The sequence below is a fragment of the Lactuca saligna genome, chromosome 7 (genome assembly GCF_052625555.1).
Source record: "Lactuca saligna cultivar CGN05327 chromosome 7, ASM5262555v1, whole genome shotgun sequence".
Taxonomy (NCBI): Eukaryota; Viridiplantae; Streptophyta; class Magnoliopsida; order Asterales; family Asteraceae; genus Lactuca; species Lactuca saligna.
Window position 1 is genome coordinate 26,585,993 of NC_136423.1, and position 72,089 is coordinate 26,658,081.

Sequence of the window (72,089 nt, forward strand, 5' to 3'; positions counted from 1 at the left end):
GCGGATGCTGGAGGCGTACGCCCAACATACGTTCAGAGTCCCTAAACCCTAATTTTTAGGGTTAAGCACTATATAAAGAACATTATGACTCAAACCCTAGCCTGCTTACCAGCCCTTCAACCTCAGAAACCCTAGATGGCCTTTCATTTCCCATCATTGTGTGTTTTTGGCCTTGTGAAGATCATTATGGCGTTTAGAAGTTTGAAAGGAGAAAGAAAAAGTTGAAGAAAAAGAACTTGAGTAACTTGAGCTCAAGGATCCAAAATATTACCACTATTTGGCACTCATTTGAGGTAAAAAGCTTTCAACTTGCCTCATGAATTTTAGACCTTTTAGGTCCCAAGTATGGATTATTATGGTTCAACTTTATATCTTGGCTTAGGGTTGCCACCCTTAGTGCTCTATGAGTCCCAATAATAATAAAGTTTCGATCTTTGAGGTCCATTTGTGGTTATGCATGAGTTCTAGCCATTTCCATGGAAGTTAGTTGTCATATTTCCAGTTTGGGTCCATTTGGTGGGTTACAAGCCACCAAGTAATCGACTTTTTGAGTTAAGACATGTTAATGAACTCAAATCTGTAATTTGGACTTAAGGCCTTAAAAGATTAAGTAGTTTTCAAGAATATGGCTTAACAGGGTAGTAAGCTAGGCGTACAATCCATTTCACACAACGAACAAGCCATATAGCATGTACGCTTAGCGTATAGAGTAGTATGCCCTGCATACTCTCAGGTTTTGGGCTTTACGTCTTTTGGTCCTCGGATTGGGCGCCTTAATGGGCCATCAGAAGTTAGATATTTTGGGCTAAGAATATGTTGGGCTTCAGGGTAAGGCCCATTAGAGGGGTTACGCCCAATTTAGCCAATTGGGCCACTAGCGGGCTTGGGAAGTCTACTTAGTATTGGGCCTTTCATATTATGGTTTTGGGCCTTAGGTTGAGGTACATGTGAAGGGATTAGGCTTATCTAATTTGTATGATGATCAGTAACTCGGGGAGTCAAGAGATCAGTAGTTCAGGGATCTGCCAACTAGTAGCCAAAGGTTTATCTATGGGATTCTGCAGTCAGCTTGTGAGGTGAGTTTTCTCTAGTAGGAACGGGTCGAAGGAACCAATGTCAGCCCATTTATATATGATAGTATGTTCCGGACTAAGGTCCGATATTGGGCAATGCTCGGTGTAGGTTGTTATGTTTCTGGATTCCAATCCGATATCGGGCGGTGCCCGAAGAATGTTTGTATGCTTGATGTCTTCGTGAATCATGCATGTACTTGTTTTATATGTTTCCGGACTTCGGTCTGATTCTGGGGAAATCCCGAGGAATGTTTGTATGATTCTAGATTTCGGTCTGATGTTAGGCGAGTCTCGAGGAATGTTTATACGTATGCTTTCGAACTACGGTTCGATGTCGGGTGGTACCCGATGAAGGAATGCATGTCTACTTATAATAAAAGAGTAGTTTTTTTGCCATGTGTCACCATGTTAGATATTGTAATTAATATCATGACACCTGTCAATCCATTAACACTTGTAATTAAAATCATGACACTTGTCAATCTATTAATTCTCCATTTCAAATTTCAAAATTCAAAATTTAAATCACATTTTAATTACATTAAATTAATAATATTAGAATAAAAATAAAACAAAATTTGTACCAATTATAATAAAATAAAATTTATACAAATTATAAGATGATATATTTTACGTATTTATTTGAATCAACGCTTATAATTTTATATAAAACTAAAAAATATCTTTTAATTAATAAGTTATTTAAAATTATTAATTAATAGTTTTAAGTTTTTAGTTAGAAAGTTTAATTAATTTTCTAATCGTGGTTCTCACGGGTTATAAACTAGTATATATATATATATATATATATATATATATATATATATATATATATATATATATATATATATATATATATATATATATAGTACTGTGTATGAATCTTTATGTACTAGCATGATTATATGTTATTGTTTGTATGTGTATAGCGGGTGGGGCCGAGAGATAGGCGGGGCCTGGTAGAAACAGATCTGTATACCGAGCGGGGATCAATGCCAGGCGGGGCCTGATGCGGGACACTGTTTGATGCCGAGCGGGGCCCGAGGAAGAGGCGGGGGGCCCAGTTTATGTGATTATGTGTATGGTATGTGGTAGTTTGGGGAGACTCACTAAGCTTCATGCTTAAAGTTTTCAGTTTTGGTTACAACTACTTTCGATAGCAAGGGGAAGATCTTAGGATGATTGCAGTGCACACACCATTTATTTAGCCTGAGATATTTATACTTTGATATATTTGACAGATGTTTATGATAGTTTGAGATACATAACTTATGATTTTTATATGATGTTTGATGACTATGGTTTTCTTGATGATTTAAAATGAAAATTTTAGACTGCATTTTTGGGATGTTTCATATGTAATCAAAATTACATAATAAGGGTTACAAAACGTACATTGGATTGTTATATAGTAATAAAAATCCAAATCCTTTAGTGTTGTTGAGACTTTGAGAACAAACGTCACAATTGTCACGCCTCTAATGGCTCACACCCAACACTAGAAATTGAAGAAGATTATGGAGAGGGAGAGAAAAGGAAAATTTTCGGTTGGTACTCTTCAAGAACAAGTGGCCGAAATTCATAGGGTATCAACCCTATTTATAGTGCAATCATGAAACTCTAAATAAGCTCAAATCCAAGATTATCTTAAACTGGGTAATTATCCACTTTCCTGATTATCCATAAGATAGTATTCTAGAAACCCTAAGGCCTTAGAAACCGTCCATAGCCTATGGAGGCTTCTAGATTGCCTCTTGCTCAACTATTTAACAATTACAATTCAATCCCTACACTTTTAATTAATTCTTTTAATCCAAAAATTAATTCTAATTAATTTTTGATTAAATACTAATTAAATATTACAGTTTCTAATTAATATAGTATTCTCATATTATATTAATAAATAACTTATTTCAATTTATTAATCAAATTAATAAATCAACCTCTTTCTCCTAAATCATCATTCCCAATTGCTAGTCTTGAGGGCAACCCAAAAGGACTATGCTACAATGGATTCAAGTATATACCAATTATAGGTATGATCTTAGACACTTAATCTAACATTATGTGCCTCCTCCATAGCTGTCTGTCTCACCCCACCTGCTGCCAGAACCAAGATTCTACCACACTGGATCAACAACCCCCGACTGTCTCTAACAAATAAGGGAATTTGCCTCCTGATCCGCTCGGCCCTCCAATTATCCTTTTTTGACCCCTCTACCTAAGTCTCCTTGATCAAATCCAACAAAGGCGAAGTGACAACCATCCTCCAGCAGATCTTCATGTTTGAAGAACTCATGACTTTGTGGCTCAAAGCATCGGCCACTACATTGGCCTTCGAAGGGTGGTACAGGATCTCAGAATCATAATCATTTACCACATCTAGCCACCACCTCTGTCACATGTTATAATTCGGTTGATCCCTAAAATATCTCAAACTTTTGTGGTCAGTGTAAACAGTAAACAAAACCCCATACAGGTAGTGACTCCAAATCTTTCGGGTGAAAACCACTACCCCCAACTCTAAATCATAAGTAGGACAATTCACCTCATGAGGATTTAACTGCCTCGAACCGTAAGAAATCATGTGACCCCTCAAAATAAGAACAATTCCCAATCACGAAATCAAGGCGTCACAGTTACCACGAAATCATCCAAACCCTCAGGAATTGCAAGAATCGGGGCCTCACACAATCGCTGCCTTAGAGTCTTAAAAGCCAACTGTTGATTAGGCCCTTACCAAAAAGTCACATTCTTCTTTGTCAAGCGGGTCAAAGGCATTGCAATCTTGGAGAAATCCTAGATGGATCTCTGATGATACCTTATAAGACCTAGGAGACTCTGTATCTCAAATAGGGTCCTCAGAGTCTCCCATCGCATCACGGCCTCGATCTTGGCTGGATCGACCAAGATACCCTTTTGGTTGACGATGTGCCCTAGAAACTACAACTTTCACAACCATAACTCACATTTGGAAAACATGGCATAAAGCCTCTCCCTCCTCAGGGTCTCCAACACCTCTCACGAGTACTCATTGTGCTGCTCCTTGGTCTTAGAGTAGACTAGAATATCATCAGTGAATACTATCACAAACTAATTTAACATCGACATGTAGACTCGGTTCAAACCAATCCTGACCATTGAAAGCCACGTCAATAATACGAGTGACCTTCATCTAGTTTTGTATGCTTACCAAAAAAGAGAGAAGAATGATACGATGTGTTATTAATCTATTATATTAATATATAAAATAAGAATAAAGCTGCATTTAAGACTAATTTCAGTCAAGCTTTAAAATAGTTTTAGCTTTTAACATGTTTCATTTTAGAACTAATTTCAATCCGATTTTAAACCAATCTTTGAATTGGAAATATGATTGTTTAAGGACCGGACTACCAACCTGTCCTATCCAATTTTTTAAGGTTTAGTTTTGAGTTTAGGCAAGGACCAATTTTAGTTTTGGACTATTTTGTCATCTTCGGGTCAAACACATGAGAAAAACTATCTTATATTACTCATCAATATTACAAAAAATACCAAAAACATTTGTAACCTAGCTTAACCAAAATATTGAGGTAGTGATTAATTCTAAATATGATTTAAAAAATGAAGAACAGAACTAAACCCAACACTGAATAACAATGGAATAAGCATTGGAGTAGGTTAAGGTATAAATCTTTGTTGTTATGTGTAGCCCGATTCTATTTAGGGTTTACATTTGTACTTTGCCTATATATTACTACCGATATATAGGTAGGGTTTCAATGATATTATCATTTTCAAGCTCATGTATTATATATAATACTCGCTCCTTTTGTGTGACATATGTCACAATGACCGAAACATGTTAAATATTGTGTTTTTATTTATGTTTGATTTATTCCTAACAATTACAAATCAACAATGTTTTAAAAACTGGTTTTTTAGTTATCAATCTAATGATCGATTCCCCGTTCAACCAATTCGACGGTGGGTTCAACCACCTATCTACATCTGTAGTGGTGTGCTTAGGTCTTCAAATTGTGTACACTCCAGATAACTCAATTTTCTTTGGAAATAGACTATTTTTTTAAATGAGCTAAGTGAATTCCAACAACCCATGTCGAATAAACCGGTTCAAATGTTTTTTTATTGGTTTTATCACATCGATTGATTTTTGAAGAAACCAAAGTCGAACTTAGCATAAAACCGGTCGTTGTTGAATTGCTCTCATCCCTAGTTCTTGATCCGACAGGTTCAACAGATCGGTTCGAACCGGTTTTTAAAACACTGCAAATCACTGCCCTGAAAACAATTATGATAGAATAACACAATAACGCTTAAACCAATAAGAATAAAACAAATTGGATGTAGTAAACTATCTTATATTCAACATGGTACTGTTTTTGCGTCTTTAAACAAATGAAACATGACATGAAAGCAACTTGCCATGCTCGCTTTCATGCAGCGTCACTTAAATAACAGGCCTTAATAACTTGAATCAAGAAGAAGAATAGAATAATCTGGGTTAGTTTAAACCCAAATGTTTATCACTACTCCAAAGGGAAGCACCCTAAAATACAAACAAATGATGACCAATGTGAACAAGATTAGCGAAGCTGTTGATATCCTTTAAATGTTCTTGCCTCCTTGTTTGGAACCTCTCAGTTGCTTTCTGCAAGTCGGCCGAACTGCTTTCTTGCAATATTTAAATGCCTGAATGATTAAGGGAAAAACTGGGACGATGTGACGGCATCACATATGATCATGGAATCATTCTTGAAAGTGTTATTCGTTGGCTGTTAGTTTTGGGTTTTATATAATAACTAATAATTAATGTGGAATGAACATTAATTGATATATGCGTTCTAGTAGATAATAAAAGCTATACATTTTCACGGAATTAATTAATGAATATATTGTTGAATCTAGATGTATACATGTCATTTGGTAAAATGGAAAACCCTCGAAAATCAAAATCAAAATCAAAATCATTATTAAAAAACAGAATTTTCCTAACTAAAGATGACATGAGATTATATAAAGAAAATCTTGATTTTCAAATACTGTGCACTGAAAACAAAATAAAAATGGTAAAAATCTTGTACACTTGGATCGGAGACCTAAGTTAAAAGTTAACCTTTTGAACTTTGAAGTTTGTATGTTTTCTCACGCGTCATATCATGAATAGGTCAATTGTTTTACTCTATTTGTATTTTCATAACAAATTAATTAGTGTCTGTCAAACATTATAACATTGTTTACTGAAAAATAAAAACATGAAATAAGTTAGTTAATTACCTCGATGCCCTTGCCACTCAGATTTTTATAGAAGGAAGCATCACAACATACATATTCTATATATATACGGTCCAAAACTGTTCTTCCACCATTCTCATAACTTCTGATTCTCTCTTGTAAAAGTCTGATCAGGAACCCAAGAACCCTAGTTGTCATGGACACTGTAATTTTCAGATATACTTTCTTGTTTATATATTTTCATATTTTCAATGCATTCTAATCCGTATGTGTTCATTTACTTTAAACTTTTCAGGAAAAAGATGTGCTCATTGAAGGTAAAGTAGACTGGAAAGGAAGAACTGCTACAAAGAACAACCATGGAGGAATGCGAGCTGCGTTTGCCATATTAGGTAAATTAAATTCTTGTATTGTAAACGTGTACGTATATATATAAAGTTGTTACTAATGCATGAAATTGTCTTCCAGCAACATTTGGGTTTGAAAACATGGCAACTTTCGCATTGGCAGTGAACTTGGTGACATATTTCAATTCGGTGATGCATTATGACATAGCCGACGCAGCAAACCACCTTACCAACTACATGGGAACTGGTTATATTCTTTCCATCCTCATGGCTGTTTTTGCTGATGCTTATATTGGTCGATTCAGAACTGTTCTTATCGCAGCATTTGTAGAATTTCTGGTAATGAAGCATGCATACAATACACAATCATAGAAAATCAAAGACATACGAGAAACATTTCATGTACTGATGAATTAGTTTTCTTGATCAATGATTAGGGACTTGCACTCCTGACTTTACAAGCTCACTATCCAAAATTTCAACCACCCCTTTGCAACATCTTTCTCCCAACGTCAAACTGTGAGAAACTTAGCGGAGGAAACGCTGTGATGCTGTTCTCTGCGATCTACCTGATGGCTGTTGGTGCTGCGGGTGTCAAAGCAGCATTGCCATCGCATGGCGCAGACCAGTTTGAAGAAAAAGACCCCAAAGAAGCTACAACGATGTCAACCTTCTTTAATTGGTTGCTTCTAGCTATTGTATTAGGGGGTTCAGTTAGCTTAACTTGCTTTGTTTGGGTTCAAGACAACAAAGGTTTTGACTATGGATTCGGGCTTTCTATGATTGCCATGTTTGTGGGTGGGATCATCTTGATTTGTGGATTACCGTGGTATCGTATATATGTTGTACAAGGAAGCAGTGCCATTACTGAAATCATACAGGTTTGTTAGGAACTTTATGAGGATTCATTGTGACTCTTATATTCGTGTGTTATTTGTATAGGATTAACCCTAAGCTTGTTTTACTTTTCAGGTTTATGTAGCAGCCATTAGAAATAGTAACCTCCAACTTCCTGAAGATCCTTCTGAACTATATGAAATCCCAATGGACAAAGAAGCTGGTCTTCATGAGGAATTCTTACCTCACAGAGATGTTTACAGGTTAAGTTTAATTTGTATCTAATTTCAATTTTGTTTTGATCGCTGGTTTTGTAGATTTTCAGCTAAATGACTTCGTGGTTTTCATTATGTAGGTGGCTAGATAAAGCAGCGATCCGATCTGACAACATAGGTTCAAGTCCATGGAAACTTTGCAGAGTTACACAAGTTGAAAATGCGAAAATCTTACTAGCAATGATTCCAGTTTTCTTGTGTAGCATTATTATGACTCTTTGCTTAGCCCAACTCCAAACGTTCTCAGTTCAACAAGGAGTCACCATGGACATCAAGCTCACAAAATCGTTTAATATGCCACCAGCATCGCTCCCAATTATTCCTGTGGCATTCCTAGTTGTTTTAATTCCAATTTATGACAAAATCATTGTACCATTACTACGCAAATTTACTGGAATCCCCACAGGCATAACTTACTTGCAAAGAGTAGGAGTGGGTCTCATCCTCTCTTCAGTATCCATGGCAATCGCAGGGATCATGGAAGTGAAACGGAAAGACATAGCTAAAGATCACAACATGCTGGATGCAATTCCTGTGCTTCAACCACTACCCATTAGTGTATTCTGGTTATCATTCCAATATTTTGTTTTTGGTATAGCTGATATGTTCACGTATGTGGGACTACTTGAGTTTTTCTACTCTCAAGCACCAAAGTCTATCAAATCCATCTCTTCTTGCTTTCTTTGGAGCTCAATGGCAATCGGGTATTTCATGAGTAGTATCATGGTGAAGATTGTTAACCACGCGACTAAAGCGGGGACAAAAAGTGGAGGCTGGTTGGCTGGGAATAACATAAATAGGAATCATTTGGAACTGTTCTACTGGCTTCTTTCTATATTGAGTTTGATCAATTTCGTAGTGTATCTATTTGTTGCAATGAGGTACAAGTATAGACCACAGAGTCTTGATGCTGAGCATGAGCATGATCATGAGGTACATCAGTTGAGGACACTAAAGCCATCAATGTAGGCGTTATGATTAATATGTGAATTCAAAGATCTCTAAACTATAGGGTTCTAATTAAGTTTGAGCTTCTTCATTTTCTTTTATTTGTTTTCTGATATTAAGTTGTATAATTTCCTTTTACGTGTAAGTTTAAAGTCATTGGGATGGTGTGTATTTATATTTAGAGTAACCTGCAAAATAGTACTTGTGGTTTGTTATTTTCTTTGATTTTCATCCTTAAAGGTATCTTTTTCTATTGAAGGTTTTATTTCAGAGTTTCATTCTGATTTGTCCCTCCACTGAAAACTGCATTTAGATCTATTAGCTTATTAAGTTCATTCACATGCCTTGCATACAAGGACGTTTTGGTCTGTTCGTTCTTCCTTCTATTTAAAGATCTTACATGGAACATAAATAACTTTTTTTCATCTTTTGATTAATTTCTTCCTTCCCTCATCTTCTTGTTTTGCTAATGTTCTTTAATCAGCTTTTACTTAACAAGGGTCACATGTGTGTGTAAGAGTTGCCCTAATTCGAACTTCATGGACATCTCAAAACCTATTCTAGCTAGAGAAAACAATTATAACTTGCCTCAAAATACCCTGTGGTTTTCATGCTCATTTATATAGATACCGTGTACAGGATATCATGATTACACTAGATACTAAGTACTAGGATCTTTTCTATACAATAAACTATTATTTGAATTAAGCTATATTATCTCTAATTAAGTACCATGCTTACATTCCAACTGAATCTTAGCCATGACAAGGTTTAGATTGTATCTTAGCCGATCTAGCATGTTGCGAGTTGTTGGGTTTGTAAATTAGATTAGAGGATATCAACCAAACATTAAGAGTACCCATTACATATTCTCTCTAACAAAATGAAAGTCCACATCTATGTACTCCGTTTTGCATGGAACATTGGATTAGCGATTAATAGGTAGCTCCTAGATTATAACATCATATATAAGACTGTGGATTGTATGAGAGGTAAAAAGCGATTCTTATTAATCTTTCACAAAGAATTACAATGGTATAAATACAATTACACTGAATGAACAAAAAGAAATAAAATCAATCTTAAATTAGGAAATGATATTATACCTTTTCGTCAATACCCCCCTTAAGCGAACTAGTACAGATGACACATGCAATATATCTCGAAATTCTTGAAATTGAGATCTTAGGAGTGGTTTAGTAAAGATGTCAGCCACCTAGAGCTTGGTAGGAACAAATTTTGTATGAAGTTTTCTAGAAGAAACTAATTCTCGAACAAAATGATAGTCCATATCAATATATTTTGCACGTTTGTGAGAAATAGAGTTTTGGCTTAGAAAGACAGTACTGAGGTTATCACATAATAAGGTAGGACGTCCCAGTGGTAAAGCATGTAAATCATGGAGAAGATGAGTGACCCAAATAAGCTCAACAGCAATGTTGGCCATAGTACGTTATTCAGATTCACAACTTGATCGAGAAACCGTTGGTTGTTTCTTAGCACTCCATGAAACAAGATTACCTCCCAAAAAAGTGAGTAACCATACATAGAACATTGAGTTTTAATACATCTATCACAATCAGCATCTAGATAGCCAATTAAGGATCCCTTAAGTACATTTGAAAAGGTAAGACCATAAGTAAGAGTACCCTTAACATAACGTAAAATACGTTTCACCATCTGAAAATGATGAATAGTTTGAGCATCTAAAAATTAGCTGGCTTGATTTACAACATATGAAAGATCAGGTCTTGTAATCGTTAAATACTGCAACGCTCCAACTAAAGAGTGGTAATGAGTGGGATCGGGATAAGAAGTGCCAGTAGAAACAAAAAATCATTCGTACTCAATGGAGTGGCCAGATGTTTTAAGTCTAATAATTTAGCACGTATGAGAATATTATGAGCATACTTGGATTGGTTTAGAAATAAACTAGTTTCAGCGTAAGAAACTTCAAGGCCCAAAAAATAGCTGAGAGAACCCATGTCTTTAATGGAGAATCCGGCATGAAGACAAGTGATAAATTTTCCAATAGAGGACTCATCATTACCGATGAGAATGATATCATCTACATAAACAAGCAAGTCTAAAATACATGAGATTTTGTGAAATACAAAAAGTGATGTATTAGATTGGCTGCACTGAAATCCTTGTTGTAGATGAAATGTGCTTAATCTTTGAAACCAAGCACGAGGTGCTTGTTTTAAGCCATATAAAGCTTTTTTAAGACAACAAACATGATTGGGAAATGTCGAATTTATAAAACCCGGAGGTTGCTCCATGTAGACAATTTCATTTAGGAACTTATTTAAGAAACATTTTTAACATCAAGTTAATGAAGACGTCATTTGCGTGTAACCGCAATAAATAAGACAATACGTACAGTGGAGGCTTTAACTACCAGACTAAACGTATGAGAAAAATCAAACCCCAATATTTGATTAAAACCTTAAGCAACAAGTCGTGCTTTTAAACGATCAACCGTTCCATCAGCTTTATACTTGGTATGAAAAACCCATTTTAAACCGGCAACATTAGAGGGTGATGGCCGTGGGACTAGATCCCAAGTTTGCTGATTAGGAATTGCTTGAATTTCATCATGCATTGCTTAAAACCACGAGGGATCTTTGGAGGCTGTTTTAAAACCGTGTGGTTCTTTAGCTAGGAAAAGGGCATGATGCAAATTAGATTTATTAAGAATGTAGATGTCTGCACAATATTTGGGATGAAAAATCCTAGCTTTGGAACGGGTTTGCATGGAATGTGTAGGTAAAATATTGGCATTGGGTATAATGACCTTAGGGATGTGGGCCTCCTCAGGTTGATGTTGAGGCATGAGTGGAGGTTCATCATCACAATGGGCTTCTTCATGATGGGCTTCCTCAAGTTGGGCCGGTAGGTCAGGAAATGGAAGCTGATGAGGCGGAGAGTCAACACAAACTGAACATGGCGAATTGGTGGGTTTTTTGAAAGTGACGAGTTGACAAGAGGAACGGAAGGCATGGATGGTAAAACTTCAGTATAGGTAGTGGTTGAAAGTTGATCAAGTGTCGAAAAGGTGCCGATGGATGAGTAAGGAAAACAAACCTCATCAAAAGTTGCATTGCGAGTGATAAATATTCGTGAAGTTGTAGGATTTATGCAACGATATCCTTTGTAACTTGTATCATAGCCAAGAAAAACACACGAAATACTTCTTGTGCAAGTTTATGATCAGGATAATCTTTCAAATAAGGATAGACTAGACACCTAAAATCCTGTAAATTACTATAGTTTGGTAGAACTCCATGAAGAAGCTCAAATGGAGATTTGTTGTTGAGGGCCCTTGATGGTAAGCAATTGATAACATAGGTGGCGAAAGCAAAGGCGTCAACCTAAAAGGATGCATGAATATGAGCAGCAAATAACATAGCAAGGCCAATTTCAGTAACATGTCGATGCTTTCGTTCAACTTTACTGTTTTGCTAAGGCATGTAAGGACAGCAAATTTGATGATGAGTATCATTCTCATTAAATAAGGCTTGAACTTGATGATTGATAAATTCACCACCACCATCGCTTTGAAATTTTTTGAGTTTGGTGGAAAATTGAGTTTGGACAAATGCCAATGTTATTTAGAAATTTGACAAGTAGAACAAAAGGTAACCGATGTTATTTAGAAATTTGACACAAAAGGTAACCGATGTTATTTAGAAATTTGACAAGTAGAGCAAACACCTGGTTTAGGTAAAATAGAAGTGACTGATATCCAGTCTTATTCAAAACAGAAATAGTATTATAATTTGCATGACCTAGTCTAATATGCCATAATTCAAAAGATGCTTGTAGCTTGGAGGTGGTAGTCAAAAGTGCTTGAAATATTGGGTTGAGAATGTAAAGCCCACGCTCATGTCTTCCTTGACCCATTACTTTCTTTTTCATTCGATCCACAAGATAGAAAAAGATGCGAGAGAACAAGACATGAATTGGGTAATCATTTGTTAGTTGACTCATAGAAAGCAGTTTCTTGGAAAGATGTGGAACTACAAGAATATTTTTTAAAGGAATATTAGGAGAAATATGAGTAGTTCAAATATGAGAAATAGGGAAAACATTACCATTACTGAAAACAACCCTGTAATGGAATGTATATGGTTGTGTGTGATCTAGATGAGATGTTGTGGGAGCCATATGAGTCGTTGCTCCAAAGTCAACATACCGATCGGGAGATTGATCAAAAATATTACAAGTGGATTTGAAGACCCGGACAAGATTAGCATCGATATCAGAGGAAGTCTGTTGTTGAAATGTGGAAAGTTTGTGACAGGCGGATGCATAATGGCCTTCGGTTTTGCATAACTAGCAGTGGGGAGAACGGTGACCACGTCCTCATCCACCGGAGAAACCTCGACCATGCACGACCTCTAGAACCATATCCATATCCTCTAGAGGATTGGTGTTGAACATTAAAGGCAGCGATAGGTGGGGCAAATCTATGAAGAGAAACCAAGAAGATCTCATTTCCTTCGGCCCTAGAAACAAAATCGATGAAGGAGGGTGGTGGGTAAACAGCCCGTTGTGCAGTGGAGAATGTTTCAAAAGCGAGACCAAGACCATATAGAAACCAGTGAGTTTTGTCCACGGGAGCAACAGGATAGCCAATTGCTTGCAGATGATCACACAGAGAGATTTAAATTTCTTTGCATAGTTAGATACAGATGAGTTACCTTTCTTCAACTAATGCAAAGAATCACGCAAATTATGGGTACGTTCAGCGAACTGGTGGATGTATGCTCGTTAGAGAGTTATCCAGAGGTCTCGAGAGGCTTGAACTCCAATGTATTCGTCCATGGCTTCCTCTGTTAAGGAGGATTGGAAAAGACACATGACAATTTGGTCTTTTTCAAGCTAGGAGATATAAGCAGGGTTAGAAGACTCATTTCCTTCGATGGTGAGGGTTTGAGAGTGGGGAGAAGAATAACTGTCGATGTGAGATAGAAGTTTTTGATGAGAAAAGAGTAGATAAACTTTATTCTTCCATGAGAGATAATTGGAAGATGATAATAGAAGAGTGGTCATAGAGAGTCTTATTTCAGCAGCCATGGAGATCGATATCAGGGGAGGAAGAAGAAGAAGAAGAAGAAGAAGAAGAAGAAAAAGGGAGACATGGGTAGGGTTGAGAAAAAATTGGATTTGTTAGGCCGATACCATATGAGTGGTAAAAACCGATTCGTACTAATATTTGACAAATAGTTATAATGGTAAAATACAATTACAGTGAATGAACAAAAGGAAATAAAATCAATCTTAAATTAGGAAATGATATTATCCCTTTTCTTCAATAGATTGCACATAAATACTCTTAATTCAATGAGCAAATATTTCACCCACATTGCTTTGGTTGTACCATTAGCTAAAGCTTTACATTTTGCCTTTGTGCTTGATCGGAACACACTGAGCTACTTGCATGAACTCCATGAAATCATATTTGGACCTAGAAGCACTATAAATCCTCCTATAGAACTGCAAATATCCATACATCCTGCCTAATCAACATTTGTAAACACACTAAAAATTTAGAGTTGGATGTTTGAGTGTGAAGCCATGTAGTTATCGTACCCTTTATTTATCTTAAGATGCACTTAACCACCACAATGAATATCAATGGGTTTTGAAATACATCGACATTCCTTTTTAACAACAAAGTAAAAATATGGCCATGCTAACATAAGATATCACAGGTCGCTAACCATGCTTCTATTATGAAAGCGTCATCATCATTAAAACCCTTCCCATAATCTCGAGCAAGCTTGTCTTGTCTATAACAAACATGGGGTTGAAATGCTCTTACATTTCTCCATGTAAGCATGACAAAGGAGATCATATGCATATTTATCTTGCAGCAAGGCGATTCCCCATGAATTGTAGATGGCTTCAATCCCAAGAAGTAATTTAGCCGTCGAAGATCCTTGATCAAAAAGAAGGAAGATAAGTTACGTACCAACTGATCAACATCATTTATATAAATAAGCATGTTGATAGTAATGTCCCCATGATAAAATAAAAAGAGAGATGTGTCAGGATTGTAAGAATGAAATTAAAACCAACTTGATGTAGGAAATCTATGTACGATGGGACTATTTAAGATCATAGATCGCCTTCTGGAGTTTGCATACATAATATAGGAAAACTAGGTACGAATGGACTATTTAAGATCATAGATTACCTTCTAGAGTTTGCGTACATAATAAGGCCTATAAGAATCCTTATACCTCTTTATTTAAGAACCCACGAAGAAAGGCGTTGCTTAAAAAAGGTAAATTTATTAACATATTTTTTAAAACTATTAATATTGTGAAAAAAATTCTCATAAAGAGTATAAAACTTGTAAAAAGGATATAAAAGAAGTTGTATAAAGATATAAAATTGATTTTTTGAGAAAAGACCAAATTTTAATAAAGGAATTTTAAATTAAATGATCATCGAAGTTACAAAAACATTATCATTTAGGCATCTAAGTTCAAATCGTGACAATTAAGCAATTGACATCTCATTTTTGCTACCATTTCCCCCTTATAGCCTTATATTTACATTTTTCCCGCTTCTAGCATTGCAAAATCCATATCATCTTCTTACGTGGACTATCCATGTCACAAAAACCCACAACCACTACTTTAATTAATTTTCTTTTCTTTTCATTTTTCCTAACTCCACATCCTCCCATATCATCATCAGATAACAAAATTGGATTAATAAACAATAAAAACTACTTCCATTGAATATCAAAACTTATAAAAACACAATTTGAAGGTAAGCAAAAGATAACCAAAAGAAAACATATTGGAAACAATTTGAAGATATATCAAATATAAACCAAAAAATTCATAAATCGTAATTGCTTTCACTATAATGATGAATATTGCTTGAACTGAATCTCAAGAACTTTAATCGTTATGATGATAAATCGTTGTAGTTCAGGATGATCAAAAGAAGACAACGTCGTAGAGAGGTGATCATGTTGATCAATCGGACTCCAATAAGGAGATAGATGGTGTTTAGAGGTAGTGATGGAGAAAGAAAGGAAGCATTTTCAAGGCATATAAGCTACCAACATTGGAGGGAAAGTAAGAATTTCAAGGTGGAGGGGTTGTGACGAGGGCGTATTGATGGCATACTAGATGAGGTGGCAGGTCGGTTTTCAAAAGGCATCACCGAAAATGAGAGTACAAGCATCATCTCTGGAGATGAGGTACAACTTTAAGCATCATCATCGGAGGTGAACGACAAAGGGGTTACAAGTATTGACGCCAACGAGACACATTGTTGGATGGAATGAAGTTGTCTGGAAGATAAAGGCTAAGAAGAGCGTATAATGTTTTGTGAATAATGGGCCACCTAGGTTTATTGTTTTATTTCAATTTACTAGAAATTGTAACTAGAACTTCTAGGTTTGATTAATGTTGGTCCAAGTGGATGCCATAACAACACTGCATGGATGAAGTATGTGGACCAGAATTTTCGTACATGACATAGAATTTCGTCAACATGTTGTAACCTGTCCCAATGATCATATAGTGACAATTTTGAGACTTTAAGATTTAAAGTAGTTTATTTTGATATTTAACGATCAGACGATGGAAAACCGAAACTTTGATAGTCAATTTTATCAAAAGTCATTTAAGAACATAGAGTTAGAAAATATTGAATGAAAATCATTACAAAAATCAAAATTCAAAAAGAATTTCAAAAACATTTGCATCAAACAAGAAAATAAATAAAGAAAACTTGCTCCAAAATTGTGAAAATGAAATTTTAGATAAGCCGAGCTTGGTTCCCATGGTTGGATAACCAAACCTAGATTTTTGTGACCATCAAATAAGATTTCCACCGAAGAAAAAAATGGATCAAACACAGACCTCATATAGACAAACACATGCAACTGCCATTGTGGTGACCATGGGTGGCTCGTGGTCCGCCATAACAGTAGGCGCGTGTGTTTGTTTAAAAAGTTTCGTGTTCGATCTTTTTTTCCTTCGGTTTATTTACACATCACAAAAATCTGATAGATTACTAATGAGTTACGTTGTGATAGACACTAAATTTGAAAATTTTAAAAGGCACCATGTGCTACCATGGACCTTATATAAGATCCATCCATGTGGTTTTCACACTTTTTAACTCTAATATGCCACATAAATTTTATCTACATTAACCCTGGTCATTATAAATTGTTAGTCCTATAATTTTGGGAAAATGATATATATGCCCTATAAACTTTTTAGGGTTAACTTTTTTAGTCACTTAACTTTTTTAAGTGACTTAATAAGGGAACAAACTCGTAGTCTACCTGTCTTTTAGTCCTCTTGACTTGCTATAACCGGTTTGAGTACCACATACACAAAACTTGGGCCCCTCCCTTCTTCCTCCTGCCGAGCAACACCACTACAAACACCCATGTGTGAGCTGCTTCTACCCTCAAACACCATATCGGCCATGATGATGGCCTAATCGAAGTTGAAGGTCACCGGAAATTGACCTCCCCACCTCCTTTTGTCAATCTTTGCAGCCTTCCCATCACCGATTTGCCTCGTTCCCCTTCGTATTCCTGCTGTTCGGACAGGAAGGCAACAATCTAGAGGTCACTAGAAACCCCGTCTTTTATCTAACGGCCCGGATGGCTTCCCATCTTGAATCGTTTGATTTATGTGATTTGCTCACGCTGCTGCTTAAACCACTACAACTGCTTTCATCACTTACATTGGTGCTTGTGCTTCCTCTACACATACTGCTCTTACCACTCTCAACAAGATCCATTCTTTCATTCATTTTACTACTCCCATTTGTTATTGTAATGCTGCTAACTCCATCACTTAATTTACCAGATACCGAGCTGTTTTTTGAAGTTCGACCCGATAAACTCTTTTCTGGATTGAATGTATCTTCAGTGTCTATTTTATCGCCTAATGATTTCTGGTTTGACTTTTTAGACTCTATTTCCCTCTTTTCTATTGATTTTGTTGGAGTTGCAGGCTCTAAGTTACTACTCCCACTTGGGATTGCCCTAGGACTATTGCTATCATTTTCAGTCTCTACAACGTCGATTTAAAAGCTTAATCTCTGGAAATCGGTTTCTGTCCCATCCTCCACCTTACTAGTCAACTTCAAAGACGAACATCCCTTCTGAAGCCGTTGATCCACCTTGGCCCTTTTCCTTTCACATTTTTTTGCTAGACAAATGAGACAAACGAGAGCATGGTCTAATTTCCTTGAGATTTGATTTTGCGATGAATAGGGTTTGATGGAGTGAGGGCTAGTCAAATGCACTGCCATCAAAGAAACCTCATTGAACTCTCCAAATTAAAGAACTAAAACAGAGCACAATTGGTGATGTACCAAGTTTTGTCAACAAATTGGAAAAATTCAAAGTTAATTTAGGGGAACTGGTCAACAAATGTCAATGTGGCAAATGGGTAACCGGGTGATTAAATTAAAAAAAAAAAAACTACGTTTAACACATCAATAAGGTGATTATAATTAAGAGAAATATGTATATTTGTATGTGTATGTATGTATTTATGTTTGTATGTATGTGTGTGTATGTATGTATATATTCGTGTATGTGGGTGCGTATGTAAATGTATTTGTGTATGTGTATGTGTGTATGTATATGTTTGTGTATGTGTGTATTTGAATTTGTATGTATATGTTTATGTGTATATGTATGTGCATTCATATGTGTGTATTTGAATGTGTATGTAAGTACATATGTTTATGTGTGTGTATATGAATGTGTATGTGTAGGTTTATTTATGTGTGTATGTGTCTACATGTATGCATATAAAAAATCGCAAATATTCGCTACGTTTTTTTTTTCCGGACACCAAATATCGTTTTTTTCACACTTTTATTGTACATGATTATTTATATTTTCGCTAATTTATAACTATTAATATCGTTAATAAAGTCATATGCACCTTCGAGATCAAGTACTCATTTCACGATTTAACATTGTAATGTCTATATTTTTCACTAACTTGTGATGAATTTATGTTTATATATGTATACTTATATACATGAATGAGTTGTGGTATATGTGTATTTGAGTATTTGATAACAAAAAATTTATATCAATTATAGTTGATACCATACACCGTACGAATAAAAGTAAAAATAACTACATAAAAAAAATGTGTAATTGTTTTTTGTACAAATAAAAAAAAATATATCTCCATGTTATTGATTATTACAAGCATAGACTATATAATTTGTGAAGCTTGAATTCTACATATTTTATATAAGAAATCAAATATGAAATATCTTTTATTTTTTTGTAAAATAACAAAATAATAATAAATTAATGAATTCTAAGTATCATTATTATATAGAAATAAAATATAAAAAATAAAGAAACATGTTCAGTTTTTCATTGCCCTTCACTTTCACTTTGGGTAATCGTGTATATGATACAACCGATTGTTTTTAGAAAGAAAGAATAGTTCATATTGCCGACACGTGCCAGACAGTCAGTTTGGCAAAGTCAGCACAAGCACACATGTCATTCCCTAAACATTTCACTGCCTTCATATACATCAGATCAAACAGAAGCACCTGAAAATCGACTCTAGATCGCCAAATCGGAAAACAATTGTTGCTCCGATATGATGGCTTCAAGCGATAAAGCTCCCGACGTGATGCCAGTGGGCGACGGATCGGTCCCTCCGGGAAAACCCATGACAGTGGGAGATAAAGTTGTCGACAAAAGTGCTGGGATGCTTCAAACATTGAAACCCATTAAACAAATTACCCAGCATGTGTGTACCTTCTCCGTCTACAGCCATGACATGAGTCGACAGATCGAGGCTCATCATTACATCACTCGTCTGAATCAAGATTTCCTTCAGTGTGCAGTTTATGATTCCGATGATCCTTCTGCTCGTCTTATCGGTATAAAATTCATGGTTGATTTTTTAATGTTCAATTCATGGAATGTTGGTTTGTTATTAAAGATGTGGTATATTTCCTTTCGAATAATTTTAGTGTGTGATATTTGTTTAGGGGTGGAATACATTGTTTCTGATCGAATCTTTGATACTTTGCCTACTGATGAACAAAAGCTGTGGCATTCCCATGATCATGAGGTTTTCTTAATTGTTTTCTTTCTTCAACAGACAAAAAGACATAAGCAAGATGATAAATACAATCATTTTGATAGCTTCGTATACTTTATGTCATTGTGTTAAATATTCTTGAAATAGAGAAGATGAATGTGTCTAGTAATTGAATATTCACTCGTGTCAAGGTTACATCAGGATTATGGGTAAATCCACGTGTTCCAGAGATGCTTCATAGGACCGAACTTGAAAACATTGCACATACTTATGGAAAGTTTTGGTGTACATGGCAAGTCGATAGAGGTAAGACTGATATATCTTTCTTTTTGTTGTTATATATCCTCAAACATATGTAGCGTTGTAACATATAACAAAGAAATGATCATATATAGGTATAGATGGTGATTCTTTTGTAAAGTGTAAACAATATTTTCGCTGATGTTGTTTGGTTTACAGGTGATAGGCTTCCACTTGGTGCACCAGCACTAATGATGTCGCCACAAGTAGTAAATATGGGGGTTGTACAACCGGAGCTAGTTCTTGTGAGGGACAACAAATACAAGATAAAAACTGATGAGCTTAGGAAAGCAAGGGCAGATATTCCAGTATCCAAACCTGGGAATGCAAGAGCCTCGGATTTCTGGATGCAGAATGGAAAGGGTTACGCAATTGACATAGAACCTACAGAGATGAAAAGGTTGGAAGGGCCGAAGTTCCCATGAATGTTGGTTTTATTTTTGTATTGATTTAATTAGAACAAGTTGATGATGTTATGCCATGCTTTGCTTTTACTTTATATTTCTGCTCTTGGCTCAGACGATTAGAGGTTAAAGCAGTGTTTCCATTTCACTTGGATAAATTTTGTTAGTACTTTACGTTTTGCTTTACCTTTTATATGGAAAGTAAGGATGATTTACATGAATCTTATCGTCTAGTTGCCACTCTAGAGAAACGATGTTGATCGTTTAGTTGGCACTCTAGAGAAACGATGTTGGAATTTATAGGATCAAATGTATGCTAAATATTGAAGATAAATTGAGTACTTAAAAATAAATGGTATTTGGCTCTAGCTATAAAACTAAAAATAATAAAGGAATTAGGAATGCTATAAGTTTATACTCTTCACTAAATGAAAGAAACGATTATAACTTGATTTTTTGCAAAGCTTGGAAACTATTTCTATTTATACCCTAACATTCAACTTGAATTCCTACAAAGCTTGGAATCTATTCCTATTTATACCCTAACATTGTTATTATTAAAATCCTAAAGATTTACAACCAAACATCTTATACATCTTCGCAAAATATTTATACCCTAACATTGTTATTATTAAAATCCTAAGATTTACAACCAAACATCTTATACATCTTCGCAAAATAGACAAAGTTGTCATGTCGTGTCCTCTCCAACTGAGGTCTTCTCGCCCGCTCTGGGAAGATTAGATCCCAACGAGCCAAACACACTATAATTAAATATATAACTATTATTAAATACAAATAAATCTACCTAAATATATATATATATATATATATATATATATATATATATATATATATATATATAACTATTATTAAATACAAATAAATCTAGACAAATCTTCAGTAAACAACCATTACTAAATACCTAAATATACAATTGTTATTAAATACAAATAAATCTATACAATTCTTAAGTAAACAACCATTCTTAAAAGTTTGTTTAACTAATATAAAAAGAATTATATTTTCTTTAATAGTTTTTAACTAGCTTATTAATTTCAATTGGTTTTTTTTAACGTAACAGTTAGTTTTTAAACTAAACTAGAGTTTGGACCGTCCACACGATGATGCGGAAGCCCCAATATGTTCAAAAATGCAGTTCGACACTATACATACTACGGATACGATTAAACCAGATAAAATGGAACACAAAAATTCAAAATAAAATTTGGATACCAATAATTATATACGGAGGGGTGAACAAAAATAAGACTTGAAAGTGTATCCTAAATAAATTGATAAAAAAAAAAAAGATTATTAAAAAAATTATGTAATGGATCAAAGTGTAATTTTACAATATAATAGAGGATCAAATCGTAATGTATAAAATACCAATAATCTAACTTTAAAATTATAAGGAATGAAATAAAGATTAATTGAGGGGACAAAGTGTAAATATAAAAATCCTCTATGATCGGAACCTAAATGAGTATTTTTATAAAACTGTTGTTTTACATTCAATAACTTTATAAAACTGTTGTTTTACATTCAATAATCCATGCTTGACAATATATAACATGATTTGATTTTAGTAAACTTGGATTTAAAAATAGAATATATATATATATATATATATATATATATATATATATATATATATATATATATATATATATATATATAGAGAGAGAGAGAGAGAGAGAGAGATAGTCAAGATCAAATAAGAAGGAAAATTTTGGTAGGAAGTTAAGAAGTTTTTTTTCTATATATTTTTTTAGCGAACATACAAAATGAATCATTAGATGATTCACAAGAAAAAAATTCCCAAAAAAACATCTTCATGATTTATTTTTAAGTAAATTATGAAAAAAATTCACTTTTATGACAATTTTATGACAATTTTAGTGAATAATAACGAAATCATTATATAAATGAATCATCGGTGTGTTTTTTTGAGATTTTTTTTGGTGAATCATATTATTTTTGATTCATCTAATGATTCATTTCCTTTGTTCGTCAAAAAAGTATGTAAAAAAAAAACTTCTTACCTTCCTACCAAAAAAAATTTCTTACCGGATATATATATATATATATATATATATATATATATATATATATATATATATATATATATATATATACACACACACACACTAACTTATAATCCTCAAACTAAACCCTTAAAAAAAACCAAACATAGACGTTTTGTCAGAAATTGTGGAGTTACTCAATAGAGTCCAACAGATCATGCATAGTAATGTTATGATTCTAAAATCTATAAATATTTTACCATCCAAAAAAGAATTGTAACACAACTTATTGTTCGTTACCCGTTATATCCATATAAATTTTTTTTCTTCATTCATCACATGAAAAGTTTCATTTAAACATAGAAACTCATGAAAAGTTTCATCTTAAACATAGAAAGTCTTGAAAACATCTAAAATGTGTTTTGTACCATAAACTACCTACAAGTTTTTAAAGTTATGTTTCGCGTATTAACTTTAGCTAAAAAGCTAGCTGTTAAATAAAATATTAGCTGATTACTGAAAAGTTAACTGATAAAAAATAATATTTGATAAACTGGTGGAAAAACTAGCTAAAAAAGTAGCTGAAAATGTGAAATGACATGTAAAAGAATGTGTTTTTATTATTAGTTAAGGGGTATACTTAAAAAAAAATTAAAAACTTCTAAAAAGTTAGTTTTAGTAGTTTTTTAAAAAGTTGGCTTATAAACTACTTTTTTTGCTTGCGATGACAACTTAAAAAAAAACTCGAAAAATAAAATAAACTAGCTAACTGTGTGTTTCAACAGTCTAAGATTATATTTAACGTACTAGCTAAAAACTAAAAATAGCTAAAAACTAAAAAATTAACTGTTAGCTAAAAACTAAATTTTAGTTGAAAAATATAAATGATATGAAATGATATTTAAAAAAAATATGTTTTATAATTAATTAAAAAAAATATGTTTTATAATTAATTAAAAGGTATATTTAAAAAAATTTTAAAAACTTCTAAAATGCTAATCTAAATAGACTTTTAAGAAAGTTTTTTCAAAAAAGCTAGTCTATAATAACAACCTAAAATATGTTGAAAAATAACCAAACGCAGCCTAAGCTCGATAACTTTTATAAAAGCTCGAATAATATTTTCAGCTAGCTGTGTGCGTGAAATACAGATTAATAACATTTTAACTAGTTTATAAGTTAACTTTTTTGCTTGCCCAAAAAAAATAAGCTAACTCCGCTCCACGTACAAGAAATCATTCCACATACAAGTTAATTTTATTCAAATTTATTGCGTCTGAAATTCCTTTCACTATATAGGGACAATCCCACATACAGCGACTCGTTCCAGAACTTCATATATACACATCATATATACAATACTACAACTTAAAACTTAACCGTTGGCAACTTCTTCATCTCTGCACTTTCGACATCAATAGCAAAACACTTCTTATGCTCTCTCCAGTAATCTGCCATGGGATTCAACCTCGCTTGCCTCATGATATCAGTTCTCGAACCCCGAATAGCAGCAGTCGATATGTTGTACTTATCATCTCTCTTTTCCACCAACTCCGGCTTAACCTTGGCAATCTCCTCCTCCTGTGGTGACATCATTAGCGACGGTGGCCCAATCGGCAGCTTATCACCTTCAAATCAACCATCCATACTTCAATACAACAAAAAAAAAAACACTTGAAATTCTCGAGAATGTTTCATAGTTATTAACTTCACCTCTGTCGGTTTGCCAAGTGCACCAAAACTTTCCATAGGTTTTGGCCATGTTTTCGAGCTCCGGTTTGGCGACCATTTCCGGGATCCGTGGGTGCACTAGTAGCCCTGATTGTATCTTCATATTTCATATAACAAGAAAAGAAAAAAAAAACAATCTTTACTTTGTTAGAATAGATCGACATGATCATGATCATTAAATATTGATCACATACCTCATAAGCATGAGAGTGCCATAGTTTCTGTTCATCAGGTGGCAAAGTATCAAAAATACGATCAGAGACTATGTATTCCACCCCTATGAGTCTGCCGGAGGTGTCGTCGGTGTCATAAACGGCACACTGGAGGAAATCCTGGTTGATTCGTGTGATGTAATGGTGAGTCTCGATCTGTCGAGACATGTCGTGGCTGTATAAAGCAAAAGTGCATGCATGTTGACTCATCTGCTTTATGGGTTTCAACGACTGCAGCATCTTAGCTCCTTTGTCCAACATATGTGTCCCTATTGACATTGGTTTTCCCGGCGGGATGCCGTTCTTCTCGACGCCGGCACCGTCTGTTGGTTGAGTGTAAGCCATGGAGGATCGAGGAAGAGGGTAACTATATTGCGTTTTGTTGAAGGTGTATGAGAATATGAGGTTGAGACGATGATCATGGTGGGTTTAATAAGGAGTATGAGGTGGAGGGGGGCGTGAGGTGAGGTGGCGAGTGAGATTGGAAGGTGGAGGGTGAGTGACAGGTGGTGGTGGTCTTGGGACACTTGTAGATTGTAATGGTGTGCATGTGGTGTTTTCCTAGACGTTTGAATTTGCATAATCATCTGGCTGGTCCAAGTCAACGTTTCTATTTATAGTAATTGATACCTTTTATTTGATATGTGTAGAAAGATTTTTTTTCTTCTATGGTAAATTAATTCAAATAGTAGCAAGATACGTAGAAATTATAAAGTATTGATAGTTATATCTGGATTTTTAATCTATCTACCAAACAATACCAAACAAAAACACATTATGATTATAAAAAAACACATCGTCGTTTTATAATATATTTATTAATTTTATATCAAATTAAAATTAAAAGGTAAAATAAAAAAGAAATGAAATTGAATTATTTTGTTTATATATAGTTAACTTTTTTTTATACATGTCTAGGTAAAGAATTTGTTGGAAATATTTACATATAACCATTATGACCGACTGTAACTTGTTACATGTAACTTGCTACAGTTAGTTATAATGTTATATGTGAACACTTCAACGGTACCTAAATATATACAAAAAAAAATTACTTAAATGTGAACAAAACAAAAAAAATGATCTTGATAAGTCATATATCCTTATATAAATAGTTACCGGTGGATATAAACACACTAAATTTACATAAATGACCCATATAGCACTAAATTTAAAGTAAATTTATAGAAACAAAAGCCACAAAAACAAATATAAACACACATGTACATAGGGATGAGCAAAAGGACCGAACCGGCCGGAACCGGACTTGACCCAGAAACCGACTTCGGCCAAATTCAAGAACCGAACCGGCCCTGCGGTTCTACCGGTTTCCGGTTCTTGTCGTGTTTTCAAATGTTGGAACCGGTCTTCGAAAAATAGCATCATACGGTTCCGGTTTTTGTTGGTTCTATCGGTTCCGGTTATATCAGTTCCGATTCCTACCGGTTTCCGGTTCCAAAAATCAATAAAAATAACGTTCCAGTCCCAGCCCGACCGGTTCCATTGGGTTCTAGTTCCGGTACCGTTTCCGGCCAGTTTCCCGGTCCATATGTTTATCCCTACATGTACATATAAATGTGTGAAAAGAACTTTTTTATTTCACTGAGAATGAAATAGGTACATATACACAGAGATCCGAATGTATTGGATCTGTTACAACAAATGTGGAAGACTAGTTCTATAGTTATCTAGAAAATCAAAAGGTAATTAACATGTGTACAATATACATGAAAGATAAACGGGTTCGGATCCGGGTTATGTGTTTATATGCTCCCGCAAGATGGACGATCGTGAGAGGAAACCAATCTTGGAGGTAAGAGTGTTGAATCTGTGGCGGAGAAGGGGTTTAGTGAGTGCATCAGCTAGCTGATCGTCCCCATGGATGTGAGTTACACGAATAGACCCTTCCTGTACTTTTTCCCGGACAAAGTGAAAGTCAAGTGCTAAATGTTTCATTCGTGAATGAAAAACAGGGTTGGCCGAGTAGTGTGTAGCACTGAGATTATCACAGAAAATGGTTGGTGTAGTGTGAGATTTGTAACCGAGTTCAGATAATAAGGAGATAACCCATTGCATTTCAGTAGTGGTGGAGGCAACTGCCCTGAATTCAGCTTCAGTGGATGAGCGGGCTAGAGTTGGTTGGCGTTTAGAACTCTAAGCTATTGGATTAGACCCAAGGTAGACTATGTAACCCGAAGTGCTGCGATAAGTTTGCTTGTCACCTGCCCAGTCGGCATCGGTGAAGGCATGGAGTTGTAGTGGGGACTTGCGTTGTATGAGAAGACCATGATGCATTGTGCCATGAAGATAACGTAGTAAGCGTTTGAGGGCTGTCCAGTGCATGTCGGTTGGGCGTTGCATGAATTGTGAGAGCTTGTTGACAGCAAAATCGATGTCGGGTCTTGTAAGGGACAAGTATTGAAGAGCTCCAACATGTGACCTGTAATCTATAACATTAGAAATAGATGTACCATCATCAATAGTCAAAGGTTGAGAGCTGGACATTGGTGTGGTTGATGCCTTACAATCAGTCATATTAGCTTTGTGAAGAAGATCAAGAATATATTTGGTTTGGGAAAGAAAAAGGCTATGAGGATGATGAACAACTTCGACTCCAAGAAAGTAACAAAGAGTACCTAGATCTTTTAGGGAAAATCGTTTAGCAAGTGAATTTATGAAAGCTGAAACATGAGAAGTGTTTGGACCTGTAATTATAATATCGTCTACATAAACGAGGATGTAGATGGGAGAGGTTTGTGAATGATAAACAAACAATGAGGAATCAGAGATTGTGGGTTTAAAGTTGGAATATAATAAGAAGGATTTGAGTTCATTGTACCAGGAACGAGAGGCTTGGCGGAGACCGTAAATGGCTTTGTTTAGTTTACAAACATGATCTGGGAAGGTGGAGTCAATGAAGCCCGGGGGCTGGGTCATGTAGACAGACTCTGTGAGATGTCCTTGCAAGAATGCATTGTTGACATCTAACTGGCGCAAGCACCAGTTTTGAGAAGTGGCTAATGAGAGAATGAGTCTAAGAGAGGCAGGTTTAAGAACCGGACTGAAGGTTTCAACATAATCAAGTCCAGGTCTTTGATGAAAACCTTTTGCTACGAGGCGTGCTTTTAATCGATCAAGAGAACCATCAGGATGGTATTTACTACGATAGACCCATTTGCACCCAATGACATTTGGGGCTGAATCACGAGGAACCAATGTCCATGTGTTGTTGTGTATGAGAGCATCATACTCATTCTGCATAGCTTTACGCCATGAAGGTTGTTTCAAGGCTTGAGAAATGGTATGAGGTTCTGGAAAAGATGAGGGAGTAGCATGGTAAAGAAGAAAGTCAGCATTATGGTATTTTGGGTTGGGTTTGGGATTTTTGCGAGTGATTATTTTGTGAGGGTTGAGATGGGAAGTAGGTGCGGAAGTGGTAGTGGGTTGATTTGGAGTAGGGTGTGAGTTGGAAGACTCGTTTGAGTCAACAGATAAGGATGGGGACGGGTGAGAGGTGGATGGAGAGGATTGAGGTGAAGTGGATGTTGAGGGAGGTGGAGATGGGTCTGGAGAGGAGGGAGGAGATGGTGGTGGTGTAATATGAGGTGGTGAAGTTGGGGAAGGTGAAAGAGGAAGTAATTGAAGGTGGAGCCAAGTGTCTGGTTCAGGGATAGATGGTGGAGGTGTATTTGTGAGTCTGGTGTACGGGAAATCAGTTTCAACAAAATAAACATGGCGTGATGTGTATATTCTGTTGGTTAGAGGATCTAGAAGGTGATATGCACTTTGTGAAGATGAATAACTAACAAAGATGCATGGTTTAGAGCGAGATTCAAGTTTGTGGTGTGTATAAGGACGTAACCATGGGTAAGCAAGGCAGCCGAAACTTCTGAGTTTCTCATAGTTGGGAGTTTTATGAAAAAGCTGGAAATATGGGGAGGTGTTATTAAGAGTGTTTGTGGGTAACCTGTTGATTAAATAGGTAGCGGTGGTAACAGCAAAAGTCCAGAATTGTAAGGGCATTTGTGCATGAGATAGTAGGGATAAAGCAGTTTCAACAATGTGGCGATGTCTTCTTTCAGCGTACCCATTGTGTTCAGGAGTGTGGGGAGGGGAGGTGAGGTGTGAGATACCGCATGATGCAAAATGAGAAGATAGCTTGATGTATTCACCTCCATTGTCGGAAAAGAACTGTTGAATTTTGACCTGAAAGAAATTTTCAACAAGTTTTTGAAATTTTATGAATGTGGTTAAAGAATCAGATTTGTGTTTCAATGGGTACAGCCATGTATACTTTGTAAAATGATCGACAAAAATGATATAATATTTGTGATTATCTATTGAATGAATTGGGGAGGTCCAAACATCTGAAAAGATGAGTTCAAGTGGACGTGATGAAGTAAGAGAAGTATGATGAAATGGAAGTTTGTGACTTTTATTAATGCAACAAGAATTACAATTGTTTTTCAAGGAAATAATTGCAGGAATAGAAGAAGCTAAGTGGTCTAAAACTCTAATATGTGGATGTCCAAGCCTGTGATGCCAAGGGATGGATTTATTGGAGAGAAAAGCCAAATGTGGATGAGTGGAACGCAACTCATAGATTCCTTGACTAGCCATTCCGTGGAGTAGCATCTGATGTGTTTTGAGATCCTTGATAAAAAAATAGAATGAATAGAATTGGATTAGTATATGATTATCAATGCATAAACGAGATATGGAGATGATATTTTTGGAGATAGAAGGAACACAGAGGACATTAGTTAATTTGAAAGATGTATTGGAAAACTTAAGATAAAGAGAGCCAATATGAGAGATTGTGAGAGACGAACCATCACCAATAACCAGCTCATCAGTACCGTCGTAAGGTGTGTGGAGAGACAATGCACTGAGGTCATTAGTCACATGATGAGAGGCTCCACTATCAAATAACCAAGATGGATTGTTGTTGGGAGTATAGGGAACAGGGGCTTGAGCCAAGTTGACAGTGTATGTGTTGCGAGATATTGATGGCAAGGCAATCTGAGGATACTTATTCTTGAATGAATAACAGGAGGATAAGGAGTGACCTTGAGCAAAGCAGAACTGACATTTTCCAAGAAATGGGCGTGGTGAGTTATTTGTTTTGTGTGGAGCTGATGTAGGGGTAGGTAAGAGGGGAGTGTTTGTGGCTGTTTGTCGGTTGTTCCAGGATCTGGTAGGGGGTCGTTTGTTGGCAACAAAGGCAGTGGTAGGTTGGTGAATAGAGGTAGGAACTGAGGGTGTCTGAATGAGAGAGAGTTCATGATTTATTAGTTTTTCATGAAGTTCAGAGAAGGAAATGGGGGTATCACGGGCATGAATAGCTTCAATAACGGGTTTGTAGGCTGTGGAGTCTAAACCTGTGAGGATGGCATCGGTAATGTCTTCTTGATCCATTTTCTTGCCTAATATGCTTAATTCATCAACAATGGTTTTGATGGTTTGCATATAATCAGTGATGGATAAAGAAGATGTTTTGGTAGTTTGTTTGAGTCGGTGCTGTAGCTGCTTGATGTGGCCTCTAGAAGGCTTAGCATAGGTATTGGATAAGATTTTCCAAGCTTCAAGAGATGAGGTCGCACCTGTGATCAAAGGAACAATGGCGGGGGAAAGGGTACCAACGATGGCGCCAAAAAGAAGGCGGTCTTGGCGGAACCAAGCTGGGTAATCAGCGTGAGGGGTGGATACACCTTCTTCGTTGATAGTAGGTGACGGAGGGAGATGGGTACCGTCAATGAATTTGTAGAGGTCCAATCCGTAAAGTAGAGCTTCAATTTGGGTTTTCCAGCTCATGTAATTTGTGGAGGTTAATTTCAGCGAAGAAGGGAATTGGACTAGGGTGAGGGAATTTGTGGAGAGGGGAAGAGAATTGACGACATAAGAGGAGGAATTTGATTCAGTCGCCATGAAATCGGTAGTGGGAGAAGGTGATTTTTAGAGAGAGAAAGGAGACCTGGCTGATACCATATAAATGTGTGAAAAGAACTTTTTTTATTTCACTGAGAATGAAATAGGTACATATACACAGAGATCCGAATGTATTGGATCTGTTACAACAAATGTGGAAGACTAGTTCTATAGTTATCTAGAAAATCAAAAGGTAATTAACATGTGTACAATATACATGAAAGATAAACGGGTTCGGATCCGGGTTATGTGTTTATAGTACACATACAAGCACAAATATATTGAGAAAAATACATTGAAAGATGATCGATTCTCGATTATAGAATTGTATTTTGAAAGTACATTGTTATAATTGAGATCCTTGTTTATCATGCACTTTCAAAAAGAATTTTGATGCTTGTTTTGCTTACTATTCAAACCAACACAAGACAATCAAATGCCGAATTCAGTTGTAACATTGTACTTAGAGATTTCATTGCTATAATTAGGAAAAAGCTCATTTATTTTTATCGAAAAAGCAAGAAAAACACAAATAAACACACTCATACATAGAAAACCAGGCACATATTTCTAAATTATATTGATAGATGATGGATACCCAATTATACTTTGAAAGAAAATGGCAATAATTATGATTAATCACACTAAATTTACATAAATGATCTCTATAACAGTAAATTTTAAGTAAAATGATTGTTGCAATGTAAGTTTGTACACACAAAGAACAACAAAAATGGGAGTTGATTGCTATTATATTTGGCTTATTTTATTTTTTTCCATGTTTACATAAAAGAACAATATAAGCACTCATTATCTTTTACATATTTCCCCTATTTTATTTTTTCCCTAAAAAAACATAAAGATTACAAATGAGGCTTCCCGCATTGAATTCTAACCTTTTACATATTTGCTGTAACTAATTTTTTACTATAATTTTCTTGATTTCTCAATGCCACTGCAATTTGAAATGATTTTATCATCAGGGACTTAAAATGAATGTGGGCTAATACTTTTAGACCAAAGTCAACATCCCCAAAACTTATAGAAGACTTAATTCTTAAACACTTTTAACAACTCATTAATCAATTATTTCCGAATTCAAACCCTAAAACTGAATCAATTATAAGAAATGCATAAAAATGGCATCTTCTTCCCGATTCCCAATCACAGACTTTCGCATGAATGTTCATCTCTCCGAGATTTCGCCGTATTCTGATTAGGTTTCTCTCTCTGCTCGGAATCCTAGGTTTGACTCTCTTCTTCATTTCGATTTCCATGGATGTACAAGTCGGTGAAGCAGCACAGCAGCCCAAGAAGGATGTTTATTCGGTATGGGCGCTTCCGCCGCAAGATGTGACGGAGAGGCTGAAGAAACTGATGATCGGTCTGCGATCGGAGTTCGGAGGACCTGAGTTTGAGCCGCATGTGACTGTTGTCGGAGCTATCAGCTTGACGGAGGAGGAGGCGCGTGACAAACTCAAGAAGGCTTGTGACGGTTTGAAAGCCTATAATGCCACCGTTGAGAAGGTTGCGACGGGAACTTTCTTCTATCAGTGTGTGTTTTTGTTGCTTCATCCCACGACTGAGGTAATTTCGAATCGGATTCATATACGACTTTTAGGTTCAAATGAATTGTTCCAGATTTGAAATTTTCATTGATATGATAATGTAATCCAATAAGTGAATCCATCATAACAATTGTTATGCTCAAAAGATTACAGATCTAATCTGAAATCTGAAAGTCTTAACCTTCACTTCTCAGAAGTCAAACAATACAGTGAATCCACCATAACAATTGTTTCAGTTTCATACTTTCATATCCATTTCCCCGAACATATTTATGTTACGAGCTTCATTATTTCAGGTCATGGAAACCGGTGCACACTGCTGGAATCATTTTGGCTACAAGAGTTCAACTCGTATAATCCTCTTCCATCTTTAAGTTAATTAGTTTTTTTTTATTCAGACACTTTCCTCTTTCGCTGATGAACAATTATTCTTGTTACATTTACAGCTTATATGCCACATTTGAGCATCCTTTATGCTGATTTAACCGAAGAAGAAAAGAAAAGAGCTCAAGAGAAAGCCAATGCTCTTGATGAAACTGTTCAAAGCTTGAAGTTCCCAATATCACGTCTTGCTTTGTACAAAACAGACACAGAAGACAAAACCTTAAAATCATGGGAGAAGGTGACTGAAATCACTCTCCAATGAACCTCTTAACTTTTTCCTCTTTAATAATCATTTCAAATCACAATTCCACAAAGTTTGTAATTTGTATATTTGTACCATTACTCTGAATAATTTCCACTTTCTTGTTTCCTTATATAGTCATTTTTTCTAAAAAAAAAACCCAAATATAGCAATGTCATCCAAATACAAAGCAATTTTCACTTGTACAAATGAGTAGAATTTTCAAAATATAATGTAAAAAAAAGGTACAATGCTATAAATATATTTTTCAAAGTACAATGCCTTAATAAAAAAAAAGTTGAAAGCACAATGAAAATAAGAATCTATATAAAAAAAAGAAAGACGAAAGTATGGTTTTTATTTATTGCATTTAACCACAATTTAAAGTTAACAAAATGCATAACTTATTCGAAGTCAAACTATCGCTAATACAAAAGTATATATAGAAGCCATGTATACGTTACAATACGTGACATCATTATTAGCCGATTTAAAACAGCAAAAAGAGAACATAAAAACATATTTGAGTAAATAGATGAGGTACACCTGTATTAATATTGAATACTACATCCAAATAGCATTAGCATCAATGAGTAGTGGTTTAAGCTTGCTTTCCAAATTGAGACTATAAATCTCATTAGCACCTCCAACAAGCTTCTTCCCTATGAACACAGCTGGCACACTAGGGTTGCAACCTAACTCCATTAACTCTTCTTCAATTCCATCGCCATTAGAAAGCTCATCAAGCTCATAAATAATAGGATTTGCTCCAAATTTTCTTATGAGTGATATGATCGAGTGGCTTATACAACATGTTGTTTTGCTAAAAATCACAGCTGGATTCTCAGATAACAGAGCCCTCACTGTGGTCATTTTTTATAAAGATTTGGTTTTGGGGATTTGGGTTGGTTAAAATTTGAGACATCTTGACGTTTATTTATAGGGTTTTTTTTTTTTTTTTTTTTTTTTTTTTTTTTTTTGTAATGATGGAATATGTTCTTCGGAATGAAATTAATTTTGCAAACTTGTCTCATGTAACATCCCATCAAAAGTTTGAATATTTGAATAGTGCTATGCATATTGTGAGTATGCTATGGGTTTGACTTTAGAAAATCAGAAGATATTGATAGAGTATATGGAAATGAGCGTTTGGTACAAGTGTATATTGCATAGAGATATGCGGTTGCTTTATAGTTTTGTGATGAGGATATGATTCTTGAGATGATATTGTTAAAGAATGACTTCTAGGTAGATGATGTTGGTGTTCTTAGCTTATGGATATCAACAATATTTCATGATTTTTCACACGTATCCATAATCACTCTTTCTTAAGATAATTCGGTTTGTTTTTTATTTACGATGTGACATAAAATGAATATTTTGGATCGTGATTAAGATTGAGACTCGTGTCAATAAAGTTTGCAGCTTTTTTTGTCAATGAAATGAAAATTGTAACTTGTTGTCTTGTTCAAAAACATGGAACGGCATTTTGTTTATGTAAAACACATGAATGTCCTTATCCTTATAAAAATAATTTGTTTGTTTAGTCTGGTTATGGAGACATTGTAAGTTACATTCTTTGTGTTGGCAATTTGACCGATTAAATGGGGTGGGGTGGGCTATACATTTTTTGGTTGTCATATGGTGGAGAGCTACAATGATGCAAAACATAAGTAAGAACAAGAAATGTTCAAAGAATCCCAAAGGAAAGAAAATAATTTTTTTTTATTAATTTCCAAGATACTTCATAAAACTTTCAAGTACCGTGTATATAACATGTTTGCCAAATTTATGTAAAATTGACATTAACTCCTTGTAATTAACATTCTAAATACGCATAGAAATATCAGAATTTATGGAGATAAAACATCCTGGCATAGAAACAAAATAAAATAGAAATAGAAAATAAGGTGAAAGCACCTCAAATTAAAATTGGGGTCTAAACGTTGCATTTTGGCAATAACGCGTAGGCCTTCGGTTGTTTGTCAGGAGCTCTAAAGAGCTTTGTGGGGACTCCAAATTCCCAATAGATCATCAGTCATGCATGTTTTATGTTAGGTTTCTTCGTTGTGATGGTTTATTTTATGATGTTTTCACTTGTCCATAAATACTTTTGCAATATCTCAATAGATCCTAAAATTTGATACATGACTGACATCATACAAACATGATACGAATTTTCCATGTACAAGAATTCTAAATTTGTGTTTCATGTTTTACATATGTCAAACATGAATTTATATGTTTAAACACGTATAAGACACAAATTTAATTTGTATGACATGCGACACGTGTAAACATGTATATATATGTGACACACGACATGTCTACATTTTTTAGTTGCACCATGGTGGATAGCTATAATGACATCAAAACATAAGTAAGAATAAGAAATGTTCAAAGAATCGCAAAGTAAAGAAATAATTTTTTTTTATTAATTTCCAAGGTACTTCAAGAACCTTGTATATAGCAGGTATTGCCAAATTTATAAAATTAAAATTGACATCAATTCCTTATAATTAACATTCTAAATAAATATAGAAATATCAGAACTTATGGAGATAAATATCCTGACATAGAAACAAAATAAAATAAAAATAGAAAAACAAGGTGAAAGTATGTAAAATTAAAATTGGGATCTAAACGCTGCATTTTAGCAATAACATGTAGACATTTGATTAGGGATGAGCAAAAGGACCGAACCGGCCGGAACTGGCTCGAACCGGACCGGAACCGGGAACCGGCTTCGGCCAAAATCAAGAACCGAACCGGACCGGCGGTTCTATCGGTTCCGGTTCTACCGGTTCCCGGTTCCTACCGGTTCTTGTTGTGTCTTCAAATGTTGGAACCGGTCCTTGAAAAATAGCATCATACGGTTCCGGTTTTTGCCGGTTTTACCGGTTTCGGTTATATCGGTTCCGGTTCCTACCGGTTCCCGGTTCCAAAAATCCACAAAAATAACGTCCCGGTCCCGGCCCGACCGGTTCCATCGGGTTCCGGTTCCGGTACCGGTTCCGGCCGGTTCCCCGATCCATTTGCTCATCCCTACATTTGATTGTTTGTCAGGAGCTCTCTGAAGAGCTTTTGGCGTATAAAGGGCCCTCCAAATTACCAATAGATCATCCGTTATGCATGTTTTAAGTTTGGCCTCTTCTAGTTTGTTTGTGATATTTTCACTTGTCCATATATACTTTTGCAATATCTTCAATAGATCCGAAAATTTGATACATGACTGACATGATACGAGCATGACACGAATTTTCTGTATATAAGAATTTTAAATTTTTGTTTCCTGTTTTACATATATCAAACATGAATTTACATGTTTAAACATGTATAAAACATGAATTTAATTTGTATGACACGCAACACGTATAAACATTTATATAAATGTGACATGTGACATGTATACACACATTTAAACACGTGTAAACACAAATCAAATACATATGTTTCCTAGCTTAAAAATATTGGTATTAGACAATGTGTTAATAAATTCGTGTAAATATATGTTTTTGTGTAACACAATTAAAAATGTATTTAATCATATCGTGTCACGTACGACATAGATTAATTACGTGTCGTGTACATATTTAATATCTTAAACACTTTTTACAATTCTTATTGTTTAATTTGTGTCTAACATGATTCACAAACATGGATTGTGAGATCTAAAAACACTTTTTTACAATTCTTATAGTTTAATTTGTGTCTAACATGATTCAGAACATGGATTGTGAGATCTAAAAACACTTTTTTACAATTCTTAGTGTTTAATTTGTGTCTAACATGATCAGAAACATGGATTGTGAGATCTAATCTTCTATATACCCACATCAATAGTGGGGTGCCGTGTAAAGATTTGTTGTATTTATGTATGTATGTAAGTTTAGAGTGGAGAGTGTTTGCAAGTGTGTCCCACGAGTACAAAACCATTGGTTATACACTTTTTTTTATTAAATAATTAAAGTCTTCTATTTTAAGGATTTCTTGGTCGTCGTTGGGTGGGGAACCTTTCTGTGACATGTTTAGACCATCTTTGATCCACTTGATTTTTTATATCAAAATAGAATAAAAATAGTATGTAAATAGTATTTTGTCTTTATTTTATTTTTTGTATTATTGCTATTTTAAAAAATTATACTCTTAGTATATATATTTTTTTAACTTTCATTGATGGTTAAAAGCAATCCGTCTGTTAATTAGCTTTTTTAAAAAGTTAAGATGATATTTCTATTTATTTTTTCCTTTATCAAATTAAATGGATGTTTTAACTTTTATTTCTGCTATCATACTATCATGATTCTTTTCTTTAATTAAAATAAATGATATAAAAATTAAATTATCTTTTAAGTGTATGAATCAAACGTACAAATGAAAATATCACATTTCAATTAAAATATATATTTTATTTTTAATTACATTAAATTTATAAGTTATATTATCACAAAGTTCATAATAAAATAAATTATGCGTAGATAGTTTATTTGAATTAATTTTAATTTTATTAAAGCACGACTTATTAAATAAAACGTTTCAACACACTTTTAAATAAATATTACGTATATATATATATATATATATATATATATATATATATATATATATATATATATATATATATATATATATATAAGTTTTCCATAAATAATCAACTATGTATGTCAAGGAAATATTATTAGAATTAACTATCTTAACATATCGGAAAAATATTATTAGAATTAACTATTTTAACATATCGTCATATCGGTCTCTATCGGTGATACATCTCTCACAACTTAATAAACATAAAATATGAAAATTATATAATATCATTTAATGTATAATATGATATATAAATATTAATTACTACATTTAAATTACAATTGTTTAAATTATAACCAGTAAACGTAAAATATATAAACGAAAAATACGAAGAAACTAGAATCAGCAACTAAAAAATTTATTCTATTTTGATGCAAATAAATAATTTACTCTATATTTGAAATAGTATTATTTATTTATATAAAATAGAGTATAAAATGAGACCATAAAGGAATAGAATACAAATAGGAAATAAAGTGAAATATTAGTTTTGGAGGTGTAGATGCTTTTTAACGCCCTTATCCATATGCCTTATTTCCATTTATAGAATATAAAGTAGATTTGTTATCTATATACTTATCTTGTGTTTTATATGCCTTTTTATGTGGATTCCAAAAGAATATAAGCATGTAATTCATTAAAACAATGTGTGGTTATTATTTGAATATTAACAATAACTAGTTGGGTCTTACATTTTCGTTTATATTAATAGAAGTTGTGGTGAATTTAGTTGTAACATCCGGACTTCCAAGTATATTATTTTTTATTTATTTATTTATTTATTTATCTCTTGAGCTACTCGACGAGTCGGTGCTCCAACTCGTCGAGTAGAGTCGCGATGTGCCACGTGGGTTTAATGATCTACTCGACGAGTCCGAGGAGTCGACTCGCCGAGTAGGCGTTGGGATGAGAAACCTTAAATCCCCAGGTTTGGGGCCTATTTAAAGGCACTTATAGCCTCATTTGCGGCTACACTTCCATGAGAGTAAACCCAAAACGGCCATTGAGCTTAGAGAGAGTGTGTTTTGCTAATTTTGAGTGTTTGGTGCATCCTGTGAAGAGAAGGGAAGAATTCCAAGCCAAGGGACAAGCAGGTGTTGCTAGATCCGAGGTTGTTTCACTTCAAAGCTTCTGGGAAAGGTATAAAGCTTGCACCTTTCTCATTATTTTGAATAGATCTCATGATTTTGGAAATCTAGGGTTTCTCCACCCAAATATGAGGACCTTGAGTGTTTTATGTTCATTAAGAGGGTTGAACTTTAGATCTGGACCATGTGAGGTCCCTAGAGTCCAAAATTCCTTCTTTATCCAGCCATAATAGTGATCTTGAGTGAAAACCCCTTTTTGAGGTGTGTTTTGGCATTTTAAGCTCTAAATGACATGCACGAACATAAAGCTTGTGACTTTACGTGATAGATGAGCCTTAGGAGTGTAGATCTAGAGTTTGGGAAGGTTCTCTGCCTTGAAATCGATTGAATGAGATAAGAGTCTAGATGGACTCGATGGGTCGGATAGGGTTGTCCCGATGGTTTTGATCGTGCAGCAACTCGGCAAGTTGAGACGGACTTTTGAGTGATTTTGTGGATGGCAAGCAGACTCTTTGAGTCCCATAGGTGCACTCGACGAATAGGGTCAACATGGACTGTTGACTCGAGTTTGAATTCTGTTGACTTAGGGTTTGGTCAACCTTGTCTTTAGGAAACCATGGAGGGGTAAAATGGTCTTTTTCCCACTTCAAGAGAGAGAGAGAGAGAGAGAGAGAGAGAGAGAGAAAGATATAACTTAGGAAATGTGTGATTTAAAGAGTTAATTAGATATAATTATCTTATGTGAGAAGTATTCATTCACTTAGCTTACTTACGAGGTGAGTCTTCTTACTATACTTACCAAGAGTGGTATCTTTATGTAATTGAGTCGTTTTATGTGTTGATCTGTGTATTGTAATATTCTGCATTATATCTTTGTGATTTATGTTGAATATTGTTGTTGTGAGTTTATTGAGTTAGGACCGGAGGGTTCCACTGAGACACATTAACCGGAGGGTCTTATTGAGTTATGGCCTAGAGTGGCTAATGAGTTGTGTATGGTATTTTGGGGAACTCACTAAGCTTTGTGCTTAGCGTATTATTTGTTATGTGTTTCAAGTACTTCTCAAGATCATGGGAAAGCACCGGCTTGATTGTACACACACCGAAGATTGTTTTATGATTTAGAGGATTCTGAAGTTTTATATAATGTTTTCTTTTGAACATGAGTTTTGATGAATTGACATTGTGGCATTTTATGGTTTATTTATTGGAATCAATATGTTTTGAAATTTAAAAATTTGGTCAAAAAAATGTTACGTCGTTACATTAGCATGTTGTTATATCAGTTTTATTTTGCTTCCATCTAAGCATGCTGTCATTTAGTATATCCATCTTGAAAAAAAGTTGGAAAGTGATGGCAAACTTAGCACGTTAGATGTATTTAAAAAAATCAAAGTTAAACAAATTCTATTTTTATAAAATACAAACATTTCATATTAAACAAAAAAGTTACAATAAACTAAAAGTTAAAATATGATTTAATAAATTAAAACAATGACTTGATACCTAGAAACATTATTGAATACCTAAAAAACAACATACGATTTAATAAATTAAAACAATGACTTGATACCTAGAAACATTATTCAATACATAAAAAACAACGCATCATAACTAAAGCAACAAGTCTTCATCTGAAAAATGATCTTTCAGTTCATCTTCGGGGTCGTATATTAACATCAAGGTTGTCAAGCATCCAAAGATGATGAGTTAAATGGTGGAGAAGATCGGAATGAATTCTTGCATTGTTTACTATCTATACCGCTCTGTTCCGACTCATTTCCTAATTCAAGGTTGTGGCCTGAAGTGCAGTCATCATAAGGATTAGGGCCTTAAAAAATGTAAGATTTAGGCCCATTGGATGTGAGTAATGTAGTTATGTGACCCAATAGTTCTATTTGCAATTTGAAGTCAAAGGGTAAAACGAGAATGTAGTGTTTCAGACTTCTTTTATGAATTATGAATTATTTTTTCATGTGTTTTAAGTCAAAAGTAATTATATTGGGTTGTAGAACTCCTCAATACCTTTCCGTGGATATAAAGAACGTCGAAAACAGAGTAAAAACGAAGAAGTTGTGACTATTTGAAGTTTGGGTGGTTTTGGGCCAAGCTAAGTATGTTGGGTGTACAAAAAGGTGTACGTTCGACCTAATAATGGAATCCTGAGTACGCTGGGCGGACGAAATCAGTGCCCAAACCCTATTTTCGTGGTTTAATCTCCTTAACTCTCCCAAACCCACTCCATTCTCAGCCTCCACCCCTCCAACACCCCTTTCATGAAACCCTAACCTTAGATGAGCCTTTTGAGCTAAATGGATGTTATTTTGAGTGCTTTGGAGTATGTATGGTGCACCTTGGAGAAGAATGAACTTCTTGTAGAAGTGTAGGTTGCATTGGAGCTTGTAGATCTAGACTTTGTTCACCTTGATCTATCTTCTAGAGGTATAAAGTTTGAATCTTGATGATGCATTTGTTAGATCTAGCTAGTTTTGGCTGTTATGAGCTTTTGGTCATTTTAGTGCATAAATTTTAGATCTTGAAAGTTTGTCACCTTATTATGAATAAAGTTGGAAACTTTATCCATCTAAACATCATTGTGATTCAGATCTTAAGGTTGGAGACTTGGACTTAATGGATTAAGTTGAAAAAGATGCACTTGTGGTCCCATTTGATGCTTAAAGGCTAGATCTTGGTGGTTTGGACCATTCTAATGGATAAAGTTGGAAACTTTATCCATTATGGAGCTTTTAGGATCCATAAAAATGTAATCTTGATCCTTCTGTACCTTCCATGAGAGAATCATGTTGTCTTAATGGATTGATAAGTTAAGGTTTTAGCTACTAGACCTTTTTTAGACATGAAAAGTCATAAAGGTGGAAACTTTATGACTTAGAATGATGTTGTGGGGCTAGATCTGAGTTTCTGGATGAAAGGACTTAAGAGATGAAGCACTTAATGGAAAAGTGTCATTTGGTCGGGTACGTCGGGAGTACCTTCGAGTACGTTGCGCGTACTCATATAGGGTCCTGATTCTGGTTGGTAAGTATGCCATACGTACGAGCCGAGTACGTTGGGTGTACTCAGCCTGAAGTTTGACTTGTTGACTTTGATTTCCGTTGACCGTTGACTTTTGACTAAGTTTGACCTTGGGTCAAACTTGAGGGTTTTGGCCTATTAACTAAGATTTTATCTGGTTCTGGTATTGATAGCTCAGGAAATCGGTGGGGCAGCAGCTAGGGATTCTTCCAGAAAGCTTCTGCAATCGAGGTGAGTCTCCTTACTGTTTGTATGGATCGAAGGTGCCAATGTCTGCCCATTTGGTTTATATATTGTAGGAAGACTCGGGGTTAGCCCTATGCCTTTTGTATTAAAAGACTTGGAGGCAGCTCCTGGCACATTGTATGCTATTATGTATTGTAGGAAGACCCGTGGGTTAGCCCTAGGCATTATGTACAAAAGTCCAGGAGATGGCTCCTAGAACACTTTATGCTAACTAGCTGAGTAGAGTAGTATGTATGCTAGTTGACTTTGTGATGCTTGCATGGAAGACTTAGACGTAGCTCTTGGCACTTATCTGTAAGAGCCAGGGGTGGCCCCCAGCTTGGCAAGAAAGACCACATGGTAGCCTGTGGCATAATGGCAAGACGATGTATCGGCACATAACATCTTATTTGATTATGATATATGAATGATATGTATGGCTCACAGTTATGTATGGTAGTATCTGGTTGAAAGAGACCGAAGGGGTAGGCCAGCACCCGGATATGCTAGGTAGTATGTTTATTGTATGGTATGTGGTATTTGAGGAACTCACTAAGCTTCGTGCTTACGATTTTCAGTTTTGGTTTCAGGTACCTCCATTTTTCAAGTAAAGGAGCTCGGGACAATCACAACGCATATACCTGTGTTTTCCGTAATATGTGATTTCTGGGAAAGAACTCTGATAAATGTTTTATTTGAAATGCTTTTTAATGTGTGAACCAAGTTACAAATGTGTTTTAGTTATATTAAAAATGAATTTTTTGGTCATGAATTTTGGGATGATACAAGTTGGTATTAGAGCCTTGGTTTGAGGGATTCGGGCATACTCTTGGGTGTGTCTAAACTCAAACTCAGGACTTGGTATGAAAATTTTCAAAAGAAAATCATTTCTACAAAAAGAATTTCTAAGAAAAAAAAGGGGTGTGATACGTGCAATCGGTCGAGCTCAAGTAAGTGGTTCCCAAAATACCAATATATGTTTATTATGTGATATGATATGATTATGTGATTTGCATGCTAGATTAGAGCTAAGGATTTAAGAGAGATGCATTTGTATGATTATATGAGTTTGTAGATTTGCATGCTAGAATTGATCAGCCAGTGGTAGGATGGCATGTTTAGGTTATGCCTGATTGTTTGAGCCTTCGAATTGCATGCTAATACAGATTCCTTATTAGAGGATATAATGGTTTGAATGGAGTATGTTGGTTAGTTTTTCCATTGTCCGAATGCTTCTTGATTTAGGCTTTGTGGGACTCTTAGCAATAAGAGTTAGCTACTAAGTGAATATGCTAAGTCACATAGGGCACATACCGGATAATCTCAGAGTGATGGAATTAACCATATTGCATAGCTCTCGTCTGAGTCCAACTGTTTTAGGGATGAGTCTTTTACTCGAAGGATTATCTGATCTCTGTTGCATGTGGCTATATTCATAAGGTAACTAGTTGACATTAATGGGAATCCTTCAGCAGTTAAGGACTGAGAGGGTTCGGGAACCTAGGAAAGCCTAGTATATGTTGCAGTGGGTTAGTAGTATGGTTCAGTGAGTACAACCATAATGGTTTGAAGAAGTGACTTAGAGGATTCAGGAGGATTGTTGAGGAAAGTATGGATAGGTGTGGAAGGTAGTATTGGGGATGTACTACTGAAATCACAAGATCCATACTCAAATCAGTGAGAGTCTTGGAGAATCTAAGAAGCTTATGAGAGGTGGATTTTTTAGGCATGTTCTTATTGTTGTCTTTATTGTATTTCAGTTTGGAGATGAGCTCACAGGGAGATGATTCAGGTTCGGGTTCCAGATCAAGTGCAGCTGCTGAGCTGATTAGCGAGCAGTTGCGGGAGTTCATTTCATTGAATATCTCTTGTTATGTTTCAGAGATAATGGATGAGCGCTTGGGCGCATTCCGTACGGAGATTATGGCTATCATTGGAGCTCGTACACAAACTTTTCTGGATTTTCGTGCTTGTGGAGCTCCTGCGTTCCATGGGGAGAAGGTCCCTATTGTCAGTTGGAAGTGGTTAGTAGATATGGCTAATGCGTTCAGGATGAGTTTCTGCCCCGAGGAGGCGAAGGTCAGATATGCTTCCTGCCTGCTGAAGGATCGAATATGTGATTGGTGGGAGGATATCGGTAGTGAGTTGGGTGATGATGTTGTCGATGCTATGTCATGGGGTGACTTCTCGACCAAGTTCTAAGCTGAGTTTGCACCGGCGATTGAGGTGCAGCAGTTGGCACAAGAGTTCCTTGATCTCCGCCACACTACTGAGATGGCAGCAGATATCACTACCAAGTTCCGGGAGAGGGCTTTATTGGTACCAAAGTATGTAGCAGACGTGTAGATAAATAACGTAAGGTGTCACTATTTTTTGCGAGATGACATCAGGAAATTCATGAGTATTTCAGTGTGCAGGACCCTGAATGATATGATCTCTAGAACCCGAGAGCAGGAGATTGATTTGGAGCACATTGAGAAGAAGAGGTCAGATCAGGTGCATACTTTGGAGGGTCCCGGGAAGAGACCCAAGACTTCTGACCAACATTCGAGAGGCCAACGGGAACGGAGTCAGTGCAGCACGTACGGGAAACTACATGATGGGGCTTTTCGTTCCAGGGGTTTGGGTTGCTACAAATGTGGCCAAGTTTGCCACGTCAGCAAGGATTGTACTCAAGGAGCAAGTCCATTATGCTTTCACTGCGATCGGGTGGGCCACAAGAAGGTTGAATGTCCGACATTGAGGGGAGGAGCAGTGAGCGCGCCGACTTCGGCTTCTTTGAGGATCACCGATGGACGAGAAGGTAGGGCAGGAGCCCCATCAGAGAGGAGATGATTTCTGTAGGTATGTATCTTTTTCCTTATTTTAGGTTATTTATATATGTGTTTATGGTTGTTGGAATCTTGCATTAGTTTGGGTAAAGCATATATCCAATTCATTTCTTTGCTCATATATGAGTTACATCTTCAAGTAGTGTCATATGCCATTTGCATACCGTGAATTTCAAAGTGGTTAGGGAAGGTTTGTTTCCTTTTTGCTGGTTCAGAGTGTTCGGTGTCATCTTAGTTTATGGTCGAGATCGGTTCGGGGGAATTATGTGGAAGGTATGTGGTCAGGGTTCAGCAGGATGGTTACCCACCCTCGTCAGGATTCAGAGGATTCAATCATTATACTCAGATTGAATCATGGGGTCGCCAAGGGAAGTGGTCTACTACTGAAGTTTTGCTCTGAGCATCGGTTAATTGGACTTCAAGATCTGAGTGTGGTATCATTTCAAGGCATCTGGAGTTATCAGTATTGTTGGGATTCAAAAAGTGTTCATATAGTCTTCAGAAGTTGTATGGTCTTGTAAGTTCGGCTAGTAATGAATCGCTAGCATTAGTAAGCGCTGGTTGTCAGCAGATCGATCATAGGAAGATAGGAAGGACCGAAAATCCTTCCATTTCTCATATGTCGTGGAGACTTAGTCGGATTAAAGTGAGGGAGAACCGTTCAGGTACCTAGGATAGAAGCAAGCGTGAAATTGGGATGAGCTCGTATCCCCATCAGGAAAGGAAAAGGTGGCCTAAGTAGCTATCTGTATGAGGGATAATGTGAATTCGATGTTCAGGAAACTTCCCAACTTTAGGACCACATCTAATTGATGTGCCGTAGACTATGGGGAACCAAGTTGAGGAATCCCAGTCAGGACAGGAGTTCAGTGTGGGATGTTAAACCGTGTTGGGAACCTAATCGCGTTTACTTTCCACCACCCGAGCATTGAGAAATATTTTTTTATAATTAACTATATTCTCTTTTAAATAAGTTTGGAACTCGTTATCCGTTGGATTCGAGTTGCTACCTCCTGTATAAAGAAAATCACCGAAAAATCGTTATCATCATCAACATCAATGACTATTTGACTCGCTTCTTGTTGAGATGATCCACCCTTGTCAAATAGTTCCAAGTAGGTCATAAATAAATTCTCCATCCTATTCTCAACCTCTCGGACCATTTGACGTGATTTTATGTCTATACCCGCGGGGGTCAATGACGGTTCGATATACCCGATCATTTTTTTAAAAGCATGTAACAAAAAATGTGATTTGGTGCTAGGATCAATTAAAACCACAAAGTACATAAAAATTGTTCATCTTGTTGTATGAACCCCAATACTTGTTGTATTTTGTCTTCATATCTTTTACCATATCGAGAAACATTGGTTTGGTTGACCACTTTCTTAGATGTATGTCCACATCTAAGACTTCCCAGATAAAAAGATTTACCAAATGATTTGATGTAGCCGAAACAAGCTCCGTTTTTGTTTTGAAATTTTCAAAGAACTTCACAATTTCAGTTACAACTTCAAATTCATAATTTTCCGGTACTCTACCGAGATCCCTTTCATATGATTTATCTATCAAAGATACATAAAATTCAGATGTAGTATAAACTAATACTAAAAAGCTGAAATATTTCAGCTTTGATAGTTCTACTTTGAAGGATTATAACACAGTTAATAGAATACCAAAATAAACAAAATTATAGTCTAAATTCATCTACAAACTGTAAAGTACATGTTGGAAAAAACCAGAGGTCAATCTGACTTAAAACGAATGAGTTATGGGTGTTTAAAAATCATCACAGATTACAAAATCTTGCTGAAAATCTGAATTTTTTCAGCTTTGATAGCTCTACTTTGAAGGATTGTAACTTAGTGAATATAATACCAAAATAAAAAAAAAAAAATTCTAAATTCATCTACAAACTATAACCTAAATGTTGGAAAAAAACCACAGGTCAATCCGACTTAAAACGAATGAGTTATGGGTATTCAAAAAACGTCACAGATTGATGAAAAACTGAATTTTTTCAGCTTTGATAGCTCTACTTTGAAGGATTGTAACTCAGTAAATATAATACTAAAATAAACAAAATTATAATCTAAATTCATCTACAAACTATAAAATAAATGTTGGAAAAACCGAAAGTCAATCCGACTTAAAACGAATAAGTTATGAGTGTTTAAAAAATATCACAGAAATCTTAAACATGTCCAACCGGTTCTAAACCCGGTAAAAACCGGACCGAACCGGGAAAAAAACCGGACCGGACCGGACCGGATATAAATCTTAGAACCGAGAACCGGCCCGGGGTCCAAAAAAAGGGTCCGATCCGGTCCACGAATCCAAATGCTCACCCTACTCACATCAATTAACATCAATGTTTTGAAATCGTTCTTATATTCGTACGTAACTTCATTAACAAATGAGTCTTTATATATATATATATATATATATATATATATATATATATATATATATATATATATATATATATATATATATATATATATTACGATGTGGTGTGGTTTAAATGCGGTTTTATAATCATAAATTGCAAACCGCACAGCATATTGCGGTTTACAAAAACTATAAACCACACTGCGAATGTTGAAAACCGCATTATGCGGTGCAGTGTGATACAGTGTGGGCAGTTTTTACAGTTTGATGCACACTCCTAATATTATTTTCGATTTTCACCATACAATTTATGTACTATTCAAAAAATACATCTTAACATATGAAATATCCATGCGCACATAGTAGGAAGTCTTAAAATTCAAAACTTACGCATAAATATGGGAATACAATTCCATCTTGAGAAACATAAAATTTAAACACAATAATCAAAATACTTCCATGTCAACACATAATGTTGCTATTAAACTTTCAAAATAAGTTAAATAAACATCCCACCAACTTTCTTACATTATAAATGAGACCTAATGATGAGGTGTCAGAATCCATCAAACAATAAGTCATATTTATATATATGATTTAAAAATGACAATAACATTAGCAAACATGGACGGCATAAGAGAGATTTTTACCGGAGGCTCTTGCTAGGATTCACTTGGATTTCATTTAGAAACATTTTGGTTTTATTTGTAAGTCGAATTAGCATGGTAACTTCAATTTGTAGACTTTGATTTTTATATTTTAGTCATGTCCGACTAAAGCCTTTCTATTTCGAATATGTAATACGATTGCGTTTACGTATTTAATAATATAAAATGATTTTTTGTTCATGATTTTATCTAGCAATTGTAGTTTTACGTTAACCTAATGTTTGATTTGATCTTGGTTCATGTTGGCCACTTGAGTTAGGTTTAAATCGTTCTCGTTATTCAATTTGTAGAATTTGTAATTGTTTAATGAATTGAAAGCAAAGTAACACACATCGAATTGGTTCTATGATGGGATTAACTTTGGTCTAAACTATAATTGCATGTTCTTACACTTCCGAATTTATGAGAAGTATCGAATATTGTTGGGAACATTTACATTGATCGTAATGTTTTTCATTTTAATTCTAAGAGTTTGTTTAAATTAGGTTAGTAAGGTTAGGATAATTCAACGAGCTTATTTTGATTAAATACTTTGATGAATGAAAAATGTTAGAGCTTATAAGTGTTTTCAAGTACCAACTTAAAAGATTGTGACTTAACTTAATTTTGTGATTGAATTGCATGACACCTAGTATACTACAAAATCATAACTATGATATTTTTAAGTTAGAGCTTGTGATTGAATTGTTTATACATTTTTACGTAAGGTACTTGAGTAAAACTTTTTATTAATTGAATAATAATAATAATAATAATAATAATAATAATAATAATAATAATAAAAAAAAAAAGTTAGTGTTTTAAAAAAAAAAAAAAAAATTATATGGACGCTATGTTAGCGTCATTTGGATGAAGATGAGTCAGAATTTGCGTACATGACTTGCTACGAAGAAGGATAGCTAGTTCGACTTTCTATACTAGTCCAAGTGGCGAAATAGTTATAATTTCATAAATTATAGGTTTAATGTAATGTGTTTTGAACTTGAGAGACTAAATAAATAAATTCGCAATACTTTGATGTCAATTCACATAATAGACTAAATAAATACATTAACAATACTTTCGTGTCGGTTCTTGTAATTATCTGTTAACACGTGTCACGCACAAATTTGGGCTTGGACAAACAAACCCTTTTTTTAGTATAATTTTATATTTACTTGTACCATATATATATATATATATATATATATATATATATATATATATATATATATATATATATATATATATATATATATATATATATATATATATATATATATATATGACTCTTCATAGTAATGAATGGGTAGGTTCTTTCTATTATTCTTTGTCCCAAAACATTTCGTTGTTAGAACCTTTCTTAGGGGTCATATATCATTTATTTGTAAGGATTTTAAGTTTTCATAGCATCTCCAATGGTTATGTTATATAAGACTTCAAATTATTGTTACACTATTATTTCAATAACTTTAACCTTTAATTAAATAACATTTCTAATGGTTAAACTGTTCCTATAATTTTTTTTTATAAAAATTTAACTAATTTATTCATACCTATCTAAAATGTTCTATAAAACCTTTTTATTTAATTATTTGTTTTTTAAACACACATCATATTTTAATTTATTAAAAATATTACAATACGTTGTTTCAAAAGAAATATATTACAAAATATCGTTCGAAAAAATTAATACGAAAACACTATCACGAAATATTCATAAAAAAATATTGAAAAAAGTTATACAATCATTATAATTTTATATTTCATAAATGAAATGTCATTAAATACTTAATATAAATAATTATTTATTACAAAAATAAAAAAATATTTAAAACTAAAATATATTTAAGTGGGAAAATGATACTTACACCCTATAAAGTTTCTAGGACTGACTCTTTTAGTCATTTAAGTTTTTTCGTGGCTTTATGGGGCAACTTGTCTTTTTAGTCCCCTTAACTTGTTTTAGTCGGTTTAAGGGACATATAGAGAAAACTTGAGACCCACCCATCTCTCTCTCTCTCTCTCTCTCTCTCTCTCGTTAAACCTCTTCTAAACAAAACCGACAGCAACCCCGCCTGCCGCATCGCCTCTAGTCGTCTCCCATCTTCCTCTCCTTGGCTGGAAACAACCACTTTAACCACCACCAGCTCTCACCATTGCAAATTGAACCCAGATCTTGTTGCAATCGAGCCACACCACCATCTTTCTTTTGCTCTTGCTTTTATTACTGAGGTCGTTACTGCAACTTTGAGCTTCTTGAGCTTTCTGCAAAGCGACCTCCAAAACCAACATCCTGATGATAATTAAGTAAACTGCATGATGAAGAGATTGCATGCAGTAACGTACTTACGTACGATGCATATTTTATATGCTTTCACTCATAAATCGTCTACTTTACTTAGCTTAGATCATAGCATTACGTGTAAACGTAGATAACTTGTGTTGACTATAACGTATATATAACAAGAAAGATTTATGATTGAGTAAATGATCGGAAAAGAGAAGAATCGATCTTACCGACGGTTGCAGAGCTATAAGTTGTGAAACCGCCGCCGACACTCCGGGAACCAGGGATAATGGTGTATCTAGCTCCATCACCAAGGAACATGATATTATTTAGATCGTTTCCAATCTCGATGTTCTCCTTATAAACTCCTCTCTTTATGTAGATGATATATCTTTTGTTCCGATGATTATAACATGCTGCATATTTTAGAGCTAATTGAATGGTTCGGAACTTACTCCCACGGGCCTGAGACACGACTAAATTAGCCTTTGTGCGAAGTGAACCTGTATGTAACAATTTTTGGTCGCCGGGTGTAACCCAAGTCGGAAAATCATTATCTAGCTCCCGATCATCATCACTCGCTGACTTTTTCTTCAAGAAAAACTGGTTTATTGCCAAATTATTGCTTATCATCTCAGTAAGGTTATGCGATTTGAGTGGAGAGACAAAGTTTGTCAAATTGAAGTCTTGAGAACCCGAAAAACAAGTTTCGAGATTCGTGAGAGTAGCACTGAGCCATGTTTGAGCATCAAACACATTGACAATACATGTAATTTACTCTTAAAACTTGCTAAGGTGCTAATCTTCGGCATGATAAACTTTCCGGTGAGGAGGTAGACGACAGGGAGATTGATTGGAGCTGATCCTTTGAAAGCGAGGGCTGTGCCGACTGAAAAAGATCTCGACTGAGCCCAGGGCCCACCGGAGGACTTGGTTTAGACGATCCGAGAGATTGATTGGAGTTGATCCTTTGAAAGCAGGTCGTTTTCGCATACAGTATGTCGACCTCCATCCACGACAACAACAGTGATAATGGGTGGGTGTGGGTTGTGTTGGCAGCTCAAGAGAACACGATTGTGGGTGCTAGAGTTGATTACAATTCAGTGGGAGGGAGGGAAAAGTTGACTTTCACAAAGTCCAAGTAATCCATAGAAAAGTTGACTTTCACAATGTATCAAAGAAGTAACCGGGTGACTCCTTCATTTTGGCCAAAATGATGTAATTAACCCGACAAACACAACTTCGTTCCCTTATAAGGCCACAAAAATAGTTTAGTGACTAAAAAGATCAACCCTAGAAACTTTATAGGGCGTGTGTGTCATTTTCCCTATTTAAGTGATTAAAGTGAAATATAACTAAAATATGAGGGTAATAAATGACAAAAGATAGAGTGGTCAATAGAAAAAAAAACAAATAACTAAAAATACTCCAATGACAATAAGTGTTTATTTAAAAAAAACATGTATAATAATAATTTATAAAAAAATTACCGAGATGCTCTTAATATGATGTGTACGACTTAGGGGCTGTTTGGCAGCATCTGAATTTTTAAGAGGTCTGAATTTCTAAGAGGATCTGAAACTTTAAGTTCTGAATTTTTAACATGCTGTTTGGTTGGAACATCTGAATTGATGTACTGAATTATAAAAATGACCATTTTACCCTTCACTGTTATTTTTTTGTTTAATTCAATGTTTCTATTTATAAAATAACCAAACCAACTTCTTGGATAATTATAAAAAAAAAAGTATAAACACAATGCAAAATTCAAATTAAAAAAAAAAATTAAATCAAACACTACTCTAATATAAAGAGGTAAAAGTATAATGCTATAATAAATAAATCAATAAAAATACATTACTGTTTTTTGTATTTAACCCTTACAAAAACAATTTTACAATAGTTATGAAAACAACCTAAACTTTATGCTTATATGGATCACATTACATACATACAACCCAATCCATACATATATAATCTTCTATATATATTTTCAGAAGAGAATCCTCACAATTTGAAGCTTAATGGTTTTTCCACATTGTTCCACAATGAGAATTTTCTGCAGATGGATGAGAAATTAACATCTTCATCATACAAAAGCAAAATAGATACAAGAAACATCAGATGCCAAAGTTCCAATTACTCAAGGTCAAACATCAATGCCTAAACTCTAAAGTTCCAATTGCTCAAATGAGAGACAAAAACGAACAATTTGGACAAAAAAAAGTTCACAGCCTTCATCCACCATCATCTTAACCATCAAAAATCACACAATACTCTAAATCCATAACCAATTTGGAAACTGTAGATCAGTTTATGATAAGAACAACTATGATTATTCCATGAAACTATAAATCAATAACTAATTTGGAATGAAACTACAGATTCAAAACATCACAACATCACAGAAAAACCAAAATATGAACATTTAAAAACTCAGAATATTAAATCGATTTTTGATTTCACATCATGAAAAAAATTCGATTTCACGAATGAGGAGTGATTTTAGCAACTTCATACCTGACCAATAAAGGAGATCGAAGACCGGCGTTGGCGATGGCGGCGCTTTCGAGGGCGGAGCTGGAGATGTCGGAGCTTGGCGTCGGGGGTCGTAGTTCAGTGGTGGGACTCGATTTTCATGGAGGTGGGAGTGATATCAAAATTTATGTGAAACATATGGGTGTACGAGGTCTATAATGGGGCGGCGGTGTTGTGCGAGTCAACGATGGGAGGAGGTGGCCGACGATAGGATGAGGTGTTCGGTGATGAGAGGAGGTGATTGGCGTTGGAGTCGGTGGGAGGTGGGAGGAGACAGGAGAGAAGATCTAGTGAAGGTGGGTTATGGAAGCGTTCATATGAGGGCAATAGAGGGAAGGGCGTGTATTTTTTTTATTCAGATATGATTTCAAGTCTGAAAGTTTAAGAGGATTTTAAGAAATTAAGAGTCTTTTATTCATAGGCTATCAAACGCTCTACATCTTAAATAATAAGAGGCCGCCTCTTAATTTCTCAATTAAGAGGCTACCAAACAGCCCCTTAGTACAGTTTTTTATCAATAAATGGGCACGACATTTATCAAATGCCTAGGATAAGCTAGATAAAAATAATATATATATATATATATATATATATATATATATATATATATATATATATATATATATATATATATATATATATATATATATATATATATAAATAAGGCCCTAAAAAAAAGTAAACCATATGTAAATGTCTACTTTGTTCCCCTTAGTAATCAAGCTTAGACAATTTTATTTTATTTTTTTATTTTTTATTAATTATCGTTGAGAGCTACTACTTACTAGGTCCGTTTTATAAAATTGAGAAGTTTTCAAACAACGTAAGTATTGTCCAAGGTTCTAAATAACGTAAGGTGTAACTTGACGGTAATGTCAAACATCAAGCATTTTCGAACTATGACGAGTCATGTCGTTTGTAAGGCGTGCCATAAGGCGGCAAATTTGTATATAATTAATAATTAGATATATTTTTTCTACTATTATTCATTTTTAAATACATATATGACTTAATGCGACAATTTATCAAAGCTCAACGGCAACCACAAGCCTTGAAGTCGTAGCGAGCTATGACAATTTTTTTAGAACCTTGATATTGTCCAACCCTAGTCCCCAATTTACTTGTTTTGACCTTCACTTTTGAGTTTTCTACAATTTTAAATTAATTCTCGTTTTAATTCATCCAGTTATAATTATAAAATCACACGATTGCCATAATTTCCGTAAATTTAATCCATTTAATTGCAATAATTTTGAAAATTTAACAAAAATGACAAATATAGAAACCCTTTATGAAAGAGGCCAATGTAATGCTTGAAAGACGATGAAATTAATTAACATTTTCCTTTTATGGAAGTTTGAACACGTGGTGTTATAATTTGTAGCAAATAAGCTCAAAAAAGAACTTATTATAAATTATATATTATAAAATATTAATGATATAAGATACAAGTTTCTCAACTTTTTTTTATTAGGGAATGGTATGTCGACCACATAGTGTTAGTAATTAAAAAAGATAGCCACTGAACTACATATAAAATCAAACAATACGTTCTTTTAGATGGATCGAGCATCATATAACAGACCAAGTGTTTTTAAGATGCTAAGAAGATGGATTCTTGTTCTCATGTTATCGTCGACATTTAAGGACTTTTTGCTAAATTCCTTTGGTGTACGGCCTGCCGTATCAAGTAACTATAGCACATCAAATTTCGTGTACGGGCATTATATGTTTTGTAGAAAAAGCAACTCACTTTTTTATCATCATAGATTTGATACTAAGATTCTAAGGGAAAAGGACGTTTGTTACTATGTACTTTTAGATAAAGACAAAACCTGATATAACAATTATGTAAAAATACGATTAAACTATATATTAAAGTTAACTACCTCTTTATTCGATTGTCTCGTGCGGACGACATGGTTTTTGTTACAGATTAATTGGTCTACCGATGCTATCCCTAATATGTCGAAAGTTTTAAAAGAATTCCAAGACATGTCGGAATTAAAGATAAAGATACATAAGTCGACTGTTTAATGAGTGGGGGTGGAGACTAAAGTTATCAACCAAATTGCGGAACAAAGAGGTTGTGGTAAGGGAGTTTTACCGTTTACTTATTTGGGTCTTCCGGTGGGATCTAATATGAGTAAGATCGAAAATTGAGATGATCTAGTTAGCAATTTTGAAACTAGATTTTTCTAAATGGAAAGCCAATTGTTGTCTTTCAGTGGGTGGCCGTCTCACTTTAGTAGTTCTTGGTTGTCTTTCCATGTATCTGATGTCTATGTTTCAGGCCCCTAAATGAGTTATTAAAAAAAATTAGAATCCTTACGAAGCAATTTTTTTTGGGAGCTCAAAAGGGGGATCATAAAACGGCTTGGATTAAGTGGGAAAAAGTGATTGCTAGCAAGGGAAATGGTGGTTTGGTTATTGGTAGCCTCTATGCTTTTAATATCACTCTTCTCCAAAAGTGGTGGTGGAGGTTCGTGTTGGATGAATCTCATGGGTGGGTCCGATTGACCAGGTCCATCATGGGAATCATGGTGGTTTTGATAGAGTTGGTAAGAAGAGTCATTTTTGTGGGAACTTTGTTTAAATTGGTGAATTCTTCTCTAAAGCTTCATGAAAATAATATTCTCCCACTTAATACTTTAGAGAGAAGACTTGGAAATAGAGATGCAATTAAATTTTGGGAGGAGATGTGGATTGGTTCTCCACCACTCCGATATAGATTTAATAGGCTATTTCGCCTAGATGATAATCAAGATTGTCGAGTTTGTGATAAATGGGTTGGTGATCAATGGAATTAGGCTTGGAGGCATGATATTAGGGGAAGTTGTGAGGAGGATCAATTGCAGAGGTTGATTATTTTATTGGATGACGTTATGGTTTTAGATAGAAAGATATGACTTTGTGGGCTTTAGACTTATATGGGGATTTTTCGGTCAAGATTATTCGAAATTGTATTGATGGTGTCAATTTTCAAGATGGTGTGGAGGCTACTTGATGGTATAAAACACTTCAAATTAGAGGTAATATTTTTATGTAGCATACTATTCAAGATAGATTACCTACTAGATTCATTCTTTCTAAATGTGGGATGGATTTGTCTTCTATTTTATGTCTGGTGTGTAATGTAGGCAGTGAAACTTTGGATCATATTTTGTTTCGTTATGAGCTGACATGTAGCTTGTGGACTTTGGTAGCTAGATGGTGCAACATTATGTTTCCTGATTGTGCTTTTATTAAGGAGTGGCTTTCATGGGTAGATGACCACATAGGCGTAAGAAGACATAGATTGAAAATCATTGTTATAACCACGATTTGGATGCTTTGGAGATTTCGGAATTCTGTTACGTTTGAAGGAGACAAGATTAAGAAAAGTTTGTTGTTTGATAATGTTGTTTTATTTTATTTTTTATTTTTTTGTGGTTGAAAAATCAAGATTCCAACTCCGATGTAGTTTGGAACTCTTGGCTTATGTGTCCCATTTAAATTTTGTAATTCTCTCTTACTCTAGCAATTCGCTGGATTATGCTGTTAATATAATTTGATGCCACTGTTAAAAAAAAACCCTTTGTTTCACTTCTACATATACAAGGAACAAGAGAGAGAGAGAGAGAGAGAGAGAGAGAGAAAGAGAAATAAGTTCTCAAACCTCAACTATAGAGCAATAAAATATATAGTTCAATACATAGTGATGTGAAAGTACTCAAAGAACCTACCTTATCAAATAAAAGGGATGATGATTTAACCACACTAATTTGTAAAGTTTTAGTCATCATGATTAATGATAAAGAAATTTTGAACCCACCACAATAATTTGTAAAGAAACGAGCCACCAGGATTAATGATAAAAGGGAACGTTTTAAACCATCAAAATCAATGATATATAAAGGTAAATGAAGAGTTTTGAAGAGAGTTTAATCCTAAATCATAATTATCAAATCATCTATGTACAAAATGGAGCCCTTACATATATAAAGAGGACTTGATAAAGATCTGGCCCACAATGACAAAAATTTGACAAACTTAAATATAAAAGGATTACATTAGGAGCCAAAAAAAGTATAGTGTTCACAATCTCCCCATAAATAAGAAAAGACCCGACCTTTGCGTTAGACAAAGAAACCCTTTTTCCATCAAACTATCAAGAAATTGTGAACCTGACACTAGTCTTAAAACACACAAAAGATGGATTTGAATCCAATTATAAGGGTGCAATTTTGACAGCTTCAACTAGAAAGAGAATATTGGATGGTTTCGACTAGCAGGGAAGCCTTAGAGTGTAACGCATGGTTCCTGGTATGTATTTAACTTATAAATTATTCATTTTTATAAAGTAACTCAACAAGTTTGAGGCCCAAGACTCATCGAGTAAAGATGTTTTAAATCATGTGTTTTGGTTACCAACTCGATGAGTTGGGAGGTATCACCTCGACGAGTTGGCTGGGTGAAATGAAACCCTGATTTCGGGGTTTTGCACCCTATTTAAACACATTAAACCTTTCATGTTGGTCTCATTTCCCAACCTCCACTGTTCTAACCCTAAATCTTGAAACCCTAAAGCTAATTTGAGTGATCGTGAGCCATTTTGGGTGTTTTTGGTGTATGTTGAAGCCATTGGAAGAAGGAAAAGCTTGAAGATTCAATAAGGAGCTTATAGATTCAAAATCCCTGCCTCAACTATGACACTTTTCTGGTATAAAGTTGAACATTGCATTGTAGTTGAGTAGATCTCCTTTTTGGGTTATTTAGCTTGGTTCTGTCCAAATATCATGGTCCTTGGGAATGGGACGTCCCAAATGGGTCAATACTTCAGATCCAGGGTCTTGAGGGGTTTTCATGGCATAAAGGTGCTAACTTTATGTCTATGGAACTCCCATGCAACCTTTAGACCATCATTTTATCATTTTGGAGCTTCTAATGGCCATGCATGTAGAGAAAGATAGAACTTTACATGATCTTTCAGTCCATAGATTCCAAATCTATGACCTCATGGTCTATCTTGTAGTTTTGGTGGTGTTTGAATTATGACTTTGGCCTTTTTGGGTTACGGATTGAGCTTAATCTCTTTAGGAAAGGTATTAATGGTTAAAGTTGGAAACTTTACCCTTCTAGAGGCATTTCCAGCCTAGATCTGGAGTATAGGGTGTAGATCTGCAGAATAAGGGATTAATGCATTAAGAAGGGTTAACAGACTGAAGAACTCGATGAGTTCACAGAAGGACTTGACGAGTTGTATTGAAGAGTTCCGATTCTATTGAAAAGGAAGAACTCGGCGAGTTAAAGGAAAACTCGACGAGTTGGATCGCGATTTCACGATTCTGTGATTCATGGGAACTCGCCGAGTTGAAGGGAAAACTCGAGAAGTTGACTCAACTTGTAGCGTTGACTTTAACTTTGACTTTGACTTGGACCAAAATTGACCCTTAAGGGGTTAGGAGTATGAAAGGGTAACTAAGGAAATCTTTTATGTGTAAGAGATTGAGTTGGGTTGATATTCAGAGTCGAGGACCGTTCAACTACTTCTAGTTTTCGAGGTGAGTTACCTTCCCGGTATAAGTGGGTCGAAGGCACCAATGTCGGCCCACTAGTAGTTGTTTATAGTAGACATGATTGTCTTTGTGATAATTGTGTGGTATGTCACTATCTATTGAGATTCATGTGCTTGTATGTCATATTATTACGTGGTAGTGGTAGGGGGTAAAATAGACTTCGTAACCAGTCTAAGAGACCGAATGGGTAGGACAACACCCATATATGCTAGGTAGTATGTCATTTATGTTCTTATATGGTAGGATATTATGTGGTAGTGGTAGGGGTGAAATAGACCCCGTAACCGGTTGAAAGAGACCGAAGGGGTAGGCTAACACCTATATATGCTAGGCAGTAACCAGTTGAAAGAAGCCGAAGGGTTAGGCGAGCACCCGGATATGCTAAATAGTATCGGTTGAAAGAGACTGAAGGGGTAGACCAACACCTTGATATGCTAGGCAGTGACCGGTTGAAAGAGACCGAAGGGGTAGGCCAGCACCCAGATATGCTAGGCAGTGATCGCTTGAAAGAGACCAAAGGGATATGCCAACACCCATATATGCTAGGCAGTATGTTTATTCTATGGTATCTGGTATGATGGGGGAACTCACTAAGCTTCGTGCTTACGGTTTTCAGTTTTGGTTTTAGGTACTTCTACTTCGAAAGGAAAGGAGCCGGCATGATCGCAGCGCATCACACTATAATTTTCCACACATGAGATCTTGGGGAGTTGTACTTTAATGTTATTTTCTTATGTCATGTTTTGATTATTGAGATATTGGTTTTGATTATGATACGGGATGACACTATTGATGTTTTCAGTCTATTGGTTTTTATAATTATGTAATTAAAAATAAAATTTTTAGTTATGAATTTTGGGATGTTACAAGTTGGTATCAGATCCTTGGTTTGAGGGATTGGGACACACCTTCGGGGGTTTCTGGACTCAAATCGAGGGTTTTGAGAGATTTTACAAGAAAAATAATTTTTTCTAAAATTTAGATTAAGTGTTTTTATAAAGAAAAAGGAGTGTGATGCGTGCAATCATCCGAGCTCAAGTAAGTTTTCCCCAAGATACCCATACATGTTATATTTTTATATGAAGTGTGAATATGTGAACTGCATGCTAGATTAGTGATAAGGATCTACGAAGGATGCCTTGTATTCCTACTGTATGTGCTTATTGAACTGCATGTTAGTACTGACTAGTCAGTGATATGACCTGTTTAGGATATACCTGGTTTTGGTTACTCAATGCTCGAATGCTGCTTGCTTTGTGCTTTTAGGAGTTCTAGTCATCTTTAATTAACTAGTAAACGAATACATTAAGTTACATATTACGAGGACTAAATAATTACAGAAGGTTAGGTCTATCCCTATTTCGCAGCTCTTATCTGAGTTCAACCGTTGTAGCATAGGACCTCTCATTTGAAGAATTATATGGTCTTAGTGATATGTAATGGTATTCGCGAGCTAGTTAGGAAGAGATAGCAGGGACTTCTTATGCAGCTGATAGCGGAGAGTGGGTCGGAGATTACCCTAGGGAAAGCCTAGGAAGAGATTAGTGACGAGAGCTATTTGATTGAAAATTGTACTCATGGATAGGAAGTGTCTTTGGTAACCCAAGGCGACCTAGGAGGAAAGTACGGATAGATGTGGAAGGTAGTATGGGCCCATACTACTGAAAGAAGAGAATTCGTACTTGACACTTAGAGAGATATAGAGAATTAGAGGTGGCAGAGTGTGAGACCTCTCGATGATTATGTATGACCCTAACGATTGTGTGGTTTGTTTTAGATGGTGGTGATGCATCATGGAGCAGGGGGCTCAGGGTCTGGGTCTGGTTTAGGTATGGGTTCCGAGCCAGTTGATGATGGATTGCGTGAGTTCATTGCATCCGAGGTTACGAGAGGCATCCTTGAGTCGACCCTAGTGATTTCCAGGTCGATCAAGGAGGGTATCATTGAGTTGATGGAGGATCGTCTTAGGGAATTCTAGGGTGAAATGGCACCTAACCAGTCCGGGACTCGTACACTCTCCTTCAAGGATTTCAGGGAATGTGGAGCACCAAATTTCTGCGGGTTGAAAGACCCCATTGTGGCTAGGAGATGGATCACAGACATTGAGTATGCACATGTGACGAGCTTCTGCCCTGAAGGGTCAAAAGTCAGATTTGTTGTTGGGTGTTTGAGGGAGCAAGCTAGAGAATGGTGGGAGACAGTCGGTGATACTTTGGGAGCCCCAACCATTGAGGCCATGACCTGGTCAGATTTGGTGTCCAGGTTTCAGGAGGAGTTTGCGCTAGCTGTGGAGGTTCAGAAGCTGGCCAAGGAGTTTTTGGATATGAGATAGACTACTGAGGTGGTGGTGCAGATTACCGCCAAGTTCAGGGAGAGGGCCTTGTTGGTGCCCCAGTACGCGGGTGACGAGGAGATGAAGAAAACCCAGTACCATGATATGTTGAGAGCTGACATTCGGAAATATGTCAGCTATTCGGCGTGCCCAACTTTGGAAAATATGATATCTCGGGCATGAGAGAGGGAGATTGATATAGAGCACATTAAGAAGAGGAAGGAGGAGACTGGGCAAATGATTGGGGTTCCGTTGAAGAAACCCAAGGGATTCGACTCGAGGTCGAAGAGCCAGCAGGACCGGAGCCACTGTGGGAAATGCGACAAGACACATGAGGGGGATTGTATAGTAGGGGGATCAGGCTGCTATAAGTGCGGCAAGTTGGGGCACTTTAGCAGGGATTGTACGGCCTCTACCCCCACTATTCAGACATCATACCTGTTTTGGTTTCACTACAATCAGCGAGGCCATAAAAAGGCCAACTGCCTGAGATTGGTATCAGGAGCGCCAATGGAGGCACCAGCTCCAGCGACCCTGTAGATCACAGATGGACACCAGGGTAAGTCAGATGCTCCTGTGGTAAGGAGTCGAGCCTTCCAGATGACATTCGAGGAGGCACGTGTCACACCAAATGTGGTGATGGTTATGTTTCTTCTAACTAGTTTTATTATATGTCATTTTTGATATTTATATTCCATGTATCTTGTTTTAGGATCGTTCCATGTGAATGGTATCCCAATGCTGGTATTATTCGACTCGGGGGCTACCTGATCCTTTGTATCGCTCGTGCTTAGCAAGCGAATTGTTGGAGCTCCAGGGGAGCTGGACTATCCCCTTGATGTAGATATTATGGATGATAGGACTGTTCGGGTCGTGAGGGTTTATCGGGGATGTACACTGCAATTGTTCGATGAGCAGTATTTCGTAGATTTAGTCCCTATTCCCCTGCAAGGGAATAAGGTCATCATGGGTATGGACTGGTTGAGCCCCAATGGGGTAGTGATCGACTGCGAGCAACAGCTAGTGCGAGTTAGGACCTCGAGTGGGGGAGGGTTGGTGATTCATGGCGAGAGGCCCTAGTGTTGACCGACTTTGTGTTCAACAGCGATGACAAGACGCTACCTTCAACAAGGTTACTAAGGTTATGTCGCTTATCTCATGGATACCTAGAAGAAGGGTAAGGCGACTGTACACGATGTATTGATCGTACAGAAGTAACCGGACGTGTTCCCGGAGGATTTTCCTGGGGTACCTCCGGAGAGGCAGGTAGGATTCAGGATTGACCTAGTTCCTGGTGCGACTCCGATAGCCAAGGCACCATATCAATTGGCTCCTCCCAAGATGCAGGAGTTGTCTACACATCTACATGAGTTGTTAGACAAGGGTTTTATCAAGCCGAGTAGTTCTCCATGGGGAGCCCCGATCCTATTTGTGAAGAAGAAGGACGGGTCACATCGGACGTGTATAGATTGCTGGGAGTTGAATAAGGTAACTGTGAAGAACTGTTATCCCCTCCCGAGGAATGATGACCTATTTGACCAGCTTTAGGAGTCATCTTGGTTTTCCATGATTGATTTGCGATCAGGTTATCACCAGATGAGAGTCTAGGACGAAGATGTGTAGAAGACAACCTTTCAGAATTGAGATGGTCATTACGAGTTCGTGGTGATGCCATTTGGGCTCACCAATGTTCCTTCCGTGTTCATGGATCTCATGAACCGCATATGCATACCGATGATGGATCGGTCTGTGATAGTCTTTATTGATGACATATTGGTTTACTCCAAGATGTAGGAGCAGCACAAGGATCACTTGAGGGAGGTGTTGGAGACTTTGAGGAGGGAGAGACATTTCGCAAAGTTCTCCAAGTGTGAGTTTTGGTTGTGCGAGGTGCAGTTTCTGGGGAACCTCATCAACAAAAACTGTATACTGGTCGATCCAGCCAAGGTAGAGGCCGTGATGAGATGGGAGGTTCTGAGGTCTCCATCCGAGATTCGGAGTTCTCTTGGTCTGGTGGGTTATTATCGGAGATTTATCTAGTATTTATCCAAGGTTTCTATTCCATTGACCCGACTAACCAAGAAGTCGGTGACATTCTGTCACACCCCCAAACCAAGGATGGCGGAAACGTCCGGGGGTGGAGGACTTCATGTATAGTATCATAACCACAATTTCAATAGTAATTTAAGCAAACACAACCAACATATATATAATTGAAAAAGTTACATCACTTGTATTAATTACATGTTTCAAAATCAATTACAATATGTTGACAAAATATGAAAAGTTTGACGCCTTAACGTCCCATCCTCAAAAGCACTTGTTTACCTGTTTAGTGTTATCTTGAGAATACAAGTTGTTTGGAAAGTGTCAACACGAAGGTTAGTGAGTTCATAAGCTTTTATTAATAAACTTAGTAGAAGTCTTTCACATGTAAATGTCGCGTTTGTTTCAGAAAAAAAAATCCGATATTTTCCTTGAAATCCGTGAAATGTAGCCTTATAACCAAAGACCCAAATTGTATAAGAAATCATCATTACTTAGCAGAAATGTCGTGAGTTTAAAATGATACGGAAAGTAAATTTTTAATCAACCTAAAACCTACTTCGGTTTTATGAAATCCCGTAAACTTTATGAATTGTTAACTCCCTAGGTGAGTCGCTATAATCATACTGTGACTATGTAAACCTGCCACAACGTTTCTCAGGCGTCGCGAAAATGAAATGACATTTGTCACCCGTAGACCTGCAGGTCCCACTGTAGCTAGCAGCAAGGTGTGGGGTGTCAAACCCAATATAGATCTATATACAAGTATCACGTTCTCCCTCAAGGAGATTCTGATTATAACTACCAGGAATTATATCCCGCACTCGGACGTACGGGGAGAGAGAGAGTCTCACAACATAGGTTAACAAGTTTACGTGGAATGTGTGTGGATATAAATCTTTCTTGTATGAATGTACCCTTTTCGTATGAGTGTGTTGAGTGATGTATCATAAACTATACCTATTATAGTTTATCTAAAATGTATGTAATATGTATGAATTCGTTTATGGAAATGTATTAGTGTTGTGAATTTATCAAACTATACTTTTTATAGTTACATAATACGTGTTCTAAAATGAATGAATAATATTTAATATGAATGACTTAGTTTCAGTTCATAATGATAAACTAACAAGGAAACACATTCAAATATTAGAACTTATGATTATACACTTTGCTCAACATAATACAAAGTGTTATGATATTTACATGCTGTTGGCTAACTTTAGCCATTCTGCCCTGTTTTGGAAAAATCATAGAAAAATCATACGAAGTCAAAAACTAGATCCGTAAATTCTGAGAGTTCAAAAAATGTTTCTAGTTTACTCATAATTTTTATCACGATTTTTAATGACCTCCAACTTGGGTGAAAAAGTCCATAATCACAGACTGGTCCGGATTGTTGTTTGAAATGATAGGCAGTTTTGTAAAAATCACCATAAATTGTAGAAAAATCGTATGGAGATGTGCAAGTAGTCATTTTAAAGCTACAAACTTGAACTATTTGCAGCTTATACAGTTTTGGAAACAAAAATGTTTGAGATGCCCAAAACAGTCAGTGAATGGAGTTGAACTTTTCTGATGAAGGCTGTTAGAAATATTTAGTTATGTTCTTGATGTTTTAACTTGTATCCCCCCCCCTGAAAACTTGAGAAAACATGAAAATGTAGGGGTATGAAATCACCTTAAGTGATTTCAGTAGGTAAGTGTTGAAGAAGAGAAGTGTTCAACCCAAGAACACTTGAAGAATCACTTGAAGATTCGAAGATCTAACACAATTATGAGAGAGTTTGTTTAAGATATCCATGATTCGAGTGGAAATAATTGAGATAATCATAAAGAGAATGGATTATTCTTACCAAATGTGGAGGAAAATCCAAAGATCAGCCCTCAAATCTCGAGTTCTAGAGAGGGAAAATGAGAGAGAAAAGAGTTTGCTCTTTTTGGTGAAAAGAGAGGAAATGAGAGAAATGGGGAGAGAGGGTGAATATTCAGCTCTCCAAAAACGTGGGGAGGAGTGATGATTGAGTGGAAAGGACATTGATGTGACCTAGGTAAGGTGGGGAGGTGTGGCTGGTCATAGAGTGGGTGTGGGAGTGGTTGCTTGTGTCATAAAGTAAAGCAAAGTCAACACTCCACCTCTTTGTACTTTACCCACTTGCTCTTATTATTTAAATAAGGATTTTTATGAAAATATGATTAAATTGAGAATATTTAGGGTTTATTATGTTAAAATATGATTTTGGGTGACAATCCCGTGTTAAAATAATTAAAAACGGGCCTTAAATGCAAAACTATGCGAAAACCGGGAAGAAAATGAGTTCCCAGCGAGACCTCTCGGTCCTAGGCCGAGGTTTGGTCCCTAGGCCGAGGCTCGGTCCATGCTGAGGTTGGAGTCGGAAGCGAAAGGCGCGAGTCAGACGCGAGAAGTGAAGGGCGAGGGTCCGGTCCGAAGGCTCGGTCCGAAGGGTCAGTAGCGAAGGTGAGGTTCGGTTCGGGAATAAGAGGCGAGAATGTCAGAACCGAATGGACTTTAGTGAACAGTACCTTCGGTTCGGTTAGTGAACAGTACCTTCGGTTCGGATTAGCAGCCTTCTTCATCAGGAGGTTTCGGTTCCTAAGAGGGGTTTCGGTTCCTAAGGTCCGTTTTTCGCGTTTTCGCCCCGTTTTAAGCCGTTTTTGACCCGGTTAAGGGCCGAAATGACCCGAATGATTCTAAAAAGTTACGGGAACTATTTGAGAGAGATTTGGGAGAGATTTGACATTCTTGGAGAGATTTCTCATACAAAGAGATATTTGCGAGAGTTTTCTCATACTTAGAGGGATTTGGGAGAGATTTGACATTCTTGGAGAGATTTCTAATACAGAGAGATATTTGAGAGAGATTTCGCATACTTGGAGAGATTTGGGAGAGGTTTGACATAGAGAGAGATAGTGTGGAAACGATTGAGAGAGGTTCCATGTGGGATAGTTGTGAGTGTCCGGCATCGAAATGCATGGTTCGTGAACCCTGTTAAGCCTTGTTTAAGGATCTTACACACTCCCGATGAGTATGCAACATTGTTTTATCGGTCTAGTTCATTGATTAGAATTAGGGTTCAGGAAATTTTTAACACAAGACTTTTCTCAAGTGATGTTTTCCCATTAATATAGCAAGTTATACAGTATGAACATAACACAAACCCTAATACACAAGGTTTAATCGAGTTGACCGGCTTGACTTGATGACTTGACTTGACTCAAGATTGACGATTGTCACACATTCCGTTGGGGGCCTGATCAGCAGGCAACTTTCGATACTTTGAGGCAGAAGTTGTGTGAGGCATCGATATTGACTCTGCCAGAGGGTGTTGAGGATTTTGTAGTGTATTTTGATGCATCTATCATGGGCTTTGGCGTAGTATTGATGCATAGAGGGTGCATCATCACTTACGCCTCGAGGCAACTAAATCCTCACAAGGCGAATTACCCAACATACGACCTGGAGTTAGGGGCAATTGTTTTCTCCCTCAAGATTTGGCGACACTACCTCTATGGGGTCCGTTGTACTATCTACATGAACCATAAGAGCCTGAGGTACTTGATGGATCAGTCAAATCTAAACATGAGGCGATGACGTTGGTTGGATGTGATGAAGTATTATGATTGTGAGATCCTCTACCACCCGGGGAAGGTCAATGTGGTGCCCGATGCTCTCAGCCTTAAGGCGGCCATGACTCCGATTTGGGATATATGCTTGAGGATGATAGTGATTACTCTACTGCTAGAGCAGATTCGGGAGGCTCATGTTGAGGGTATGAAGGAAGAGCACCAAAAGTGAGAGCGAATCACTGGGCAGGTGGCTTCATTCGACTATGATAGCTATGGATTGTTGACCCTACATCGTAGGGTCTGGGTTCCTTACTAGGGAGGTGTGTGCCTGGCTCTGATGGAGGAGGCTCACAAGTTGAGATTTTCCAGGGAGATAAAGATGTATCTAGATGTTCGCCCTAATTATTGGTGGCCCTACATGAAGCGGGATATAGCCTGGTTTGTAGAGAGGTGCTTAACTTGTATGAAAGTCAAGACCGAGCATTAGCGACCTCACGACAAGACGCAGCCGTTGGAGATTTCTGTGTGGAAATGGGAAGACATCACTATGGATTTCATCATAAAGCTTCCCAGGACCGCACGAGGAGTATATTCTATATGGGTCATCGTGGATCCGTTTACTAACAGTGCACATTTTAGCCCGATCCAAGAGAGTATATCGACAGAGAAGTTAGCCAAAATTTACGTCCGTGAGGTGGTGGCTTGGCATGGAGTGCCGGTTTTGGTTGTGTCAGACCGAGATGCTTGCTTTACTTCCATATTTTAGAAGTGGTTCCATGACGAGATGGGTAATCGTCTCTATTTCAGTAGAACTTTCCACCCGCAGATGGATAGACAGGAGTGCGGAGTCGATTCAGACTCTAGAAGACATGTTGTGTGCATGCATGTTATATTTTCATGGGAGTTGGTATACGTATCTTACGTTAGCAAAATTTTCCTATAACAACAGTTATCATGCTAGCATTGACCGACCTCACTTCGAGATGCTCTACGAGAGGAAGTGTGGAACCCTAATTTGTTAGGGTGAGGCCGTTCAAAGAGTCACGGGGAGTACCGAAGTGGTACTCAAGACTACTGAGAAGATCCAGCAGGTCTGGAGTAGGCTCCAGACTACTCAGAGTCGGCAAAAGAGTTATGCCGACAAGCATCGGTCATACCTGGAGTTTCAGGTGGGGATATGGTTCTCTTGAAGGTGTCACCTTGGAAAGGTTTCATCCGATTCAGGAAGCAGGGGAAATTGGGCCCCAGGTACATTGGTTCATTCAGGGTTTTGGCTTGGGTGGGCTGGGTGGCGTATCGACTGGATTTTTCAGCCGGGCTCAGTTAGATCCATAACACTTTTCACGTCTCTGAGCTACAGAAGTGCTTAGTGGATGACTCCACAGTTGTTCCCTTAAAGGATATTCAGGTGGACGACCGCCTGAACTACGTTGAGAAGTCAGTGATGATTCTTGATTGGAAGACAAAAACCTTGAGGAACAAGGTTGTGCAGTTAGTGAAGGTGCATTAGATGCACCGTAAGGGGGAAGAGTGGATGTTGGAGCTAGAGGAAGAGATTAGGGAGCACTATCCAGGATTATTTGAGACAACAGACTTCGAGGACGAAGTCTGAGACAAGTGGGGGAGAATTGTAACACCTGGTTTTGGGTATATATTTAACTTATAAATTATTCATTTTTATAGAGCAACTCTACGAGTTGGAGGCCCTAGACTCGTAGAGTAGAGACGTTTTCGACCGCACGTTTTGGTGACCAACTTAACGAGTTGGGGGGGGGGGGGTATCAACTCGATGAGTTGGTTGGGTGAAATGAAACCCTAATTTCGGGGTTTTGCATCCTATTTAAACACCTTAAACCTTTCATGCTGGCCTCATTTCCCAGCCTCCACTATACTAACCCTAAATCTCGAAACCGTAAATCTACTTTGAGTGATTGTGAGCCATTTTGGGTGTTTTTGGTATGTGTTGAAGCCATTGGAAGAAGGAAAAGATTGAAGACTCAAGAAGGAGCTTATTGATCCAGAATCCTTGCCTCAACCACGACACTTTTCAGGTATAAATCTTGGAGCTTGTCTTGTAGTTGAGTAGATCTCCTTTTTAGGTTATTTTGCTTAGTTTTGTCCTAATATCATGGTCCTTGGGAATGGGACGTCCTAAATTGGTTAACACTTCAGATGTAGGGTCTTAAGGTGTTTTCATGGCATAAAGGTGCTAACTTTATGGCCATGGAAGTCCCATGCAACCTTGAGACCATCTTTTGGCCTTTTGGAGCTTCTAATGACCATACATGTAGAGAAATCTGGAACTTTACGTGATCTTTCAGTCCCTAGAGTGCAGATCTATGACCTCATGGTCTATCTTGTAGTTTTGGTGGCATTTGAATTATGACTTTGGCCTTTTTGGGTTAGGGTTTGAGCTTAATCACTTTAGGAAAGCTATTAGTGGGTAAAGTCGGAAACTTTTCCCTTCTAGAGGCATTTTCAGCCTAGATCTGGAGTATAGGGTGTGGTTCTGAAGAATACAGGCTTAATGCATTAAGAAGGGTTAACAAATTGAAGAACTCGACGGGTTCACAGAAGTACTCATTGAGTTGTATTGAGGAGTCCGAATTCTTTTGAAAAGGAAGAACTAGGCGAGTTGAAGGAAAACTCGACGAGTTGGATCCCGATTTCACGATTCTATGATTCATGGGAACTCGATGAGTTGAAGGGAAAACTCGACGAGTTGAGTCAACTCGGAGCCTTGGCTTTGACTTGGACCAAAGTTGACCCTTAAGGGGTTAGGGTTTTAAAGGGTAATTAAGGAAATGTTTTATGTGTAGGGGATTGAGTTGGGTTGATATTCGGAGCTGGGGACTGTTCAGCTACTTCCAGTTTTCGAGGTGAGTTACCTTCCTGGTATGAGTGGGTTGAAGGAACCAATGCCGACCCACTAGTAGTTGTTTACAGTAGACATGATTGTATTTGTAATAATTGTCTGGCATGCCACTATCTGTTGAGATTTATGTGCTTGTATGCTATGTTATTACATGGTAGTGGTAGGGGTGAAGTAGACCCCATAACTGGTCGAAAGAGACCGAAGGGGTAGGCCAACACCCAGATATGCTAGACAATATGTGATTTATGTGCTTATATGCTAGGATATTATGTGATAGTGGTAGGAGGTGAAATAAACCCCGTAGCCGCTTGAAATAGACTGAAGGGGTAAGCCAGCACCTAGATATGCTAGGCAGTAACCGGTTGAAAGAGACCGAAGGGGTAGGCCAACACCCGTATATGCTAGTAGTATTGGTTGAAAGAGACCGAAGGGGTTAGCTAACATCCAGATATGTTAGGCGGTGATCGGTTGAAAGAGACCGAAGGGGTAAGCCAGCACCCATATATGCTAGGCAGTGACCGGTTGAAAGAGACTAAAGGGTTAGGTCAGCACCCGGATATGATAGACAGTATGTTTAGTGTATGGTATGTGGTATGATGGGGGAACTCACTAAGCTTCGTGCTTACGGTTTTTAGTTTTGATTTTAGGTACTTCTACTTCGAAAGGAAAGGAGTCGGCATGATCACATCGCATCACACTATGATTTTCCGCATATGAGATCTTTGGGAGTTGTACTTTGATGTTTTTTTTCTTATGACATGTTTGGTTTATTGAGATATTAGTTTTGATTATGATATGGGATGACACTATTGATGTTTTCAGACTACTGGATTTTATAATTATGTAATTAAAAATGAAATTTTTAGCCATGAATTTTGGGATGTTACATAGAGGCTTTGGTTAAAGGCAAAGGGGTTGGAGAGCAAAGCATTGGTGAATTTGTTTAGAGGAGAAGATTTAGAGGCATCGATCGAAGGTGAGGCTGGAGGAAGTACAAAGCTTGAATGACTTCAACTAGGCCAGGAGTTTGATGGTTTTAGTTGGAGGATGAAGCCAATATGGCTTTGGCTAAAGGAAAAACCTTACATGCTTTGATCAAAGGTGAGACCGAAGGAAGGGCGAAGCCTAGATGACTTCGGATAGGGTGATCGGTCTTGATGGATTTGATTGGATGGAGAAGTCTTAGAGGTTTCGGCCTTATAGAAAAGGAGTATGAAAAGTACGACCACTCCATGACTAAAACATGACTCTCCAAACATTCAATAAAAATAGGGCATTATTTTTTTAGAACAACTCACGCATGCACACACTACGCTACTTCTAAATCTACATTTTTCATCAAGTTTGGGATTTAAACCCTCAACATTTGGTTGTGGGACACCTATCCGTCAACACCTGATATCGCTAGGCCAAATGCACTTTGGTCAAAACATGACATTGTTGGTATGATAAGCATTGAAATTGTGGTGTCGATAACATCATCTGTAGTTTGGTGGGAGTAGCAATAAGATGAAGTTTTTGTGGTTATGTCCACATCATTCTTCCCCTCTAATTTTGAACTTCAGTTCAATTCGTTGAGGTATTCATCTTCCATGTATGCTGATAGGTCCCCAATGTTAAAATTATCAAAAACGAAGAATTCTATAAGGAGATCTATTTTGTGAGAATTATCATCATATCATTCCAAGACCATAAAAGGACCCTCGACTCTTGGAATTAGTTTGTTCTTCTTTTCAAGGGATTTTTTTAAGTTAGCCCAAATCAAGTCTCTAGGGAAAACATGGGTTGCTTGTGATTTCTATTGTCCTTCACTTTGTTTGCATCATTTTACTTTTCAATTCGAGTTTTGACTGGATCATGTTGTTCCTCGATACTTCAGACTGCAACTTCAACTTTAGAACTAATATCCTCTTTTCTTCTAATAGGAACCAACTCAATTTATGTGAGCTTATTGCGTTTATAAAATATTTCAAAAGGACTCTTCCCAATGGAATAACTCGGTGCTTGGTTGAAAACGAATTCGTCATGTGGAAGCTTAATATCCAAATCTTTCATAGTCTTTTTTTCACCAAGTTCCTCGAAAGCATTCCTACAGTTCAGTTAGTTACTTTAATTTTTGAAATGTCCCTCATACTAGCTAACATAAGTATGTTTATCTTTTTAAAGTCATTTACTCAATTGAAAACATTAATGTATAATTTGTTCCAAAACATAAACATAGATTTAAATCCAAATTTGAAGTATGAGAGTTTTCAATATACTTTCATTACATAATTCTAAGATAAACCATACATGACATGACCTTCTAATTATCCAAGGAATGCTAACCCATGTCTTCAACTTCATCTGCGATTTTGAATTAATAATGTTAGGTGTGGGGAGTCAAGTGAGCAATACCAAAACTAGACTTTAGAATGGAATTAGGAAATGACAATAACCCAATTCCTTGGCCTTAATTCATGTAGCATTTTTAAATCATTTTCAACAATTAAGAATAACTGAGTTACAAGTTTAGATAATGTTTACTAAAAAATTTGATTACACAAATGAACATGCATCTAAACCCAACTTAATTTTCTACTTTCTCTCTTTCTAAGGGACAAAAATAGTATATGGTTTCCTCTGGATTGACGTTACTGCAACTCAATATATTTCCATTGACTCAACAAGTGAGTCAATTTATGACCATAGAGATCATATAAAAGGAACTAATACTATAGCTGAAATTTAAAGAACCATGTGACCATTACCATGAATTTTAAGTATTTAATTCATCAATGGAGATGTAGATCAAATTCTATCATTATGGGGAATGAAAGCTTCAAAACAACACTTGAATGCACATGCAAGCAGTATAGAAGAAGACTGAAGCTATATAAATGATCTAATTAATAAAATTAACTAAAAACTAAAATAAGAACTTATTTTAATCCATAAAATTTTGATTAGAGAAAACATCAAACCCGAGGTCAAACTTGAGAGCAAGGATAGAGAGATTATACCTTCAATGTCTCAATTAATGGTTCCTGCCTTCAATCTCTCACTTGGGTCTTCAAACTCAATCCTCGATCTCTCTCCCTACTCTCTGGAAATCTCAATTCTCCTATTTCCCCTAGCAAAGATGGACTTCATGCTTATTTCTTAGGTTAATCCTTAGGAAATGAATGAACGAGGAATACTTGATTTCTTAGGGTGGATCCTTAAGAGTAAAGAAGATAATGAGGGTGAGAAATTGGGTTGATTGTTTGATGTTTAAACATAATAAATAAATTTATTGTGGTTGATGAAATTAATAAATTTATTATTTGTAGGTTAAAAACCCTATATGCTCACCAGGCTCCCAAGCCTGACACACTTAGTTTTTTATATTACAGGTAGTGGACTCAAAGCATAATTAGATGATGACGAGGGAATTTTGGATCATAGACCAGTAGTTGTAAATAACTGTCGTAAG

The 72,089-nt window shown here is 36.2% G+C and overlaps 4 protein-coding genes and 1 pseudogene across 4 annotated transcripts; 3 read left to right on the forward strand and 2 right to left on the reverse strand.

The window, feature by feature from the left end:
* Nucleotides 1–6,507: 6,507 nt before the first annotated feature.
* LOC145006761 (protein NRT1/ PTR FAMILY 4.5-like) lies at nucleotides 6,508–8,851 on the forward strand. The gene is made up of 6 exons (XM_078965816.1): nucleotides 6,508–6,516; nucleotides 6,607–6,703; nucleotides 6,780–6,997; nucleotides 7,096–7,539; nucleotides 7,631–7,758; nucleotides 7,851–8,851. The coding sequence occupies exons 1-6, from the start codon at nucleotides 6,508–6,510 to the stop codon at nucleotides 8,737–8,739; spliced, it is 1,785 nt and encodes a 594-aa protein (XP_078821942.1). The 3' UTR covers nucleotides 8,740–8,851.
* Nucleotides 8,852–19,324: 10,473 nt separating this feature from the next.
* On the forward strand, nucleotides 19,325–20,633 carry LOC145006129 (oil body-associated protein 2A-like). The gene is made up of 4 exons (XM_078965221.1): nucleotides 19,325–19,641; nucleotides 19,753–19,835; nucleotides 19,997–20,111; nucleotides 20,265–20,633. Exons 1-4 carry the CDS (start codon nucleotides 19,356–19,358, stop codon nucleotides 20,528–20,530), a joined length of 750 nt encoding a protein of 249 aa, XP_078821347.1. The 5' UTR covers nucleotides 19,325–19,355; the 3' UTR covers nucleotides 20,531–20,633.
* Nucleotides 20,634–23,906: 3,273 nt separating this feature from the next.
* LOC145006762 (oil body-associated protein 2A-like) lies at nucleotides 23,907–24,827 on the reverse strand. The gene is made up of 3 exons (XM_078965817.1): nucleotides 24,465–24,827; nucleotides 24,253–24,367; nucleotides 23,907–24,167 (listed from the first exon to the last, which is right to left on the reverse strand). The coding sequence occupies exons 1-3, from the start codon at nucleotides 24,825–24,827 to the stop codon at nucleotides 23,908–23,910; spliced, it is 738 nt and encodes a 245-aa protein (XP_078821943.1). The 3' UTR covers nucleotide 23,907.
* Nucleotides 24,828–31,505: 6,678 nt separating this feature from the next.
* Nucleotides 31,506–32,736, forward strand: LOC145004816 (cyclic phosphodiesterase-like). The gene is made up of 3 exons (XM_078963817.1): nucleotides 31,506–31,997; nucleotides 32,275–32,329; nucleotides 32,425–32,736. Exons 1-3 carry the CDS (start codon nucleotides 31,593–31,595, stop codon nucleotides 32,622–32,624), a joined length of 660 nt encoding a protein of 219 aa, XP_078819943.1. The 5' UTR covers nucleotides 31,506–31,592; the 3' UTR covers nucleotides 32,625–32,736.
* Nucleotides 32,737–32,944: 208 nt separating this feature from the next.
* LOC145004817 (monothiol glutaredoxin-S1 pseudogene) lies at nucleotides 32,945–33,512 on the reverse strand (annotated as a pseudogene).
* Between the last annotated feature and the right edge of the window lie 38,577 nt (nucleotides 33,513–72,089).

Bases quoted from the DNA above. Each gene is read 5' to 3' on its own strand.
- LOC145004816 (XM_078963817.1), top strand. From the start codon at position 31,593: ATGTTCATCTCTCCGAGATTTCGCCGTATTCTGATTAGGTTTCTCTCT. The intron at 31,998-32,274 runs GTAATTTCGAAT...TCATTATTTCAG, and splicing joins TGCTTCATCCCACGACTGAG to GTCATGGAAACCGGTGCACA. The intron at 32,330-32,424 runs GTATAATCCTCT...TTACATTTACAG, and splicing joins TGGCTACAAGAGTTCAACTC to CTTATATGCCACATTTGAGC.
- LOC145006762 (XM_078965817.1), bottom strand. From the start codon at position 24,827: ATGGCTTACACTCAACCAACAGACGGTGCCGGCGTCGAGAAGAACGGC. The intron at 24,368-24,464 runs GTATGTGATCAA...TGAAATATGAAG, and splicing joins GGCACTCTCATGCTTATGAG to ATACAATCAGGGCTACTAGT. The intron at 24,168-24,252 runs GTGAAGTTAATA...GTTGATTTGAAG, and splicing joins CACTTGGCAAACCGACAGAG to GTGATAAGCTGCCGATTGGG.
- LOC145006129 (XM_078965221.1), top strand. From the start codon at position 19,356: ATGATGGCTTCAAGCGATAAAGCTCCCGACGTGATGCCAGTGGGCGAC. The intron at 19,836-19,996 runs GTTTTCTTAATT...ACTCGTGTCAAG, and splicing joins GGCATTCCCATGATCATGAG to GTTACATCAGGATTATGGGT. The intron at 20,112-20,264 runs GTAAGACTGATA...TTTGGTTTACAG, and splicing joins TACATGGCAAGTCGATAGAG to GTGATAGGCTTCCACTTGGT.
- LOC145006761 (XM_078965816.1), top strand. The intron at 7,540-7,630 runs GTTTGTTAGGAA...TTTACTTTTCAG, and splicing joins CCATTACTGAAATCATACAG to GTTTATGTAGCAGCCATTAG. The intron at 7,759-7,850 runs GTTAAGTTTAAT...TTCATTATGTAG, and splicing joins CCTCACAGAGATGTTTACAG to GTGGCTAGATAAAGCAGCGA.